This window comes from Rissa tridactyla, chromosome 3 (genome assembly GCF_028500815.1).
Source record: "Rissa tridactyla isolate bRisTri1 chromosome 3, bRisTri1.patW.cur.20221130, whole genome shotgun sequence".
Lineage (NCBI taxonomy): Eukaryota > Metazoa > Chordata > Aves > Charadriiformes > Laridae > Rissa > Rissa tridactyla.
Genome location: NC_071468.1, coordinates 88,363,253 through 88,435,341, shown reverse-complemented (window position 1 = coordinate 88,435,341; position 72,089 = coordinate 88,363,253).

Here is a 72,089-nt window from a genome sequence, read left to right as displayed (position 1 = left end):
AGGATGGCTTGTGCCAAGGTCCTCTTCCCCCACAACAGCAGTGGGGATGTGAGCCCTCCACAGCAGTGGAGGTCTGGCAGGGATCCCCGAACCAGCTTGGACATATCTTCTAAAAAACAGCCAGCCATGTCAAACAGCTTATCTGAGAACAGAGAGTAACTTAACCCAGTACCTGCACAAAGTCTGACCTCTCCACTGATCTGGTGTGGAATGAAAGGATTTTGCTAGGGGAGGAGAGGACCAGCAGCAGCGCATGTGTATGATTAATGTAACGGTCCCCGACAGCAAATACAAAGGAACTCTGTTCCCTGTCTTCCGGCACTAAGAGTTAATAAGGAAAAGCATCTTGGTACTTGTCCCTTCTCCTTCCCCTAAGCCCTCCTCACGGTTGGCTGCCAGCAGGTAGCGTCATCCAAAAACTACCATCGCTATTAGCAAATTAAATGGACCATCCTCCGCCGCTGAGGGCAAGAAAAGACAGCGCTTAAGGTATTCTTGTACTCTCCAAAAGAAAGAGCATAGAAACCTTGCATTCCTTTCTTTTTAGCAATGTGTAGAAGCAGAAAATTTCTTCCTCCTTGACTTCCGTGTAATAGGAATTTTGAGTAAAACACAGTAGTCCAATGAATCCGGTCAGCATATAGAGGCAGGTCCTTGCCACTGCAGCCTCAGGATTTACGTTTCTAAGTAACTAGTTGAAAGATATTATGGTGGCCTCACCAAAAAAGACTTTTTTGACGTTATTTACTCTGATCCTGTGCTGTGGGCGTGGAAATGTCAGGCCTGTGCACGTACGTGTTGCATTTTAGCTTTTACACTACGATGTAAGAAGTGAATCAATCTACATCAGTTTGGCTTCTGCAGTGAATGCTGAAATGCACAAACAGGCAAACTGCAAGTGTGTGAGCTGTGTTTGCTTAAGGATGTTGAGCATAGCTCAGCTTCTAAGGACCGACATATCTCTTGTCCGTATTTTCTTCTGTCTTCTTGTAGATGCTTAGCTAGTCTGGATGGGTTTCAACTATGTGAAGGAAAAGAAAATAGAGGGACACAGGAGTCAAGAAAGATAGGAGGTCTGGGGACATCCTGCTTTTTTTAAGCTGTGTGCTTTCTTCGGCACGAGGTGCCTCTTAATTCATTAAAAGCTATCCTCAAAATTGTAAATGGGAAAAACAGTGGCTTATTCACTAAGTTTAAATCTATGGTAAAAAGCATCTGTAAATAGATCAATTTAGTTACTTGCTGACTAATCTTTGATCAAACTCTGCTTGGAGTTACATCAGTGTAAATCTGGAGGGATTCCATCCATTTTCAGTGAGAGCAACTTTTCTCACTCACAAAAGATCATTAGGTTCCTTCAACACTTATTCTTTATTTTGCCAAGACAAAGATTCAGATGTTTTTATTTTTCAGTTCCATTTCTAGAATGCAGTTGTTCTATGTTCTGACAACATATGGCATGAATATGTTCTTTTCTATTTAATACAGGAAAATTAGTCAAAAGTTCAGTCTTGCTTTAATGCTTTTCATTCCCTTGTAAATGCTTTAATTTTTTTTGATTGCCTTCTGAGCAATGTCAAAAGCCAGGACGAAGAAAAAAAAAAAGCCATTCCACTGAAGTGTCTTCCTACTGAAGTGCTGGCATGACCAGTAAAGAAAAATTTAGGAAAGGCGCGTTTTCCATGTTCACTTTGTTGGACAATGGGCCTGCCTTGGTAGAGGTTTCAACAATGAAATTATTGTACATATATTTGCTTTAATGCCTCTGTTGTTATCATGTTTTTTTAGCGGCGGTGTTGGTTGTTGCCAGATGTTCTGCTCAACAATGCTTCAGCACACATGGGAATGCTTGTGATGGCCAATCAAGTGGGCTGGCAAAATAGAAACAGATGGCCATGGATGTGTGCTCTAACACATCTTTAATGAAATGGAGCCCTTGCGTAGATGATTACATTGCGCTAATCACCGTTTGCCTATCCTAACGTCCCTGCATCTCCGGTTATATACCACCTAGTGACCTAGTTTTGAATTACAACTTGTTTATTCACCTATTCCAGCTTTAGCTGCATTGGATCGTAGCAAAAGATGGTCCAATGCAGGAAACTGCATGAAAACTACTGCGTTAACAAAAGCAGATGTAAAAACTACAGCCTGGCTTGAAAAGTTCACAAAATGGAGTAGAAACGTGCTAATGATTTATTTTCTGTCTTTTACCTTTCAGTGGTTTTTATTAAATAACATAGGGGCCGTGTATCATTGAGCTACAGTTCAGATCTGAATCCAAAGCCACTCGTGGTCCATTATTGCAGTGAGAGTCAAACTTTAATAGATGCTCTGTGAGTGCAGAGATGTGTGCCAAACCGAATCCTAGCTGTACAGCTTCCATTGGTTTTCCTGGGGCTCTTTAGCTAAACAGTAACTGTTTTCAGATGCAATCAGATGGTCTCAGGAGGGCAGAAATCTTGCAAGAAAAGCTGATAAGTTGGTACCTTCTGCAAGGTAATTGCATGATCTTTTGGTGCTTTCCTGATTTGGCATTGAACTCTAAATTAATTGCTAAATTCAGGAGATTCTAAGGTGAACAACATGCTTTGTCTTGTCTATAGGGAGGGTGTAAATGTATGCTTAAATATAAAATAAGTTTACCAACTCTAATGTTTAAAAAAACCCCCAATCTCCAACCAAATACCCATAACCATTCAATTAAGAAAAATTATGGGGCTGGAAAGGGATAATAACTAAGAAGCTGTTGCATATGCATCCAAAATAGGGATTTGTGTTTTCAGGCTTTCCCTTACAACCACAAGAGCTAGAAACTTCGCTTTTTTAGAAAGCTAGTTGAGATACAAATAATGAAAGACTCCACAGATACCCTTTGGAGTCTCACAGTAGCATGGTGACTGCTTGCATTTCTGTAGCCTGTAAGCACAACTCTGATGGGTCCAGAATACCTCGTGATGAATGGTAAATAACAGTCCTCCATTGCTTCTACATGTTGCGGAGGACCTTCAGAAATATGGATGCTGTTGGTTTTGCCTTTGTCAAGGCAACAAAGGCTTTCCACATTGCATCCAAAAGGTTAAATTCAGGCAGGATTTCCGAAAGACCGTTAAAATGAGGGTTGGGGAAGGATCAGGAGGGCTCGTCTTCCATTTACTATAGACCTACACGCAGCTGGGGGAGCTTGGTGGGGGAAGCTGAGCAAGCAGTGCTTGGGGAACACCATGCAGCATGTCCAAGACACCCCACTCTGACCACCAAGAGCTCGGTCCCCTCCCACCATGGTGCCACCATACCAAGGCACAGCTCTTAATGCTCTTGCATTGCACTTAATGCAGCCCTAATGGCCACAGCTCAGCATCTTCATCCCTCAATGTACCCATCGGGAAATGCCAGACGTTCCCTATTCATGTTTAAATTATTAATGGATACTTTTTCACTCCTGCTTAGTGCATTATGGGATTTTTTCACATAATCAGTGGCAAGTTTTATTCAAGGGACCATATGTTATTTTAAACTCTTTTCAGATTTTTTTTTTTGCATATCTTAGAAAGAAGGGGGGGAACCTTTAATCCCCACAGAAACATTTATTTTCGGATTATGTCTGGTACAAGCTTGTTTTAGGCCAGATGTAAATGGACAGTATTCTTTTAAAGTGTGTTCTCAAACCCTGTTTGCACTTTTCAAGTAAAAATGGCTCATGTATTTTTGGAAGAGTGCAAACAATGGAATGTCAGATTTCAGTTACTGCTCTTAATATATTTAACCATTCAGCATACTGTAATTGGCTCAATCAAAAGTTATTTCCCTAAGTAATACAAACAAGACCCAAAGGATGATGAAATAATTCTGAAATGTCAGTCTTTCAAGATTCATATATGTTCTAATAACATTACAGAAATTCCAAAGATCTCAATTTGGAAGTAACAATAATACCGCCAAGTATAGACAAATTTTTAAGGCAAGAGCTACTGAAGTGATCTGTTCTCTTAACTTCCATTTTGGACTAAATCTTCCAATTTTTAAGCTAAAACAATTCCAAAATATTGTTATATATAACCTTACAAGGAGGAATTACAGTCACTAGTTACCCATATACATAATTGTATTTATACCTTGTCTTTTCACACTTAAGAACATGACAAAATCTGCTCTAATGCTCCTCTGAGTTCCCTGATGTTCTCTTCTGCTGAAACTAAGCTTTTTTTTCCTTCCCCTTCCCTACAAATATCACTACACTACGTAATTCAGCCTAGACCTATCCATTAGACTTTTAAACCACAAATATATTGAATCAATACAAGAATATTACCGTCCATGGGTGATGATAATGCCCTATTCTGTGTAGCTGCCAAGGATAATATTTGTTTTACCTTTGCTATTCTAACACCTCCTAAAATAAATTAAATGATTACACAGCTTTTTCATAAGCATCTTGGAAGCAGCAGTGCAGTGCCTCAGCAGGGCTTGAGTCTGGTAGGTGGCGGATGAGCGGGCTTTCCATGCTTTCCGCTCAGCAGGATGCTGGGCAGATTTAAATTTACTTCTGAAAATATATAAATACCACTGAACAGAACAAAGAGATAGCAGAAATCACAGTAAATTCAAAGGATTTGATTCTTTACATTTCCAAACTGTCACACTGCTACAAACAGCAGAAATCAAATTGGCCCCGCAACTGCACTTTTGCATTCAGAGTCAAGACTGGAATCTGGGTCAATACACTTCTAAAACATCAGCCCCAACCCATCCAGGTATTTCCTTTCCAGTCATTATACTCTTCTCTATTTACATGTTCAAATTGTGACTGCTAGGAATATGTCCTTTCTTCTTATTTCATTGAATGTGGGGGAAAAAATATTAAGAAGAAAAATCAGGAGTGCCCTACCCTCCCTTTTCCCAAGGACAGTATACCTTTCTTCTCGATGTTCTTGTCTGGACTCTGATGGCACAGAAGTTTAATCTTTAGACGTTACTTCACAGACCCACAGGACAGGGGCACAGGCTTGACCACGATGAATTTGTGATGGGTGACAAATTCCTGCTCAGGCTCAGCCAACAAATGGTAATCTGTTACACTGATGTAGCCTGATCAAGCCAGCTCAGATACTTCTTCTCATAGAAATAATATTGGGAAGGAGAAGGAATAGAGAATACCATGTTGCTTACGGCCGTGGGATGGGCACCTTCAGAAGAGAGAGTGTTAGGTGAAAATGAAACTCCTTTGCTATTCTCCCAAGAAAAGAAGTGTGCTGATTTAATCAAAATTCTTGTTTGGTTCAGACTGTTGGCTTTGCTGTCACAATGCATTGCTGACATGCAGTGCTCTTGCACTGAAGAAGTAGTTGCACTACCATGGGACTACACATACAACATGTATAGGTGGGGCTGGATTCCTCACTATGGGGAATAAAAGGAGATCTAGAAATACGAGGCAACAAGGCATTAGCACAATGAATGTATATTCACGGCTTAATGATGTATCAACAGTGAGTGCTCTCATAACACAGATGAAAAGCTGTTGCTCAAAACTTGTGTAAAACTGTGATGCAGGTTATGGGAAGAGAAAAGTACTTCAAATAGTGGACATAATATCAGTGCAGAATGAGACTATCAGTGCCTAGCTCATTACTTTGTCTTTGGTAGCCTATAGCTCACTGGTGCTGTTGCTCGAGCATCTACAGTTCTATCAGAGGTTCCATGCTGGATTCCAAGGCATGTCTAGTGTTGAGCTGGTCACGCTGGCCCTCATGCAATTGACCTAAAGGCTAAATTTACCACTTGAATCACACAGGGCTTCAGTCAACTTCTCAGGACATCCAGCACACAACAGACTTCCAGACAGTCAGAAAATTTCTTGGTGTTTATAATTGCCTATAGCTCCAAAACTGAACTCCAGCGTTGTGTGTGGACAACTGTCTAAGTGGTTGCTGGAGTCTCGATATTCTTGACCACCCATAGTTGTCATGCTCCTCACAGACATTGAGGTGTCACTGTCAAGACCGTGAGCAGGACGGTATTTAAGCTGCAGCATTTGACTCACTGCGGTACAGGATACAGAATAACCTGTGGTGTTTGTATACTATCTGTACCTAAAAAGCAGTGAGTATTTTATGTGTTGCCATTCAAAGATGGAAAGAACTGATACATGCTCTCCGTGACTTTGCTATCAACCAAACCAAGAGTAAGAGCACTGGTCACCTCAAGGGGCTCACACCCTGGAGCAAGATGAGCTCCAAATTCCTTCTTTGTGGAAGCCGTTGTAAACTGGAGGTCCTAGGGGCATGCAGCCTTAGCAAAGGCTCTCAGACACGGGCTGCTGAGTTTCACCACACATTTGCACATAGTTCAGGCTAGTACTGTTTGTGTTGTTGCTATAAATAGCAACTTTCATTATTGTTATGCATTATTTGTGCTACCAAAACACTTAGAAGCTCTTGTGATGGATCAGGGCCCTGATGCACTTGGCAGAACAAAATCTGTGCCAATAGCTAATGGGTGCAGAAGAAAACTCATTTGGAAGAGTTAAATGATTTACTTTAGAACTCTGTTATGGTTACCTTCCTTATAACACCACCACCTCATAACAACACCTTAGATGCCTGGGATAGTGTTATGATGAGAGCGAGCTAAAGTTTATTTATAACAAGAATAGGTCAATGGTCCAGAGGCTAGTTTCCTATTATGGGAGGGATAAAATAACTAAAATCAATAAATCTCCAGATCATAAATGTAGCTACAGTCTGGGCAAGGTTGAGAAAATTATTAGCAGAGCCTCATGATGTCTGGGTATTGTAGCTTGTAAATTTATACATACATATGTGTGTGGTTATGTACACGCTTGCTATTCATCCCCCACAGAATTCATTGAAATGCTAAGAAGAATGTGCGTTTGGTGCTCCTTTCAGTTCTGGTAAAAGAAAAAAAAAAAGAAAAAAGAAAAGAAAAGCAAAAAAAGAAAAAAAAACAGAAAAGAAAAAAGGAAAAAGAAAAAAGAAAAAAAAGAAAAATGAAAAATGAAGAAAAAGAAGATAGAAAAAATGAAAAAAGAAAAAACAAAAATAAAAAAGAAAAAAGAAGAAAGGAAAAAGGAAAAGGAAAAAAAAGAAAAAAGAAGACAGGAAAAGGAAAAAAGAAAAACAAAGAGAAAAGGAAAAGGTAAGGAAAAGGAAAAGGAAAAGGAAAAGGAAAAGGAGGCAAGAGGAAGAGGAAAATAATAATTCCTAGAGAATGCATACAGCTTTGCTGCTTTTGCCTTTCAACTCACGATGATTTTTTTTCATATAACTGACTGTGCAGAGGCATGACAAAATGGCTGCATGTACTAGCCAGAGATCTGTATGCTTTGAGGTCCATGAAATGTTGTGTCTTTTTTAAGATATATATTAACTGTCCTCAGCAATTTCCTTCACTACACCTTTATCGTGAGCTATCATTTCCTTTCATCATTTCCTAAATCTTTTTAAAACAAAAGCGCTTCATCTCTTCAAACTTCAGATATCTAAAGGTCTGTTGTTTAAGTTTGATGTATTAATTTAGTCTGCCTTTGTTATCTGCTGAGAAAAGAGGTAGCTCCAAGGAGTGTTTGGTCTCAAGGGTCTAAGATTGTTTTGTCCCTAGACCTGTTTGTTTCTTCCCATACTGATTACACAAGTGGCGTTAGACTTAGTTATTAGTCTCCTTTGATATTAGATAGGATAAATCTCACCTACTGAGCCTAAATTGCTTCCTGGTTTGACATAATCATAATGAATACGATTTTCAAACTCCAATAAATATGTAAAACGTAGTTGAAATGTTATGTTCATGCTTTAGTTAACATTAATAGCTAGGTGATTTCTGTCCATCTGTTACTCAGTGATATGGTGTAAGAGTGTAACGGGGAAAAAATGTAATAGTTTCAGATGATAGAACATTTAAAAATATGAGGTGTGTGAGCTGTGTTTTCCACAGGCTGTTTGATGTATTTTCTAGAGATGAGCTCAATCTCAGTCTTGACTGAATCCAAATACTCACTAATTTGAGAAAAGTATGAGCCTTGTATTCATATGTGAGCTTTGCCCCCCAGGCAGCTACAAGATTGAACTGATTAGGCTTTCAAAAGACATGACTGGTTTGGAAAGCTTTAAAAAAAATAAAGGAAAAACTCTGGAGAAAGTCATGACGCTCTGATGTAGCTGGTGATTCCAAGGCCATAGTCACCCATGTTTTTATTGATTTCGCTTTTGCTAACCCCATTATTTTGTTCCTTTCTGGTTTCGATTAAAAAGTTGTTCTGCGAGAGCAGGAATAACGAAGCCTGGTTTCCTATATATTCTATCTAACGCGCTCACATACTCCTTCTGCAGTATTAACAGCTGCCCTCATCTTCCTATTCCTTTCGCTGGTGTCCACTGCTATATTTTCAACAATCCCCCTATAACACAGAGGTGTCCCCCTGTAATTCTCTTAAATCCTCCCGACGTGCCCATGCCCCTACCCCTGGCAATGCCTCCAGTTCTTCCCCCTGTCCCTGACTGGGCTCCTCCTTGTGTCCCCAGCACCCACAGGATAATCCCCCTGCCTCACCCCCAACCATGCCCTAGGGTGTGGGGCAACAGGGTCCTTACCTTGCCCAGAACTGTGAGAGGAGCCGAGCAGTCACGTCTTTTCTCTTACCCATTTGCCAATGCAAACTGGCTCTTGTATGCAAAAGTCACCGGAGTGATGAATGGGCAGATGGAGAAGCCCCACCAGCAGAGATATCTGCAGTCCTGTATTAGTTATGGTAGTGGTAGATATTGCTCTTCCAAACACACCACGGTATAGTAAAAAAAAAAAATTTAAAAAAAATTAGCAAGAGAAGAAGATACTGGGGGCAGTATTTCATAAGCCTGAAATATGCTGCCCTATTCGCAGGATATTATTCGTTATATAAAAAACCCCAAACATTTAAAAGATCAATGATTTTTAAAAAGGCTTTAGGTATTTGTCCTAACAAACTGTTAGCAGTTATAAATAAGGAATGTGTTAAAACTCTTGCCAATTATCCCAACCAAAGTAAAACTGTGTATGAGCCTGGAGAGGCAAGAATTTCTCTGGCTGAGGCATTTTAAAAGAACTTAGTTTAACAAGGGTGTAGAAGAAAGCATGGAAAAGGAGCCAGAAAACGTATGAGTAAATGAAATACCTCAATGTTCAGAGCCTAAGTTGGTGTTTTTAGGAGCTGTTAGAAGATTTATTAAGTCTTTTAACTTTACTACATGCAACAGAGAAATTTAAAAATTATAGACCAAATCAGAGGCCGTAGAGGACTCCAGAGAACCAACGGGCTGCAGAAATTGCATGGCGCTGATCAGTCAGGTCTCAGACAATCAAGGATTACCTTGGGACAGCTGTGGGACTTCTCCAGAGGGCAGTGATGAGCTCATACAAATAATTGCATTGTAGAAACCTGGTTCCTGTCCATCCTGGTCTGTTAGGGCTGCAGCAGTGTCAGCAAAGAAGATGGGTCAGGTCCCAGGGAGTGAGGAATAGGAAATAATAGTCTGTGACTTTGTTAATATGTCTCAGTGGCCTGGCCAAACACTTCCAGTAAGTGAGGAGCTATCCTGCTGGAAAAAAACAGCTTCTCATGTCAATGGGGTGCAAACCATATGTGACACCCCTGCCCCAGGAAGAACCTTACCAGGGCCCCATATGCACAAGAAATGGAAGATGTTTTCCATTTAGAAGAAACTCTGGCAGGGTTTGAAAGGCCACCAAAACCACTAGGAAAAACAAAGGATGCAAATGACGGAAGACTCAGAAACAAGGAGGACAGGGGCAAAAAAAAAGCAAGGTAGCAGAAAAAGAAGAAGGTGCTGTAGAAAGTACAGAAGGGAAATATATTTAAGGCCATTTAACATTGATTCAAAAGGACCATGAAAGCTCAGTGAGCTAGCAATGGCATCTGTAACAGACGGGCAAAAATAAAAAAGGAATAGGAGAGGCTTGTTGGAAATTTAAAAGAAAATGAAAGAATTCTGGCTGAAAACTGCAGAATATCCTCATGAATTAATATCTCAGGGGAAAAAACCTATTACAGTTTCTTGGCTTTGCCAGGAAAATCAAACTGAAGGTGGTAGCTATCCTGAAGAGTGCAAGACACTTCCCACAGATCCACATTTAAGTAGGAGTGGTGGAGAAATGAAAAAAAAAAAAAAAAGAAAAAAAAAAGAAAAAAGCCCAGCTCAGAGAGAAGTACTGCTTGGAACAGAAAATGAAAACCTTCAAAACTGAACATATTGTCCTCTCACATAGACTGCAAACTCAATGGAGACAGGAAGAAAATTATGCAGATGGTCAACCAGTGAACATGGGGCCGGCCAAGAAAAGTTTACGTTAGCCTTTTGAATGAATTTGTAACAAATGTTAAAAGTTGTTAAGTCTCTGTTTCACCACTGATGGGTAGTCGTATTTAGCTACATGAGTGAACAGACAAAAGAGGGAACACATTCCATGAAATAAAACGTGGCATCAGAAAAGCAGATGTTTGTGCAGGTAATAGCATTCTTGCATTCAAATATTTCCTGGCTGTGGCTGTTTGTGTATTATTTCTTCTGTGAGAGCCTGCCGTGGTGTTTGGCTGCCAGGCAGGAGGTCTGTGCCCCGACAGTGTGCTGGCCTGTGGGGTGAGAGGATGGGGCACCTCTCTCGGCACTCAGAGACACTGGCATCACGCTTTAAGGGGAGATACAGATAGCGCCATCCTGGGGGACACATGCTGACACACTGGGGCAACGCTGGATATGTGCTCCCAGGAGGAGGGTGGCATCCAAATGCCATGGTGCTGCCCTAGAAGAGGCTGAAACCTCCTCCCAGCACTCTCAGTCGGTTGCACAAATATTGCTCCAGATAAGCACAAGAGCCAAGACGGTGTGGGTGGTCTGCATCTGCTCTCCAAGACCATGGCTGTAGGTCCATGGGAGGTCACTGTGGGCACAGACATTAAAACTCTTTCCTGCAAGCCACGGTCTACTTCCAGTGCAGCAGCACAGCCCTTGAGGCCACTAGACTGGCAATTCTTGGGAGAAGCCAGTAATTATCCCCCTATTAAATCATCCCCTAATCTAGTAAACTTAATCCTTTTTCTAGTAAGTAATGTTAAATACCCAAAGGAGCAGTTGGCATTCAGTCTGTTCTGTGGGTTGTAGCAATTCTGTACGCGCGTGAAGTAGGAGCTTTCTTGAGTTCATCCCCTCTACTGCCATTTATGAGCATGTCCTGGGCAGAAAGAGGCTCAAAAGTGAGACCTTGCTGGTTTTGGAGAGAAGCTACAGTATGTTGAGATTGATGAGATTGTCTTATCTCAGCATGGCTGAAAACATCCCCAGACTTCTCCCCTTCATCCCAGTCCTCCTTTTTTTTGTGTACTCAAAATGGTAGCTGCGCACTGCTTTTTATATCACCCGCTTTCACAGTAGTATCTGATAGTAAACTTGAGTGTTCCAATTGTGTTCACCTCAGAGCTAGATCAATGCCCTGGCTGCGAGCGGAGGATTTTTACAGAGTATTTTTCACAGGCGACGTGCCATAAAATGAAATGCAGCAGAGAATGCTCTATCCTGGCATATCAGGAGGTAGATCTCACTTTCTCAGTAAGCTCTTATGGGAAGAGATAAATAGAAAAAAATTATAATCATGAGAGTGCACCAAGGTAACAAGAAACAGAGTCAAAAGAACATTTTGCTTGTGAGCCTATGGAATGGTACTTCTTGTAAAACTGTTTTACAAAAGATTTTGCATGTCATGCTGAGTGATAAAATTGAGTTCAAGCTACGGAAAATACTTGATGAAAATTCTAACAAGATGGGGGAGGCAACTTAGGCTTTCTTCAAGAGAGAGAGAGCTATGCCCTTCTAGACCTTGACCCTTCATGGCCAGCAGTACTAACAAATAATATTACTGCTTCTCTCCTTGGGCTTTGTTTGCCTGCGTAAACTCAAGTACTTTCTGTGGTTCTTTGTGTGGATCTACTATCCATCTGCCAACAATAAACTCCTTGCTAGTCACCCACTGTCAAAGCTGTCTAAAAATCCTGTCCACCAAAGAACGACCCTGCGACATGCACTGGGACGGCAAGTCCAGCCTGAGCAAAAGCCCATCTGTTACCTCCAAGGTCTCCCAGGTAGCAGAAGGAAGCATAAAGCCTGGCATCTCAAAGTGCAAAAAGAAAATGTATTTTCCTTGATGCTGTGGGAAGTGAACAATAACCACTAGTTCCAGAGCACAAACTGCAGTAAAGATGGCTGTCACCATCTTGGAAAATCTGACAGAGAAGCTGAGAAAGTCCACTCATTACTGCAGTAATGATCAGGCAGAAATCCAGTCAGAAACAGCCAGCGCAAGTGTGCGGAGCCAATGCGAGGCAATATGGGCATGGAGGGGTTTCATGCCTTCCTTGCAGCAGGGTGTAGACGTGCAAGCGGAGATGGAAGAATAGGTTCTCCTGAAAGGGTGGCAGTTGGGATGGTGGCCCTGTGGGCAGTGGCAGTGACCGTCCAGTCAGTGTCCTAGCAGACCTGGCTTCCCAAGGATCTGATACAGCTGGATTAGTAGCAGGATTAGGGATGTTCTGCTGCCTCCAGCTATCTGTTCCTCCTACAAGTGTTTGTGCATTAGCGCTCTTGAGAAAAGATGTGCTCTTGAAACTGCCTGATAATGCTCCTATTGCTGCAGCCTTTGTTTTGGACTTTCAGCTGTTCATTGCTATTGGGTCAAATATTTGCATTGTTTCGTGGTTGCGTGCAGTGAAGGGAGTTTTTGGTGGCTGTCTACACATTTTTTAACAGAAAGTCTGGTTTTGCTCCAAGATGATTGCAGTATGTTTAACAAAATCTGAGAAATGCAAGTACTACACAATATAAATGTTCAGGCAGGAGAGTGCAGTTACCTTTCTTAAAAATCTTGGTAAGATGCAGCAAGCTTTAGATATATATGAAACATAAGTTTCATAATATATACCCTGAAATCCTCGTGTAATATTTTTGACATTTCCATGGAATATTGCATATAGTGTAAAGAAAATTTTGGAAGCACACCTCTGTTTAAAATCCCAAGCAACAACACACGTAAGTATAGCTAAGTCTCCATTATCAGGAGTGATAGGGCGCCAGATAACCCTTTATACCCCATTATTGCTGGAAAGAGTTGTTCAGAGTGCCATGTGGTGCCAGTTTTAGCTTAAGACTAAAAGATGTTTTTTGCAGATGGTGTCAGGTCTACCCACTACAGTCCCAGCAGCTGATCCCGCCTGACACCGTGGGTGTTATACACCTGCACCTCCTGCTGGACTGCCTTACTGTAATCCTCCCTCCAGTTTTATTCCACCCACCAGGATCTGTGCTGCGCTCAACAGAGCTACTCACAGAGACAAATTGCTCACAAGCTGCTAATCAAAGTTGTCCTCTTTCTCCAACTGCTATTGCAGCTGATGGAGAAGCTGCTGTTGAGGTGGGGACGGTCCTGCTGCTGCTTACCTTTTGTGTGAATGGAAACACATCCTATGCTGATACGATAATATGGGAAATAAAGTGACCTTGTGCACCAGAAAGTGAATTCAACTATAAAATTAGGGCAATATTAATCTGTTTCCATGCAGTGATTAATGCGCATTAATGAATCTACATTAAATTTAGGCTTTTAGTTAATTAAAAAAAAAATTGCTTTCATGTTCCCTTGTAAACTCTAAACTCACATGAAAGGGCTAGAGAAAGTTCAACAAAAGACATTCAAAATGTGGAAGAAACAGAAATCAGGCATTATTTGTAAGAAATATTGATGATATCTGTGGCAAACTATTGGTAAGTTATTATAAATTACTGTTTTGCTGTTTTTTCTATAAGACCCAGAGGCCTCAGTCAGAACTAGAGCACTACTGTTTGTAAGTATACATAAATGTATGTATACACATACATCATGTTCACAAATACAAATACAGAGATGCATGAAGTCTGTTCTTCCTAGAAGATAAAAAATAAAGTTCTGAACTCTTCCACTTGGCTTTATACAAGTGTGTTTTTACAAAAATGAAGGCAAAGAAGAGCCTTTGAGGGAGACGGAGGACAGGAGAAAGAGAAAGAAATCAGCAACCATCACTTACAAATCAGAGAGCCTGGAGAAGTAAGCATGAAAAATTGCTGGATTGACTCTTGAGGTACTTAAAACCAACAAATACTGAACCTTTTAGAGCAATTTAACTACCCAGATCATTATTTAGTAAAAAATGTAGCCAAAGCGTGCATAATCAAAGAGTTCTCTAAATTGCATGGAGACAGCTTTATGGTATTTGGCTTATACATCAGAGCACTGGCCTGTCGCCTATAGATGCATTTGAGACATTTGGCAAAATAAATAACAAATAATAAATACTCAAGCATTTGATGTAGGCTTTTATAAAACCTTGCCTCAAAATTAGTTCAGAATTGCCTGGGATAGGAGAGACAGCTTTCAAAATATTCATGAAAGAATTCAAAAATATTTACAGTTCTTTGCTTTAAAACAACATCATCTGGAAAGGGAGAAACCTGGAAAGTGTTAATACTACCCAGGGCTGGATGCAGCCATGGTGGGGCTAAGGGGGTTGGAGAGGAACATGGCTGGTCCCAAGACCCCTGGCACAAGTGCTGCTCGAGGTAGTGCTAAAGGAGAAGCTGAAAAGGAGGTGGGGAGGGCTGCCTTAGCTCCTACGATAGACACATGTCAGCTGAAAAACACTTGAGAATGAACTAATCAAAACGGCACTTCCAGCACAGGCAGGCAGCAAAGTCAGCTCATGTGAAAGCCAGCCTCGTGTTTTATATACGGAGAGATCTCGTACTCTCCTTGGAGCGGCACCCTGATCTGCTGAGCGCATTTCTGGGTCTTCTGTCAAACGAAATGTCCGGCATATTGAAAGGCACCAGAGGAGAGCAGCGAAAGAGATTGAGGTAAGGCTGAGACATGTTGGTAGCTCACCTGTGCTTACACCTGAATTATGGGGTCGCGCGAGGTGGTTTGGAAGATATGACAATATGGTAACAGAATTGGGGGTACACCACAGGGCTGCAGTGTACCCCCAGGTAGGACAAGGGGCCAAAACTTGACTGGGAAACCTTGAGGTGGAAAATAAAGGCAGTTTCCCAACTATGATGTCTCTAAACATACGAGGCAGTCTAAAAAAAAATACCATAGAGCTCCTGCTTGGAGAGTACTTGGACAAGAGAGGACAGTGAGCAAAGTAACTTGCTGGAGACACTCTGTTCCGCTTGGGTGTCCTAATAGATCTCTCGCATTCATATCTCTCATTTCTGTGCGCTAAGAACAGCAACCTTGGTAATTAGGCACTCATCGGAAAGGAAAAACAAAATACTCGTCTTATCCTTCAAAGGCTGTTGGAGATGACAGCTCAGGCACATTCAGTTTCAACATTTCGATAATGCCAATGTGCACCTGGAAATGGCCAAATCAGGTGCTGGTGTAAACGATGAGGCCATTTTATACCGGTAAAGGCATGCGTGTATGCGCGCGTGGGGAGATGCGGGGGGGCGGATGTTCTGGCTTGTGTAAATTTGGCTGCATGCCTCATGCTCACACATGCAGATCATCGCAGACTTGAGGCATAAATCCTCCTCCGGCTTATTTATAAATGTTTCCACTTAAGCACATTTTTTTAAAAAATTGAAAATACAATCATTTCCTATCTTTTTCAGCTTCGGTGGAAGCCCCTCCTTTTTTTTTTTTTTTTTTTTGGAGGGGTAGTGGGGTGTGAAGAGTCTTTGGCTGATAATAAAAAAGGGGAGAAGACAGATAAAATAGTGAAGACTAGCACGTCCAAAGCTTAGCTGCTCTGTGAGCACGTACATTCCTTGCTGGACAGGCGGCTTCGGAGCCTAGGACAGCGCTGACTCAAAGGATGTTTCCTCTGACAGCCTTTAACGCTGCTGTGGAGGAGATGAAAGTGGGGCAGGAGCAAAGGAGCAGGAGCTCCATCCGTGGTCTTGGCAGCATTTTGCTGCCACCTGTCCCAAAGCAGTTCCCGGGAAAGATTTCCCCCAAAAAGCCCCTACAAAGTAGCTCAGTGTCAGGATTACATGGCTTTCAGGTAGGAACCATGCTCTCTTTCCCGTGCCTGTGCTCAAGGCTGAGCTCTAAAAGAGGGTCAGGGACCCCTTGAACACAAGGAGCCCTCCAACCATCCCAGCCCTCCACTTGAGCGCAGGGAAATAAGGGTTTTGGCTGTGCTCAAAGCCGGCCCGGGGGCCTCGGCGTTTAGCACCGTCTCTAGCCCCATTTTGCCCTTGGAACGAGGAATGCAGGAGTGGTTTCTGCTGGGAGCCTTGGCGCAGAGAGCCCGGGCTCGCAGCCTGCCCTTCGCTGAAAATTGCGGGGCTACGCGTTACGTGCAGGTTATTAAAGATTCTGCTTACTTTACAATGGTCTGTTAACAGCTCTAATGTCTTTAACATGTGCAGTCCATTGACTTTTAAGTAACATTTTATTGAAGTAACTGCCGTGGTTATTAGGCAGTAAGATTTACGCTTCATTTTCAGTCCCGAATCTGGAAATCTGGAAAAAAAAAAAAAAATAGGCAGGAGGAGAAACAGAGGGATGACATCTACCAAGAGACAGGGAAGGTGCTGCTTGGGGCAGCTTTCACCCGTGAGACGCCATCCCTGTGTTTGCCAGGAAATGATTCCCCCAAACGCGGGGATGCTGAGCAAACCGCTAACAGAAGAGGTACGCAGAGCACCCTCCTCCATGGTGGAAATTCAGTATGAGTTGCTTGCTTTCCCCATCCCCCCCTCAGTACGAAATAATATTTGCAGATGTGAACTGAGGGAGAGGTTTGTGGCACATTTACATTGCAATGCGGTTTGCATTAAGGAACTGGCACTTGACTTTTGCTCATTGAAGAATTAACGTAAATCTTAAACCTTCATAATCCGTTGGCACGGGCGGCAAACAGGGTATTTGAATGCAATGCCGCGTGTTTCTACTGGCTGGGTGTTTTAAAGTCTCACATCTTGCATAAATCTCTTTTTAATGTGAAATGAGATGTTTAAAATAACTTGTTAAGCAACAATGGTCAGAGGTTTTTTTTTTCCTATCTGGAATTTTATGAGGTGCGTTTTTTCATTCCCCAAACTGCTTCTTTTAGTCTTGTCATTTTTCTGAGCCACCACATAGAGCTGGCTGGTGCGCCCAAGAGCTGCGACCGCTCTCGCACAACTTTGTAAAACCAGAGATAAGACATTTTTGTACATTTATGGTAAAACAGAGATTACAGCCTACTGGCTGGTCTTGGCCTGCATTAGTTCCTTTGTTTTCAGAGATGTAATCTCTTCTTTTTCATCCCATCACCCATGTCTGAACTGATGGAAGATGATTGTCTGTCATACTCCAGGCTTAAGTTACTAGCCTTTCAGCTGCAGAGAGACCTTAAGAAATGCACTAATATATTCACAACAGGAGGAAACTGCCAACAGAAACAGATCCTGAACTGGTTCCCAAACAGGATGACAAAAAAAGTCCACTCAGACCACACACAATCCCTCTGCTTTGCATGTGGGTCCTGTTGCACACACTCGCCTCGCCTTTGCTGTATAAACAGCAGACAACTGAACTCTTTACGTTGGTACGCAAGAACATCTCTGTTTTGATGAAATATTGCATTTAACTCAGCACCTCAGAATCTGCCCCGGTAAAAATCCCTGTTTCCCATGAAGATGGTCTGCGCCCTTTGGAAAACACCACCCCAGCCTCCTTTCAACAAAGTCCCCAAATTCCAGAGCAGAGCAAGGCACCTGCACACACTTTACATCTCCTACAGCTCTTAGGAAATCTTTGATCTCAAGTTATACTTTATAATACTGTGGCTAAAACAAAGCAAAAACAAAACAACAACTGCGTATTGAAGCTATAGAATAAGCCCAAATTGTTCTCTTTAAAGCAATGATTAATCAGGCTGTTTATGAAAATTATGCTTTGATGATGCCACGCATTTAAGCCAGGCGCGCAGCTATTTGGAAGGAGAGTTTTCCAGCATGGGGTGCTTTCTTCAGCAGGAGAAATAAAAATCCTGGGAAAGCAAAGTCAAGTCTCTGGAAAGGTGTGGCGAAATCTAAGGCACGGAGGCACAAGCTGTAAAAGTCTAGAGCCTGAAGTACCTGCAGAGCATCTTTCTGGTTTAGACTAATTGGGAAAACACTCTGCCTTGTACCATGCAAAGAAAAGTTTATTATGGGCTGAAAATGCTTGGACCTTCTAAATTCCCAGCCTAATATAAAGCCTCAATAGGGGACTTTTCCAGCACTGGATAATAGCCTAGCCCAACACCTTTAATAAAATCAAGGTGACAGACCATGAAAACATTTGCTTCAGCACTATAAGCAAATCTGATACTGTTGCTGAAAGATGCCTCGAGGCATCTGTACAAATCTCCAAGAGAAGCGGTGGTGGTGCTAGTATGTGGGGGGGCTTCAGAGCAGCGAACCCAGAGCGCCTCGCGGACAATGGCTGTAACTTTGAAATTTTAAACTGGCTACAAACACTAAGAGCTGGGCTCAAGTCCTGTACAAAATTACGGGGCAAAAATTGTCTTTAAATGACAATTAAATGCAAAATTTATTTTCCCATTAAAATTAGAGTGTTTTTTAACGCTCGATCACGGGAGAGATGTGGTTTCATAAATTAACACTGCTAGAACATGAAGGAGTCCAAGAAACAAGCATGAAATTATTTCACACAGCAGTTTGCAGCTCACACTTCATCAAACCCGACATTGCAAGTGTAAGATATGCAACCTCACATCTAAGGCAAAAAGGCAAAAAAAAAAAAAAAAAGACTAATACAGCTCACTTTTGTTACTTGCAAATGCTGTTTACCATATAAACAACTAGAGCTGGTTTTGTAAATCCCTGGACAGGAAGCTGGCAATAATAAACCTTAAGCTGAATTCAGAGTTCTTTAGGGACAGGAGAGTTCTATTTAGTTAAGCCTTCATTTTTGTGTTAAAAACTAGGTCAGATTTATTCTAAACAGCTTCTTTGTTTTTCTGTTTTGTTTTGGCTGGGTTTTTTTCAAATCTATGCACCCAACTTCAGAGCTCAGGTACCTTATATAATTTTCGTAATTCCTAGTTTGGATAATGCGAAGAGTTTTTGGAAAGATCTCTTCCCAATTACTTTCTTTTGATGTCATTTCAATGCATGTCTGCCACCAGATAATATCGCAGCTGTATCTGTATTACACAGTAGAGGCGAGACTGACCGGACAAAATGTACACCGAAGCATATGAAATACAACACTAAAAATTCATTCTAAAATCTGTTTTAATTTAATCTGTTTAATTTTTAATCTGTTTTAATTTTAATCAGACTAGCAGTCAAACTTACATTGGTTTGTGAATAGGAACTGGACACAATTTTTCCCAGCCCAGATACTTGCAGAAGTCTGATACTGATGAGGTATGGTTTAAAAGAAAAGGTTTCTCAAGGGAAGCGAGGGAAGGGAGGATGGTGGACCGTTGAAATGGGGCTAGAATTGTAATTTTACTTAATCAAGCCAGCCTTCTATACCTTATTTTTTTCAGTGAGACAAACAGTTAAAACTCACATAGTTTTTTAGAAGGAAAAGAGCAAAAACCAGTAATCTGTTGTGCCAAGTGCTAGACATGTAACGTGTACGATTCAGAGAGGGGTATGAAAAATGCTAATGCAGAATGGCCTTTTTAATCTCATTATCCTAAGACTTGTTGTTAAAAAAAGGGTGGAAAACAAAAATATTAAAAAAGATCTAAAACGCAGCTGAACTTTCTGTCTTGAGGCCACTATGAACTCAAAATTCAGCCATGTGTAGCAAAGCCCCACAAGACCTATAAACTCCTTAACTCCCTCTTAATCAGTTTTTTTGGAAGTTTTAAGAACTGCTTAAGTCTTGGGCTGCTCCTCTGCGCAGAGATAATGTGTCCCAGACAGAAGGTAAATTGCAGTAGGTAGACTTCCTCATCAGGAGAGAAATTCATCGTGTGACATACCAATATTTCACATTTATTTCCAGTTTCTGGAAATCTCCTTTTTTATTCCGTGAGCACTAAAAGCAAGATAATGAATTTGTGCAGGGTAGGTTGTGTTATGGTAAGGAGCCGTGACAGTAACCGATCCCCTTTCAGTTTTGGTTTGAACAGCCCCGGATCATCTTCTTGCAGAAAACCTCCTCAGATGCACAGAGCCTGCCCGTCACCACCAGCACCTGGTGTCACAAGACAGGGGGAAGTGGGATGTGACTTTAGGCATTTGGGGCATTAACAGACCCTCTGAGACCAGTGTCCTTCTCTGCTGACACCTCCCAGCTCTCCGAAGAGCGTGACCGTAGCATTAGCTTCTTTGCCACTGGGTTTTCCTGCTGGTGCCGTGAAATCATAGCAGTGGAAGGGGTTAAGGCATATTTCCTGCTGCCTGAAGCATGCTAAGCATTTATAGCTGCCGAGACGGGCGCTTCTGTGCCCTGTGCTCAGAGGTGCTCAGAGACTTTGAGGCTTCAGGTACTTTAGGACGGAACTGGAGAGGGGTGAAGAAGTTACGGAGCCTCGTCTCTCCCGGTATTTGCTAGGGGTGTGCTTAGCTGTTACTTCTCCCACTTCCGAAGCAGAAAGTACAATACGGCCCTTAATATCTAAGATGCTGCAGTTTTTGTTCTGTGGTTTTAATTTAAAACATCGTTCAAGTGTTCTCTTCAAACACCGTGTGTTAGAGGTGGATGTGGCTCTTTTTACCCGTGGAGCTCCAGTTACTTCTGCTCTTGCTCAATTTTCTGAAAATGAAAAGATGAAAAGAAATGTTTCATTTTTATATGAGGGAAAACCAGTTCAAGTGTTTAGGCAGCCATGCCTCTTCGCTTACCTTTAGCAGGAGGCGTTTTATTTTTCCCTTCCACTTCTTTGTGGAGTCAGCAGGCGCAGAGCACCTTGATCTGAATGCTGTGAGATCTGGGGGCAAGGAGTCATTGGGATTTTCATTATTTTAATTCCGTATTAAAATCTTATCCTGGATGGAAATGAGACAAGAAAGTTCTTGGATCTAGTTTTAAGCCTTCGTTCCCTTGTTTGCTATTTTGCTTAGCTTTGAAAACGCAATATTGAAGCCGAGGTACGGCAGGGCTACTATCTTGCTCTTTATTTATTTTAAACTTTGATTAGCTCCTGCTCAGCACTGTGATTTTTAATGGCAAACAGTTCGGGCCAGCACCTAATGCAGATTATGGGAAAAAAGAACAAAATAAAAAATGATGGCTTTTTAATGTTTAGAAACACCTCAAGTCAAACGTGCTCTTCCCAGTGTTTTTTTTCCACTGAGGCTGCCCTGTGGATTTTAACATGCGACAAGCTCGGTGCTGGGAGCAGCTGAAAAGCGCTGAGATGCAAGTGCCCGGGTGTACTCCCTGCAACAGCCTCTTGCATGTCAGGTCAGAGCTCGGGTTTTAAAACTCCCTGAATACGTATCTATTCACATGACATTTCTGATAAAACTCCAAATGACACTTCAAGGTCTCTAAGACAAATATGTGTTGGGAATCCCGTTTAAATGACTGTTTACAGGTACGGGCATATGGGCTGGAGGGGCAGCTTGGAAAAATCTGTATCTCTATCGGTAACAACATTATTTTGCAACGCATTTGGTGAGGAAAAAGGAACAAAAGGGAATGGAAATATTCTTTCAGTTTTGAGCATTTCCATCAGATGTTTAAATGTTTTTGAAATTAATATTAACATTAAAAATATTGCTTATAAACAATTATATTCCAATAGTGAAAGGTCTAACATAAGGTATTTTAAATGGTGGAGATATCATGCAATTTAATCTTTTTTCCTCAAAAATATACCATGTTCTATGTCCTGAGGTACATCTCATTCATTCATTTTTAAAGAAAGCATCTCCACCACATAAAGAGGATTTACTCCACAGTTATACGGATATAAATGAGCTGAGGAACAGTTTTTTAGACTAATGGAGATCAAGTGTAACTTTAAGTCAAATACTTTTTTCTCTGGAGTTATTTGTATTTATATTGCTGAAAAAAAAAAAAAGCCCTGTTCAAACCCATGCAATTAAATAAAGTTCTTCACGCGACGATATTTTTTAAAAAAAATTCTCCCCTGCTAGGGTTGTTCTATGATTCGCTTGGAGCCAGAGGGAGATTTTCCTGCACTTCCACCCACAGAGGCAGAATGGGAGCTGGGAGCTGCCGAGGGAGGCACTGAGAGTGGGGGAAAACCAAATCACGGCATGGGCTTCTTTTAAGATTACGTGTAAAATTGAGTTCTTGATTCCTGTTACCAAGCACTAAAAGGCCACTGAAATTCATGACCCTTTTCATGTGTCTCACATGTTTTAGTCCCAGCACCGGGGTACTGTTTACAACTTGGATTTTAGCCACCCCGCTTCCCTAAAAATTACTGCAGCAATTGCAACCAAAGGGGAAAAAAATTCTTCACTTAATGTCTAAATAGATTTAAAGTTGTTTTTACTATTTTTAATTGGCACTTCTAGAGAACCAATAGCAGGCTTTTTCTCATACGAATATTGCTATAGAAAATCTACAGTAAAAAATGAAATATTAGCATCTTGAAGGGTCTGCCTTTTGCTCGCAGTGTCAACATTTACAAAGGAAAAATAGTGAAAGTGTTGAAGATTAACCTTTGTTTTCTATTATCTTCATATAGGCTAAGAAATGTCAGCTAGGACTTAAATCAACAGGTGAAAGTCTAAGACTGGGGCAGAACAACCAAATGAATCTACAAAATCATTTGATGAAGTAGTTTCCGCTTTGGTTCTTTTTACTAACTTGGCGTAACAAAATTTTACCACACAAAAAAAAAAAGAAGCAAAGAAGTGGTATAAAGAGGTTCTGCGAGAGATTTATTTATCGCTAATAAAGCCAGTGCAATTGCTCACGCATTTTTTTTCTCAAGTCGGATTTGAAAAGAAGTTACTTTTTAGTAAAAACTCTGGGAACAGCACAATGCCCGGGAAGTTGCAGATAAACCAGCTACTCGCCCTCATTCCCTGCTCTCACCATGTGGTGGCAGCCTAAGGCATGTGTTCACCAGGCGTTTTCAGCTTTGCAACTGCAACCGGGAATACATCTGCTCTTCCAAATGTCGCTCTACTGGTGCTTTCCCATTGCAGGCAGCAAGGGACTGACTTGTCAAAATGCTGAGCCATATGCCCCGTCTCCATAAATACTGACGATTCTCTTTTAAAGAAAGGTGAGACAAAAAGTGAGAGGGGAGATCAACATAGGCCGAGCACCCAAGAGCGGAAGAGAATCTACTGAAATCCTTTTGAAAGACCGTTGATGCAGCGCCTTCATTTTCCATTGCGGTTTGGTTGAACGTTGACTAAACTCTTTGTATAAATGGCATGAGCCGTTCCCTCTCTCCCTCCCCACCACACCCTGCCTTTTCCATTTTTCTATTTGCGTGTGGTTTGGGTTGGTTTCATTCCCCCCTCCCCCAAATATTCCAGTTCAGTCCCAAGCTGCAAGCAGGCTCGCAGGCTTTGGAGTGGAGAAGACCTGCTTTGTGCACCGTGTTCTGTCCTCGTGGATGCCAAAGCGGTCTGCATGATAAATTTGTGACTGCTCCCTTTATCTTTGTGTTAGGTTCCTTATGAAAACAGTTCAAGGAATTTATCAACAACAAAAAAAAGGCAATCTCTCTCCAATTTTTAAATGTAATGAAAAAATGTGTTCCATCTTGCTTTAGATCTCAAACATGTAGAGAGAGGGTGTAACTATTTTTAATTGGATCTGCTCATGGTGTGTTCATTTTGGGACACCCGTACATGTCACTCTCGCAATATCTTTCCCTCTGGATATTCAGTTTCCCCTTTTTCCTTTTTCAGTCTTCATCAGGCAAACTTACTGCCCCTGTTCATCTTTCCATCTGTGCAGCTTCTCTGTGATGGTCCTGGTCTCGTGTCCATGCTCTTCTCCTAGAGAACTTCTCCCTTCATCTAGCATTGTGGTATCCTTAGCCTGCTAGGACCTATGTTAAACTTTCCTTAACTAAACTGTATACATATTTAATTCTTTGAATTCCATTTCTGTGTTCTTCTAATAAATCCTATTGTAATTCCTTGAGTTCTCCCCAGTGCTCACTGGGGCAAAGAAACAAAGGCAGTTACCACTATCAATGTACTATTGGTTAATGGCCTGATTAATTTCACCTTTTCTTTTATACTCATTAACCAAAAGGTTAAGTAATCCTGATTTGCTCAGACATACACTGAACATCTTTTCTCCCTGCCCTAACTCAGTGCGAGCTGATTTAAACCATCCTTCGATACTTTTTTTTGCTCATGGCGCATCACTCAGTTTCCATTCCACGTGACAGTAATCATATCCAAACGAAAAAAGAATTAAATAAACGTGACGTTTCGTGACACACTGTATCAGATGCTTTCCTAAATTAAAGGAAACCACCCACAGCTTGGGAAACCCTGCTAGGCGCATCACTCCCTTCTTCCTTTGAAGCTGGGAAGCCGGACGTGGATCCGTGGTGGAAATATCACGACTCCCAGCCTGTCCTTGGTCCCAGGGTGGGCATTGCATGCCTTGTCCCGCACCTTCATTTGTGGGTAGCTAACACAACCCAGTGTTGAGGGTGTGTGTGTCTGGTACCACCGCGCGCCCAAATTGCAGGATATCTGCGTCGGTATCTGCACAGCATTAACATTGCCTTTGGCTCAGTGTGTGCCCACATTCCCTCCTTGGCGCGCCGAACCTGGTGGCAGTTGCCACCACCACTGGTTCAGTAGCCCCAGCAAGGGAAAGGGCCATGGAGGAGGTCATCACTGGGGGTGTCAAAGCAGAAGAACCAGCTCTTCCCAGTGGCAAAGGGGCCAGGGAGGGGAAGGAGCCCCGGTCCCCACCTCGGTGACGCCGGGGCGCCCGCCAAAGGGAGCTCCGTGCTGCGCCATGCCTCGCATGCGTGCGGCTCAGTCGGCTCTGTACTTCCAGTAATTCAATCAGGACAGTCACGTCGTAACCATGTGGAGTCAGTTACCGAGTCACAGTGAATTACTGAGGAAAGGATTTCATAATTAAAAAGGACAATAAAACGAAGAGCTTTCCACAACAGTGGAGTCCAGAATTACAATGATGACATACGAGAAACAAGAAAACAATTAAATTTGGGCTTGGTTTAAGGCTGGGCAGCACCTCTCCAGAAGAGAGCCTGGCCCTGTTCTCCCCCCAACAGTCTGCAGAGGGTCAGAAAAATGGGGTGACGAGGAAAGAAGTGAGAAAGAAAAGGCAGGAGGAAGATGTCCCCTCTGCCCTTGGTGATTAGACAGGGAAAGACAGTGGTCTGAGGCCATCAGATGGAAAGTAAGGTCCAAGACTTGGTATCAGCTGAGGGATTCAGAGAGGAGGAGAGGAGTATTTAGGAGAAAAGACGTCTGTGAGGAGGCAGGAGGAAAAGCAATTCTAGCAGTGAATGTTAAGAACATAGAAGTCTCCTTCTGGCCCCAGTGCTCAGACCCACAGCACCCTATGGAAGAATTGTATTTCAGGTGATGTCCAGCTTCTTGCGCTGTGTCTGTTGCTGTGCTATCCAAAAGCCTTTGTGCCAGCTGGCTTCAAGGCACCGAACCGAATTACTTTCCTGGCAGGATGAATAACAGCAGCAAAAAAATGTGAACAGGGTTGGACTCAAGCTGTCCTGCAATGAACTGCTTTCTGCTTCACTCTCCAGATCGCTGTGGGATCAGAATTCCCCTGAGGGGACCATGCCAGGTCCTCACTAGTTCCTCCTTAACCTATCCTACCTGGGTACTCATGGCTGCAGGCACCAAGAAATCTGTTTGTTCTAGGTCATATATTCTATTTTAAAATAAAGAAAACCCCAAACCCCCAAAGTCCAACCCAGAAAGTAGATTAGGTAGTGTTAGCTCATTGTTTTGCAAGTGACAACCCTTGCCAACAGCCAGTACATTAGAAGAGTTCTTGTAGCCACTCTATTTGAAGAGTTCTTGTTTGACATGCAAAGCCTTGGGTGTTTTAAGATCCCTGTGTGTCACACTTATGGTCATCTGCTGTCTGGGACAGAATAGCTGGGACAATTGTTCACCTCTGGAAGCTGTCAGAACTTCTATACGCAGTAGAAGATAGGGTGCTACATGGATCAGGAGTTCTGTCCTCTAAAATACTTGGTAGAGTTATTTTTGTAAGGTATTCTGAACTTCTACAAATGAAAACCATTAATGGATAATTATGATTGTGATGCCCCTAGGTAGTCATGGGGTGCACATACTTACACTTTATACTATAATAAAAATGCTGATTTTAGGTGGGAACATCTGTTTTCTCCTTTGTTTCCTGGACTAAATGAAAGCCCTCGTTTGAAATCCAAATCTGGAAGTAATCCTCACTTTTGAGATGAAAATGAGGTAAGTTGTCTCCCTATCTGATTATTAGTCAGCTGGGCAAAAGAGGTGATTGGGCTCATTTCTTGATTTGCCTGTGGAGATTTCCTTGCAGGTGATGGTCCTTTCCATACCGTGAGACTGTCCTACCAAGTGGAAGAGCTTACCTGTCCACCAAGAACATTATGGAAAGAGATGACCTCTGTAAAGTGCTACCAGTAAGTGATAAATAGCAGATGCAGAGGTAGGAAGAAGAGTGAGCTAAGCACCACATTGTTTTAGCTGGAGAAAGATCACAAGTTTCAGAAGTTGCTGTGTCACACTGGAGACTCTGAACTGAAGCATTTTCAGACCTAATTTGTTCGGATAAGTACTGTACTCTGCTTCAGCATTTGTTCCTTAGTAAAGTGTCACTAACATCATGTGAGTGAATAGTTAACGCAATTATTTATTACCTTCTGAATTTCATAACAATATTGCTTTGTTGACAGTCTCTCACTTAGAGTTCTTAACCATTCTCAGTAATTTCCATGTAAAAGTGAAACAGTTTTCCCCTTGCAAACATACCAATGCATTATCCAGGTGGCTTGCCTAAAACAAAAACATTAAAAATTAAAAGATAGATAGAGTCACTTTCTGAATGGAATGCTAAGAATCTTATAGAAAAAAATCTCTCAGTAAATTCAGAGTTTATCCCAATGATGGCTATTGCTACTCACCCTAGTGGGGGAAGTTCTGATGAAATTTTAACCTGAGGTGTTTAAAAAAAATCAGTTTACTGACAATCAAATAGAGCAATATCTTCTCCTGCAGAGCTTCCCAGGACTTCCTACTGATGTCGGTGGAAGTGGAATTTCATCCATTGAAGTGGACCTGATTCAGGTGATGCTCTGTTTTATCTATCATAGATCTGCACCTACTGCGCTTTCTTTTGTAGTGTCACAGGTAAACGAAGCCAAAGTGAAACACAATGAAAGGTTTGGGTCTGAACCAAGGTTCCCTTTGAAACCGTCAGTCAGGCCTGGCATGCACAAAAGAGAGCTCTCCTTTTGTGCCTCAGTGAACATTGCCAAACGGCAGCTGAGGTCCACATTTACCAGAGGAATATTGTATATCTCTAATGTCAAGTCCTATTGTTGCTGGCTATCCGCCTGTGGACGCCTGTCACTTTGCTGAAATGAATCATACTATCCTGTCCTAACCCCTTAGGACAATATGTAGAGTTTTAATTGTATTAAAAGCTATGGCATCTGTTTCCTTGCTCACCTCATATAAGAATTTAGGTGTATTCTTCTACTTCAAGTTGTTATTGCACCTTGATAGCAATTACCTGGTTTATAGTTCCATTTCCAGATGTGCTGTGAAGCAATGCGGTACTTTTAAATTTAGTTTTAAGTATCCAGTAATTCTAACATCTAAGTGAGAAAAACTGTATTGCAACATACATTTTTCTCCTTGATCTCATGGACGAGCGTTGTCTGAAGACTCTGAAGCATTTGACAATGCATCCTCTCTTGGATCAAAGAAAACTCACATCTGTCTCTCAGCTTGGCATGGTCATTTAAAACATCCCCTCCCTCCCCCAGCTCTAGAAAACAACTCTAAGACAAAACCCATACACAAAACCCACCAGAATTCGTACAAATTAATTTTTGTTGGCATTTAAAGCAAATTCCAGGGAACTGACCACAAGTATTTGAAATCTCTCTCCTGGGTAATGGTAGCACAATGGGACTGGAAAGGGAATAGTGCACACCTGGATATACAAACTCCCCAAATCAAAGGGTTAAAAACAAGGGATCATTTGTTCTTAAGGGATACAAAAAACACATTCACCAAACAGCTGCCGTGCAACTCGAAACAAAAGCTTGCAAGTGGCAGGTTTTAATGCAAAAATATGAGCGGGAGGGAGCACAAAACATCTCTGATCCTCGCATACCTCACCGCATTAAATCTCTCTTTTCCTCGCACCGGTAACAGCTCAAGCATTCAGTTCGTCTCCTTTTGCCCGACAAGTTTGCCTCCTCCGTTCAAACAACTGCAGCAGGCAAATACCGCCAGAACTGAGCTGTCAGCTCGCGCCCGCTTGTCCCCCATTGTTCGCTGCAGATAGAGGGATATTAGTGCCTGGTTTGTGACCACTGTAGTTAAACACCTTAAAGCCCATAAGTAAACTTGCCTGTAAATCAAAAAGGCAGAGAGTTTTCTCATTTCATCAAGTGTAGTTTTACTGTCTGCTGTCACCACAGCTGTCAGCAGGATGCTTAACTGCTCTAATTGTCTAAGGGCTCATTCCCTCACCCTAACTAATTGTTTAGATCTGCTAATCTGCATCCGTCATCTGTGAAGGGGCTAAGGCTGTTCTCATCTTCCAGTTTATAGGAATCAGCTATAGCGAGTCTGTAACAGGATCTACAGGGTTTACCTACTGCCCTGTGGTGAGACGGTTGCTTGCAGTTGGGTGAGTGATGTTGTCTCGTGAGGCAGTGAGGATGATGAGGATAAAATCTTTGGAGACAGTAAATCACAGCAGTCACCCAAACCATGACTTAACAAGAAATAAAAGCACAGTAAACAGCTACAGCACTGTAACATCAAACCCAACTAGGAATGGATAGAAGGACTACGTCAAAACTTTATATAACCAGGTCCTTAGATAGATCTCGCTGCATTTGCGATGTCTGTGTGCTTTTTTAATGTTAGGTATGAAAAATTAATGATGTGAGTATGCATTGCTTCTGTATATCAAATCCTTTTTTTTTACATGATTCATTGCATTTCAAAGGACTTTCATCTCAACTTATTTATACAACTTCCATACAGGCTATAGCACTTCATTCGGTCAATTGTTTATCAAAACCCATTTATTTAAAGACCCTTTTCTGCACATATTGTTTACATATAGAATGTCATCATTTTATGTGGAGTTTTTTTTTCTTTTTTTTTTTTAAATACCCTTGGAAGTAAGGCTTTTAGTTTAAATACCCTTGGAAGTTTAGGCTTTTTTAGTCATTCTGTCTAAATTTCCCTTGAGTTTGCCAACTATTTGTTGTAATTAATGTTGAGCTGAAATTATGTGGACTCTGTAAGCAGAACTCTGGCTTAAGTGAGGACCATCCCCCAGTCAGCAAATCCCAGGTTGCTTCTGTTACCAGTCACAAGTTAGTAGCTGCTGATCCTGCACTATTCTAGCAGTGCAGGCAAAAGGCTTGGTCAAATCACATTATTTAATTCTATAAAATCCATCCTCATATTTCATCTGATATTTCAATCTGCCTGAACTTTAATTCAGGTTCTTCACCTATTACACAGCTTGGATCTCTACCTGAAATTCATTGCAAATGTTTGCTTTGCTTAATTGTCAAGTAACATCTTTTCCCATGTTTTATGTGTTCACTTTTGAGCCCTGTCTTCTGCTGTTGCTTGTCCTTGCCGCCTTCTTTCCCCTAGGCCGGGTGCCACAGCTGCTGTGAGTGCCTTACTGAGGGTGCTAAGCCAAGCTGGAGAAGACACGTAAAGCCAAGCACCAGCGCAACCTTGCTGGTGCCCACAGAAGCACTGGTTACCAGCTACTGGGACAAAGAGACTCTTGCCAGGCAAAGGAAACGCATGAATGTTATTTGAGGTCTGTGGCTTTTGGCATTCTCTAGTTCCTCCAATTAAGTATGTGCAAGGGTTCAGGCGCAACCATAAGATACTTGTCATATCTGACCCTCTTCTTCTACATTCCCCTTCCTTACAGCAATTGGAAAGTCCTGCTCCAAGGAGCTTACAATTTAGTATGTGTAGATACGGTGACCATTACGTGAAAGGGATACTGATAATTCATAAAATCCAGTACTGATGGGTTTCTTTGAAGGATTAAAGCCTAAATTTTAAAAAAAGATGGAGGGTGCAAAGAAAGAAACTAGAACATTCCTGGTTTAGAAATGGGGAATGTAAACACTGAAACTTCATACTCATAAATCTTAAAAATGAAGGGTACTTCTTTAAAGTTAGTTGGTTAAAAGATTCCTCTATCGATAACCAAAACAGGTAGGGTTTCTACATTTGCTTAAATGAAAAGGACAACATAGGGCAAATGGGTTCCTAATCTCGGCACTTCAGCTAAATTCCTGAAGTGTGATGGGATGACTTTTGCCCTAAGAGATTAACTGAATTGGTCTCACACAGGAAATCTATGGCAGAGCCAGGAAGCAAGTTTACTGCAGAGCCTTACTTCTAAGACAGGACCCCATAAAATCAGTAGCCATCCATAGCCGGGAGATGACCTGTCCTCTCCCGCGTTCACTGTTTCTCTATAGACTTTTATTTTCAGGGGAAGTGATTATAGCAAAGTCTGTAAGACCTCATTCCTCATTTTATAAATGTTCAAATCTTAATAAGGGTACAATTATGAGAAAGGAGGTTTTAAATGAACCAAGTCTGTGCCAAGTAGATGAAGGAATCTTTGAAGTGATCCCACCTTTGATTTATGTACTGGCTAAACCTTGAGTTTCAATCTAGATTTCCTCAGCAAATCTCTTAAATCAAAAGTTTCATTGCGCTGCAGTTCAGGAATTAATCTGACTGTGAGACTAAGGGGAAAAATATTGTACCGCAGAACAGTAAACTGCTGTAACTCCCAAGTTAAACTGAAACTAAAGAAAAACATGCTTTGCATTATTAGTATGATAGGGCTTTAGCCAGCCCGCAACTTCCTCCTGACTCTTGGCCTGCACCCTTCTTCTTAGGGAGGTTTCTGATTTTGGCCAACTATTCACTGAAATGTGTCCTCTCCTCATGGCTGGAATCACAGGCTCCAATCAGCCTAACATAAGGACAGAGCAGTATTTTAGATTGAACTTATCCAAATATTATTGGTATATTATATTTCATAATTACTTTGGATCTTCCTTCTCCTTGCAGTAGAAATGTATTTTGGCTCTTCAGTCACATAGTCCTGACACCTTAGATATAATGGTTCTTACAGAGCCGTGAAGTGGCTGTTGGTCTCTCCTTTATGAACCCAACTTAGCAGAGAGTTTGAACAAGTGCTAAAACTCATCCCTCTTCAGCAAAATGCATTGGGCAAGCTGTGTTTGACCTCAGGGCAGTGAGCTATCTGCAAAGGAATGAGGACTAACAAGCTCCTCTTGAGCCACTGTAATTGTATAGTTTCTGAAAAGTGGGAGAGTTGAGTTTGAGCTTTTTCTGGCAAAGGAAGGACCTGAGCCCCAGTGTTTTCTTTCCTGAGAGAGTGCCTGGAACATGAAGGCATGCAAAGCATGGCCAGTGCTATTTGGAGGATAGGTCAGAAGAAGCATCACAGATGTTACCTTCATTCATAAATCCAGTTTTGAACCTTAAATCTTAGGCATGTTCTTCCAGGATATAGAGAAGATTTCAGACACAGCTTCTCTTTGGGGGCCCTCAGTGGGTTGGGAGTGTCTCCAGCTCTTCATGTTTATGAAATCCTTTTCCCCCTCTTTGCTCTGTGAAGTCTTCTCCCAGAGCTGGGCTCTGCAGTCCCTCACTGTGTCTGATGTTCTGGTACCTCAGGTGGTGGTAATAGGTACCTCAGGAGCAAAATGGTGGTAATAACATTTGCAAACTCGTCACTCACTAGGATGAAGACAACCACATAGGAATCGAAAACTTGTGTCATTCATCAAGTAAATAAATAAATTTCTAATTAACTATTAAAATTTCTCCAACAAACATAGCAGGTCAATAAGTCTTGCAGTTACCTTTACTATGCCAGTCTTGACATATGTAGTAACTGGCAAGAAAGTTTATTGTACAAGTGAATAGGCCATCACTCACCATCAATTCTAACCAACAGAGGGTTTAAAAAACGTATTATAAAATGGAAAGGTCTATATTTAAGAATTAGGAAAATCAACTTACTTGCCTCCATCACATCCAAGATCAGTGGAGGGAAGACACAGCATTATTTCTGAGACAGGCAAAGGGATGGTATGTTCACTGATCCAGATGTCCTCTGCTTGGGTTGGTGGAGGAGAGGCGTTAGCAGAGGAAATGTGGGCGAGCGGAGGGAGGAAGGGTCTCTGTAGGAAACCCCAGCCCATCAGGGTCAACCTGACCCAATGCATACGTGTTAGGTACATAAGGAGCAGCTGAGGCCACAAAAGGTTAGTTTTTTTCAGAAATTGCGCAGAAAACGTCCAGGCAGGGTTGTGCTGCTGAACTTGGCATGGATGCTGCCTGCTTTCCCAGGGAGCGGGTAGTTTGAACAGGCATGTGAAGAAACAGCAGAGAAGGGAAGGAATCAGTAGGGGCAGAGGACTTTCACAAAACATGCCTGAATATTACAGCCACGCGGCCTGTGATCTGCAGTCAAACTGTAGAAACATTTTGTGCCGTCCACTTATGGGAATAAATGTTGAAGATGTCAAAAGAGCATAGTAACCTCTCCAGAGTATGCTATTGCACCAGAGAGAGGAGTCCGGCTTCTCCCTTTTTTATTAAATTCTGCTTTCCCATGAGCAGAGTGTCTCTTAAGGATTCCTTGACACTGTTTCTCTTAGGATTGTATAAATGCAGCCAGATTTCTTTTCAAGTCTTCTCATATACCACCTGCTGCCTTTCAAGCTGGTCAGTGTCCTCAGTTGTTATTACTGTGGGAGAAGCTATAAAGAAAAATTAAACGCATAAGAAAAATGAAAGATTTGGGAGACACGATGGCTGGAGTAGTTGTGAGATACAAAGTGCTTAAGGCTGACGGTCGCTTTACATTCAGGACTCCTTTGTGCAGTGCCTTCAGTCAGCATTGCGCGCTGTTTGCATGCTATTAATGTTACATGTGTTGCTGAGATGAATGAGGGTTGCTATACAGTGTTTATTCATTCTTAAGTTATAAGTCCCTGGATATAGGTTTCCATGACAAATTAGAACATGCCTGAATGACACAAAACCAGGTTTTTCTTTAAAATGTATTTACACACATTTTCTTATGTTTCAGTAGCAGCAAGTATATTGATTACAGGGCCGGTTTAGTGGCTTTATTTTCCCATGTGAAAATTTAGAGTTATTAATTGTAATTCATTTAAAAGGCACAGAGGAGTAGAGGAGAACCTCAGCTGCATTAGCTAGCAATGTCTGCTGAAGCTGCAGGCTCAAGTTGTGCTTGCAACTCTGGTGTCCATGACGGCTGCTGTGTGAGGAGTCAGGAATAACTGTCTTGCTTTTGAAAAATATGAGAAATTTTGAAGTGCTCTTGCCACAACTCAGTTTTTAAAAATAGGAGCTGAAACTCAAGAATCCTCAACGCTGTCACCATCAGCTCAGGGACTACCACTTTGAAGGAGCACGTTCCCTGGTGGTTGCGTGAGAGAAAAGGAGAGGAAAGGAGCCACATGGGCTGTTGCTTTTTTGTTGGTGTTGCCCTGACAACATTTGGTGTCTTTTTCTCATGGATCAGCAGCACAGTGGTCCTAGACGGCCGTGGTAGGGCTGGTTGTCTATCCAGGAGAACCAAAGTCATAAAACACAAGTCACGCTGCTCCATCTGCATCTCTGGCTGCAGAAAATGTCACGCTCCAGCTTTTTGAGCTTGAACAGGTCTCCGTGGCTGGGGGGACCTATGTCTGTATCTCAGTGCTCCTGCTCCCTGCTTTCGTTTCTTCTGAGACAAGTCTCAGCTTAAAACTAGCAGGGAGAGTGGCAAGGTGTGTGGTGCCCAGCATTTTTAGCGTAGATTGGGTACTGTTGCATTTTAATGTAGTGGGCGAGGGTGGAAGCCAGGATCTTAAACAATCATCTTAAGTTAATTGTATTATCAATGGAGATGGGTCAGCTCTATACCAGGCTACTTTCTTATTTTGGCCTACTTTGGCTTCTTTCTGAGCAGCAAAAAAGCTACTAGTAGAAAGCCAACGGGCTCTGATTCGGCAAAGTGTGCTCTGCACTTGCTTAAATCCCTCCTGATTCCCCAGCACACGGATGCTGGATGCGGAGAAGACTCTGTGATGGGCCGAGTCACTGTCCTCAACAGCCCTGATGCTTTTTACAGAGACGATTGACTTCATCACAGATCTATCTGAGCGCTGCCATGTTCCTACGTGATAGGTGTTCAGGTCTTTGTCTGTCCTAGCAGTTTATTTCTTATTACATCAGTGGCATAGCTCAGTGTAAATAAACAAAGCCTCAGTTTCCTGGGAAAAATGATGCTTACATAGCACTTACAGTTCTCAAAGAACTTCTGTTCGATCTCCACACTAATGTGGTTTCACAAGAAGACTCAGATTATTTTATTGCCCCAGGATGCCAGGAAATTTTCATTTCACTTCCTCAGATCTCTAGGATAAAAGTGGGACAGTAAAGAAAAGAATTCCCTTTGCTGTCTTAGATTTCTGTTCTTCAGGAAAATATGTTATGTTTTCTAAGATCTGATATTCTGTAGTTTATTTTTAACTTAGTGACAGTATTATTTTACTTTTTTTTTTTTTCCACAGAGGAATATCTTGCCCTCTGCCGCTTCCTGCTCCTGGCCTTTTTTATAGGCTTCTTTTTCTGTGTGGAGTGTAGATAATGCTTTTCACACTTCATTGGTTTTATTCAGTACGTTTCCCGACTTTGTGGAAAGCAAAGTAGTCAATAACCCATAAAATGCACAAAATACAGTTATCATTAGTAAACTGCCAAATAATCAATATGAGACCATTCATGTGAAAGGTTTGGTGTTGGTGAAAATATTTAGCAAGCTGTTAGCTAACAAGAAGTGATATAATGAGCATTTGAGGAGGAAACACTTGCCTTTGAAAAAAAAACCAAAGAAAATGTAGGCTCCACATTTTAACCCTACATGAATTTCAAGGGCAAATTCTTCCAAAATAGTCAAACTGGGTTTAAATGGGACGGAGAGAACCAGGCACACGCCATTGCAGCCCGGTTTGCCTCAGCATTATGGGGGCATTTATGGCACTTGTTACAGGAGCTACTGGGCAACAGGGAGCTGTTTCTCATGCTTCTTAATGCCCCTCCAGTTGCAAAAGGATGCTCCTTTCCACCCTGATACTGGTTGCTACAAGAAGCAAGGGCAGCAGGTGTAGGAAGCGGCATGAGCATCTCCATCGGAAGGGTAATGGAGGCAAGATGGGTCACCGCTCACCAGCTCAGGATGTTTTAAGGTGACATTGTGTTGCTGGGGTGATACAAAGGTGTCTTGGAGGAAGTCTTTCTGTAGGTTCAGAAAAAAGCACCATTAAAGCTGGGCATATGTTTCAGAGACAGCTTGGGAGAAAAGAAGTAATACTGAAAGTAAAAAAACCCCCCAAAAACCAAAAAAATACCAAAAGCAAACAAAACCAAAACAATAAAAATGCTTGAAGTTTGGTGATCTGGAATGAAACTTTTAGAAACTCTACTGGTTGAACCATGCAAAATATCTCATTTCTTTCTTCTGCTAAACTGCATTAAGGAAAAGGTTATATTGTCTTAAGAATACTACCCTATGTCAGCAACTACAGGTATAAGTCAGCACTTGTTCCATTGTTGCTTAATCTGGTCAAAAGCTTTATTTGGCCTGACAAATGGTATTCTTACTTGTCAAGCCAAAGTCAGAAAACCCCTGGATCTCTGTGTGCCCTAATCCTAAATATCACTTCTTCATTGAAGTCTTAATAAAATGTCATGTATTTTTGGAGGTGAATGCCTCCCAGCTGGCTGCAAGGAGAGCCGCAAGGGCACGCTCCTGCTGCCTGCATGGGGTGCAAGAGTCTGGCAAATCAAGACGGGCTGGTTTTTTGCTGTTGGGGCTGGATAAGTGAGGTGATGGGTTGTGCTGTGGTTTCTTTTTTTGACTAAGAACTTCGGCAGTCCCTGGCTGTTGGCCTCAGCTTTGCCCTTTCCTCCCAGCATTGATGTCAACCCAGCTCTGGACATCTTTGATGACAACTCAGTTGTACTTGAATGCTGAGGAGCAGGAGTCTGCTGTGTGTCTGTTCCCATCAATTGAGAAATGCACAGAAGTACTTAGGATGAGATTAGCAGAAGTAGTCACGGCTGTCTTTAATTCCCTTCCAAGTTACATCAATTTGCCGTTGGCCCCATCAGGCCTGGAGCGAGCTCAGTCAGGAGCATTTCTAACAGCCCTGCTCACAGGCTCCAGACAGAGGCTTTCAACTTAATACAGCCAAAAAGGCTCGCAGGTCGGTTTCTTTTACAAAAACACACTTTTTGTTGACTTAAACATTCTCCTGCAGCTACCCTGTGCTCCTGTGTGGTCACCTACCTTGTGTCACAGCCCAGACCAGAACAAATGATGAATAGTGGGCTTGGAAGAGAAGCGCTCTGTTCCCTACTACGTGCCAGAGCCCTCCCCACACCCCTCCTGCGACAGCACGATGAGGCAACCGAAATCTCTGGGACACAGACCCGTCTCTCTCGGTAATGGTTCTACATCGTTAGGTTTCCTCCCATTTCAAACATCCGTGTTTGTTAATATTGTACTATACTGAGTCAATGTCTGAACTTTTGCAGAGACATACGAGACCAAAATCTCAGGTCGTAGGAAAGGAATTGGAAGGCGTATCATGAGTTATGCGCATTCTTTTCTGTTTTGTTTTGTTTTTTTTTCTTGGATTTTATTTTTTTTACACCTTTTATATTGTCTCTTTTCTTACAATGTCTGGTGGATTAATTACAGATAAAACCTGAACTGTAATACTAAAAATGCTGCCTGTGTTTTCACAAGCCTTTCAGTGACTAAGTTGCACAAGAAATGAAAGTTCCAACCTTTGCCCTTATAATAGCATGATCCCACCATACCTAAAATCCATGTCAGGCACTAACTCTTTCAGATTTGATTCCTCTGCGCACCTCACATTTGTGTACAGAAACATCTGGATCATCTTCTGTCTCCATCCAGATTTAGTAGCAGAGTGCTGCAGTGGGACTTCTCACTGTAATACCAAGCCTTCCTGCACATATTCTGTTCTATTGATTTCCCTGAAATAACATTATAAGTTATTTTCATTCCTCTGTTTTTAAGAAATGTTCCCAGTGTATTTATTTGGTATTGCTAAAGGGATTCTACACGAAACTCTTTGGCAGTAAGACTGATAGAACCTAATATATTGCTTACCAAACTGTTTAAAGATAATATTACTTCTCAAAGGACTAGACTTCTTCCAGGCAGCATCTTTTGCCCAGCGATCTCGTTATCCAAACAAGTCTATGCCTTTGAAATGGAAATCGTTTCTTCTAAATAGACATCTTAGGATTTCCATGGGCCCTGGAAGATCTGTCCCTCAATTCCTTATTAAGGAGGTGAGTTCAGCATCTTGCATTTCTCAGCGACTGGGTTATGATCTGATCTGCTTTTACCCCCATAATTTAGGTTGAGATTTTTTACTTAAGCAGTGAAAAAAATGGAAACATTTCACTGTACAAATGAAAGAGATATCTATGAAAGTAGATAAAGCACAAAGTAGACAAAAATCTTTTTCATATTGTAATCAGTTATCTAGTTGGTACTTCGGAAAAAATACCCAAAATACTTTGGCCATTAAATTACGTGGTTTTAAAGTGACAGACAAAAGACCTCTCCTATGCCAGATGAACCTCCATCAGAGGAGGCTAAAATCTTACTCAGGTTATGGTATTAAGTATTACATTACTTTCTCATGTTAACATTTGCTCAGACATATGTTCTTTTCCTTCAATCTTGTCGGACTTCTTATGCCGTTTTTATAAGACAGCCTTGACTCCACACTAAACCATGCCACTAACACGTTACCTAATCTAACTGGCACATTGTAAAATTTTACACATGCGCTCATCCAGATAATTACACAATTAATTTTCACTTAGTACAGCTGAAACGGGGATAATGAAATTTCCACTGGTGTACTGTTACGTCCGGGGGTTAGAGGTCAGCTTCCTGTTTGGATAAGGGTGAGTTTAAAGAGGATTTCTGACAGTCTCCTTACTTCAACTGAGTCTAAAAACATTGCAATGGAATTTCAATTTACAGCTAAGTTCAATGGAAGGAACAGATGTTGGGAGTGTGCCACTACCATTCTGGGAGCCCTTTCTATGCAGGTGTAGTCAAAAGTCAATGTCCTTCATCCCACTCTTTATATGAAGACAGAGTTGAGCTGACACTTGATATTAATTTCTCCACTGAGCTGTAGCTGCTGGGTGCTTTGCAGAACTATCCCCAGACTGAACAGCCATGGATACCTTGCCCCTGTTTTATTTTTCGCCTTTTCAAAAAAGGAGCACGCAGATGACAAGAGCGGGACTCTTCCCCCTGAGGATGTGTGGTAGGAAAGTCACCACAATGAAACAGGACCAGAAGGAACTGAGACAAACTTCCACATCTTTGACAAGGCCCCTGCTATGGCACCAAAATATACAGTAGCATATAAAGCCAACAACGCTTTAATATTTAAGTGCAAATGTTGTAACCTTAAAATAGCAGTGTCTCTGATGGCTACTCTTCTAAGCTGGAATAAGCAGTTTAATTTATTGCTTGAAATGTCTACACACGTGTATTTACTGTCACACCTTTTGCTCTGTCCATAATTGCCCTCAGCAGATTTTCTTCTATGAGAAGAGCTTTGCGTTCTGATCCCTGCCATTCCCGGACAGATGACCTTAGTTGGGAGTTATGCTGGGCAGGTGCCGAATCTCCCAAACACCAACTCCTCCACCTAAGCCATGGCCCAAGGTGGAAGGGAGCGCAAAGGCAGGGTCAGCATCCCCCTTGGACCAGCCTGTCCCTGATCTGCACTGGTGTGCTGGGCTTCTTTTTCTGACCTGACTTGCAGGAAGAGCAATGTTTTTTGAGACGACAAGATGAAATGGCCTCAAGTTGCACCAGGGGAGGTTCAGGATGGATATTAGGAAAAATTTCTTAACAGAAAGGGTTATCAAACATTGGAACAGGCTGCCCAGGGAAGAGGTTGAATCACCATCCCTGGAAGTATTTAAAAGATGGGTAGACGTGGTGCTTAGGGACATGGTTAATGGTGGTTTTGGCAGTGTTAGGTTGATGGTTGGACTGGATGATCTTAAAGATCCCTTCCAACCTAGATGATTCTATGATTCTATGAGAGGTGCTGCAGTTCAGAGCCATAGGGACACAGCTGTCACTCTCACCAGATTCCTGCAGCACATTGGCAGAGGCAGGAGGCTGGGCAGAGGTGTCTCTGGCTAGGTCAAGGTAACTCACCCTGCCCTGATGCCAACCCAAAACCAAGTCTTCCCATCTCAGAGTCAAATGAAGACAATGCTAACATTCCCTTCAATGTCATGGGCTACAGGATTAGGTCCTAAGGGCAGAACACACTGTCAGCTGGCAATGAATAGATAATATGTCAGAGTGCATCTCTTGTGAACAACAGTTTCTTCTGATGTGTATTTCCATGGTGCTACTGGGTTTTGATCACAGGCTGGGGCTTCACCATCCTCAAGAAATGTGGAAGAAAAGGATTACTTGCAGGAGAGACAGATGTTTGCACAGTCAATGATTTCTTCTTTCTCTCTCTGTCTAGTTTCTTCAGTGGGTTTTACATTGTGCAGTTCAGAAAGCATTAGCACTTCTTATGGTAGGCCTTGTTCTTTCTTCGTTCTCTTCTCTTTTAATCTCTCTCAAGTTTTTTTTAAACTCATTTAGAAGTCCTGCTTTATTCGAAACTTCAAGTTTCATGCTGTTTTCCTCTATTCCAGTCTCTTTGATGCCTTAAACATACTTCACGTGTTTTTAAGGCATCAAAGTGTCTTAAATTATATGCTCTCCTTCCTCAAGTAGCTAAAGATGTGACTAATAAAATCCCTCCTCTGTAGACCACACCTTATGTTATCAGTGCCCAGAGACCAGCTTCAGACACCTGGAGCTACAGATGGATGCACTATATAACCCTGACCATCAGACATGTCTACACGTTTCTGAAGAAAGGTGGAAACCCTCCAATGCAGATATTTCAAAAGAAGAATAACAATTCAGTTTTACTGATCCTTTGGGGAAAAAGACACATGAATTGAGTTTACTAAAGATCCATAGACAGAATTTGCATCTCCTTTTGACATCAAGGGTTACCCTGACAGCAAAGGGCATGTATACATTTTACAAAAGGAAGGAGATGATATACTGCACTACAGATGTGGCTGTTTGTTTGTCAGTAGTTCTGTCTCAGGATGCAAAGCACCAAGTGAAATCTGTATGGATGACATTAATTGGCTGACCAAACGTATACATATTTACCTTCAAACAAAGGCAAACAATGCTTTCATTATTAAATTTTGGTGTTATTACTAAACTTGATTGTGTTGCTAACTTATAAAGCATAAATTGTATTCCTAGGCTAGTGGTCAAATAGAAAGAAATAGATAGAAAATGTGTGCATTGAGAAAGAGTACAAAAAGACTTCTTTTTCTTTTTCAAATTTGACCACCACCTTTGTTCCAACAGGGAAACATTTTCAAGAAATACAGTTGGGTTTGCTCTAAACGTTAGAAACGGTACCTTGTTCAAGAAATCTGCCTCAAACTAAAATTATAGAATACAACTATAATTTCCTATAGTAGAAAGTAATAATATAGCAATATAGTAATAAGTAATAATATAGTAATACAGTGTATACACGTTTCCAGTCGTATACATTTTCTTCCCTATTTAGCGGCATCTTTTCTATTCTCATTATGCGTTCATCAAAATACCACAGCGTATGTAGCCACACATGATTTGATAAAGTTGAAAAGCTGGCTGCAACAATTTTTGCGTTGCGTACTGGTGTGAGACAGAGGCCTCGCCTTTGGCCGGTGGGCCCACCAAGCTGCCGCTGCGCAGTGGTGCATCGCAATCGCCTCTCTGCCAGCAGGGATGCTCTCGGTGGAGAGGCAGCGATGGACAACCTTGGCACACAGCTGGGGAGGGGTATGGGGGCACAGAGGTCTGTCCTCTGCCCTCTCCACTTGAGATTATCCTGCCTGACCACTGAACTCACTTTGTGGATCCTGAGGAACCCAGAAGTACCCTGGAGGGAGCCAGGAAGCACATTTGGGGTGAAGAGTGGCCCCTGCTACAGCATGTTCCCCTCACCCCACAGCCTTCCCTTTGCCACTCAGAGTGAGAAGCTGCCACAGCAGTTCTTGTAATTGGTTTAAAAGCATCTTACTTTTGATGATATTATTGATTTTTTGGAGAACTAGCTAGAGTTGATATCCTTGTTCCTAACCCATCTCTGAACTACGATTCACCAGTGAAGAAACAGAGCTTGTGGGATGAACTGTTCCACCTTGGGATTTTACAGCTCTGGGACATGTTAAAACTTTGATTAGCAGGTGAATTTAGGCACAAATCTGGGCTCCATGCATGCGGTGCACATAGTCAGGATAAGTTATTTCCACAGTTAGCAGGTTTTGAGAAAAGCACGTATTCTATTGTTTTCTGCGTAACCTTCATCCCTACAGAAATTTTTAGTTTGATAAACGATATTTTGGTTTATAACAAATTTACTTGTATCATTTATCTCTTTAAATTGATATAAAATAGAGTCACTTCCATTTTAATTTATTCCTATAATGCTTGTTCAGTCATCTTCCTTGCCTCCCATGTGTCTGTTCTACAAGACTGGCAGTGTATTATTGCTGTGACCATCTTTTGCAGCAAACTGTGCTTCAGCGGACACTCAGCGTGGGAGGCAGAAACCCACCCACCCAGTTTAAAACACTCAGTCAGTGGGGAAAGATAGGCTGGACAGAGAGTGAATTATTCCCTCTTGGGACAATTAATTAAAATAAGTGAAGAATTGTCCTCTGTAGTTTTCTATCACTTAAATTGAGAGATCAAAACAGTATTTCCCACTAGCAGCCTAAACTTAGAGGGATGTTTTCCAGTAAGATGTATCCCACTGTTACGTGTCCATCTTTTTTTTATCTTATCTTCTTAGCTTTACTAGCTTCTCCCCATGGTGCAGGCAGGCAGGCTCCTTAAAAGCCTCTGCAGAGATTGTATCTCCAGTCCCTCTTCAGCAAATGATCTTTTGTTTAAAGCTGCCACACCTCACACATCGTTTTAAAAGGCAAAATGGACTACTGCTTTTCTGCCACTCCTGCAGCAGGTATCCTGTTCTTATGAAGATTTTTTTAACATTTCTTGCTTTCAGTACGGAGAGGTCCTATGCACAGCTGCAGGTTAATGGTATCTGTAACAAATTGCTATCTATTTTAACAGGTGCTCCTCCTGTTGCTCTGCTCCTCCAGAGCCCATTCCTTTTCTTTCTCAGGCATTTAGGAGATCTGCTGATGAAGGTACAATCTTTTGCCAAGCAGACTATTTAGTGGAGACAAATTGTGTGCTCATAATAAGAAGAGTAGTTACACATTCACTGAGGCTACACTCACTACAAGTTGTCTATGTTTATGTCTCCCTTTTTGGTTAAAAATACATCGTTCTTATTTTCTTAACTTGCCCAGAAGTCAGTTATTTCTGGCATTCTGATGTCTCCTTGTTTCTCTTCATCTTTATGGGGTTTTTTGGTTTGGGTTTTTGGTTTGTTTTTTTTTTTGAGGGCCACCTTCTCCCCTCCCCTCCCCTCTCCTCCCCTCTCCTCTCCTCTCCTCTCCTCTCCTCTCCTCTCCTCTCCTCTCCTCTCCTCTCCTCTCCTCTCCTCTCCTCTCCTCTCCTCTCCTCTCCTCTCCTCTCCTCTCCTCTCCTCTCCTCTCCTCTCCTCTCCTCTCTGGCAGGTCTGTGTGTGAAATTCTCTAAAATCTCATTGGTGACATCAGTGTTGGCAGCCTTGTTTCCCTCCCAAATCTTAGAATAAGCTTTAACTTTCTCTTTGGTGTTTTTAAGAAACCTACAAGGTAATAAAATTCACATTTACCATCTACAGCCAGTTATAGACTACGTCATGGGAGTTAGCCAGTGGCTGTCATGAAAGGGTAGAAGAAAGCTCCTTCCCTGGAGACCTTTTGGTGGGGCTGTCTTTGCAGGAGCACCCTGTGCTCTTCTGGCCCTTGATAAGGTGATGGGGAGAATGGAGGAGACTGGATGTTGCAGCAAGAAGTGGGAGACAAAATGGGGCCCTGGGGCTCTGCAAAAATCTCAGCTCCCAGTGCAGAATGGCAATTCTCCCTGCAACGTGATGAATAATTGAGTGTGTGGGGAAATTGTTGCCATTCCCCTTAGTGCACAACCCAGCCCAGTTAAATTCCTAATATTTTGAATGCTTAAAATAGACAAATTTTAGCTCAATTAGCTCAATAGCTCAAAATTTTTTGGTACTTCCTGACACACAAGTCTCAGGAATGGCCACAACATATTTTTTGATGTTGTGGTGGGTTTTTCCCCTTCTTTTTAAAGAAAAATTTCTGTCAGGAGAAGGAGAATGTGAGACCCTTCTGTCCTCCCTATACAAGCAAAATATCCACTCAGCACACCTGAACATCAGCCACAGTTTTGTTTATATCCTGATAGCTGTCTGATGCTTGCTGCTTTTCAGGAGTTTTGGCTGAATGAAGCACTGACATCCCTGCCGGTCATCCCAATGGAGGCATGCTAGCATCTGCAGAAGGTATTTTCCTGGCCACTGCGGACCGTGAGCTGCTGGATTGCAGATGGACATTGCCTCTGTCTGCCAGTAGTTGGGACCTCTTGGAAGAGATGGTTTGCATGCGTTAAGCAGTTGGAGGATAAGTGTTGGGGGATCCTTGGCACCTCACATACCTGGGTCTGGGCCCCCATGTTCGACTTCTGGTGAGCACAGAGCTGCTGTGCCCTGCCAGGCAGGCTGGCTACATGGGATATAGATGTTCAAATAGCAAACACCACTCATTTTCTCGTAACTGGAACCAAACATTTGCCACAGCTGCCTCTGCAACTGATGGGCATTCTCCCTAATTCTCCCTCCCAGTGCTGCAAATGACTGGAGCAGGGTGATGGAGCTGACAGTAGAAAGTCTCACAAGTGCGTGCTCTGCTGTCATGAGTCTTTTCTTCTTCCCTAGACTTTCCCTTTTGGGTAGCGTTGGAGACAGACTGCTGGCTCAGAGGGACCTTTGATTCAACATGGTACTGCTAACTGATGTTCTCAAGATAATATCCCCCTGTGGTGAACGCTCTGCTTCTGATATATATCAACACATTTTTTTGCTACTTTTGGACACAAGCTCTCCATCTAAAACAGTAACAGATCTAAAAATGGGTTTACTTTGAACCGACATCTGCAACTTTTCTCCTGCTGCAGAGATGGGGTATTGGGGAAAAAAAAAGTTACAACATTTTCTGAACAATCTTCGTCAAAAGACAGAAAATATTTTCATAACCATAATTTGTTTTTCCTGTCTCAACTTGGTCAGTTGATATGTTTGTCATAAGAACGTGAAATACTTTGAGTCTAAATTAACACCTTTAGCTTTACTTAGTGACAAAAACTGCTCATTACTCCCAAGTAATTTACTAACAAAATTATTATATGAACAAAAACAATTTAATGTAATCTGACATTTATGACTTCCCACATAACATCAGCTGCTAAAGTAAGAAAACAACAAAAATACCCCTTTTATTCAGAAAAAAAACCCCTTAAACTAATAAGCATGTTCCTAATATTAAAATCAAGTCAGAGATCCTATTCGCTTTCATTACGTATAATTTATGACACTTGGATGTAGTTTAATAAGGTCATAAAAATGCCAGTTGTGGTATCTCATAATGCTTTTTATAAACTGGTTTTACAGTCTACCCTTTGTTCCAAAGTTCAAAGTGACAATTGAAATGCACAGGTTGCCCAGGGGTTCAGGCTTTTTGCTGGAAGTACTGACTGGTGAATACCTTAATTTCTAATATATCTATATTTTTTTCAAAATCTTGGTAATTGTGGGGAACATTCCTTTCCTCCAGATGTGCCAAAGCTGATATTTTTCAATTTAAAGAAAAATATCAAGAATTCAGTAAAAGGAACACATTTTATTGCTGTACATTTATTTTTTTTTTTGGATGAAATGAAAACTGTGCAACGTTTATTCCTAAGCACGTCAAAGTCAAACAATACTTCTAAGTGCTGTTACAATCGTGGCATTATATTGTCCCTTGTCAGCTTTCAATTACTTCATCCACCTAGCTGATCACTGACTTATTTCCTGGCTTAGGTAAATAGGGCTTTTGGTGCACTTCCCTTAAGTCATTTCAGAGAAGATAAATTAAATAATGATTGCAATTTAATATTGTGATAGTGCTAAAATATTTCCTTCAAGCTTCAAGTTTGACCACAAGTTTCCAATAATATACTTTTTTTCACTTGCTAGCTCAAACCTGAGGTTTTATTAAATTCAACAGCTGCAGTCAGTATTTATGTTTTCATCTAGCAAATTGGACATTTTAAATAATAAAGAGCATGAAGTTATATATAAAAACAGATAACACTTGCAATTCATATAAGGTGGAAACTTTATTTAAAATTAATCAAAATCCACACAATACAGCACAGAGGTCCAAATTCTTAGCTCATTATACTGGAGTAAATCTGGGGAAAATCCATCGACTTCACTGAGGTTACTGCAGCATCACAGCCAAATACTCAAAACCTCAGCTGGGCATGTATTCCTGAGGGACACAGTGCCCCATGTGCATGGGGCCCTCAGTGTGCAGAGGCTGGTCCATCTGGGGAAGATGTCCTGTTGTTTTCAAAGAGGTGGTTAAATGTTCTTGACACATTTGGAGTCTAGGTCTAGATGACCCGACTGGTATCATTAGAGGAGACTTTGCAGTGAAGACCTCAGTCCAGAGTTTCATGTCTGGTCTTCTGCAGGGGAGACTGAGGGCTGAGCAGGAGGTAAAAGCCTGGACTACGGCTTTAGAGGTGGGCATTGAAACAGTCCTCTTCCTTGCAGATAGGCACAGTCCTCATTTCACTTTGCCCTTGCACTTTGATGGTTCACCTGCACATTCCCTTTAGGAGAACAAACTAATAAGCAATGAAGTATATAACATGTAATGTTTGCAGATAAATGAGGTGTGGAATCCTCATTTTTCACTTTGCGGTCATTGTTAACATCCTCCGCTATTTATACCTTTTCCGACCATGTGTACAGTGAAGCATATCACTGCTGCTTCAGAGAAGCAGAATTCTGCACGTGGCACATCTCCATGCAAAGGAGCTGTTTGAGTGGTAACAATGGGCCTGCGTTGAGAAATTCCTCCTGCTTTGCTTCCCCAACATCTTGTCTTTGCTGTAATGCCAACCATGTTTACTTGCGTTGACCTGATGTGTGATAGCTTGTATGCCAGGTTCATCTTAGATGTTAGCTATAGTTTTCCAAGAGGGGAATTCCCAAACAGAGATTTCAAGCCAGTGCCCCAAAGAAATACCTAAGCATAAATATGTTGGGTTAACTAGCTCGGACAGAGAACAGAAATTTGTTGCAGATGAAGTTAATGAAATTTCTGTGGAGACATATTACTATCGGTCATGTTCCTTATAGCCATGCTCAAGGACAAACCATTGTCCTAATGTTCTAGGACTATGCAAGCTCAGCAGTAGGCCCTCCCCACCCTCAGGAGACTGCAGTGTTCATGGACTGGTCAGAGATGAGTGAGAAAAGGGTAATACTAGTGACAGAACAGCAACAGCTATCCTCAGGCAGGTTGACCAAGAAAAGAGCACTTAGAAAAAGATAGAAGTTTCTGCTTTCAGATATTTTTTTCCCTATTAAGGCATCTGTGCTGTAAGCACAACACCGAGCACAGGCAAATTCATCCTAGAGGTGGTCTTTGGCAATTTGAACTCTGTTATTTCTGAAAAACGTGAAATATTCCAGTGTTGTCCACATGTCTGTAGGCGATTTTAGAAGTGGCTAATAAATAAATAAATAAATGATGAAAAAAAAATTAAAATAGAGCTTATCCTGGGAAAATAACACCATCGTACAGCTGATCTGATCTCTCCCCTTCCCACTGTTCTGCAGGAAATTCTGACTTCATGTTTATTTTCCTTCCTTTAAGATGCTAACTTGAAAAACAAAAAGAAAAGGAATCCCAGTTGCAGCCAAGCTCAACCCGCACAGAAACGGCTCAACAATACATAATGCAAAGGATTCCAGCAGATTTGCAAGTAGGGGGCTAAAATAAGATGGAAAGTAGCAGAGAAAATTCTGGTATTTACATGGATACAGACCTTCTACTCATGCTACTGTAGGAGAAGGAACATAGAATAACGTTTAAGTGTGTTGGACCGAGCTCACCCCGGTATAACTATATTGTAAGCGTCTAATAGCGGAGCAAATCTCAGAGCTATTTAACATGTGAGAAAGGAAGCACCACGTATGAAGGAGGTCTTCACGAGGCTGACCAAGCCTTAGGTAGGTTGGACAGTAGCAGAGAAGGGGAGCTGGACTTTGGTTTTGTGAGCAGTCGTAACTTGGGGGTGGAAAGTTCAGATGACCCTCCCTGCCCTCTCCTCCGGAGCTCTGGGAATCCTGCCTCATCCCTCCGCTCTGCACAGGGGTCAGGGACGCCTGCAGAGAAGTGGCAGGGGCAGAGGGGAAGCAAAGGCAGCAGACTTCCTCTCCCTAAGAAAATAAAACTATTTTTGTGGGTAAGGGAGTTGAACATTGCTTCTCGACATTGGAGAGCTGTGTTGTCTGCCTCGATGGCCAGAGTGAGTATCCTAACACTTCCCCAGGGCACGGGCACCCTTTCAGTTTATTGGTAATAAAGGTCTCTGTGAAACAGCTGACTTTATATTTTTTAGAAAGACTGTGAGAGAAACAAGAAAGACAGCTGAACTTCAAGGGAGATTTTCCTCCATCGGACAAACTCCAAGAGGAGCTATGCACGCATAAAATACCTCTCTGCTATCATTTCCACTGGGTCCTTTGGGAAGATTTGGCATTTTTCAGCCAAAGGCCCATGATCAGCAAAGCATCTGGGCTCCTAACTCCTCATTTAAAGTCTGAATTCCAACTGAAGTCAGTGGGGAGTTTACACTGGAGTTGGGAGATTGAATATTTTGCTGAGTATTGGCCACCAGTATCAGTGCGCTGCTTAACTCATAAACTATATTTACTATTATTGCTCATATTCATCCACTGACACATTTCAGGTGCTTATAGATGCTTCTAATAGTATGCCGTAAATCACCCTAAAGAGCTGGGATACAATTTTTAGAGTTCAAATGGGAATACTCACTAGATGTGAGTGTTTGCAGGATCAGGACCTATTTTCCAGAACAGGTGCTTAAATGAAATGATGAAGTCATTATAGTTGAGCAACTTAATACAGAGAAATAGCTCACATTATTCTAGTACCTATAGGGCTCTGGCATAAGTGCCTAAATTAAAAATTTGAGAACATATTAGGCAGGAGGATTAGATTTGGCATTTCACTTGGAGAGCATTTTGCGGATGTGGGGAAAAAATTACCTTCTTTTTGTGCATATATAGGTATTTTTTTGCCACCTGGAAAAGTTGCATGGTTTTGGCATCACTTCCACTTGTTTCTGCTTTTGAGTTTGCTCCTTCTTTGTGCTGCAGACCTCTTCGGTGCTAGGAAAATCAAGGTTTGCTCTTGAAACGGGCATGTGTTCAGGAAAGTGCAAAATGTCTATCGGAAAGGCAATATAGTGCACTCTTTGTGGTCGAGAGTGTGGGAAACTCCATTTAGCTCATTTTCATGACAGAAGCACTGAACCACATTAACACAGAAGGAAGACGTAGAAAACGTTTAATGGTACTGCAACGCTTTGTTTATTCTTAGCTAAGCCTACAAGGCTTCCAAATGAGCCCACTATGCAATGTGACTACATAAGGTTAACTGCTGGGTACATTAAGCAAAATACTCTCTCTTAGATGCTTGTTTAAGTCATCATTTCTGATCATTTATCAGACTTAATGTGCTACAGCAGACTGCAGGTCACAATGTGTCATTTCCAAAAGAACTTTGACTTTTCCCTTTCCAGGGTCAGGAGCCGGTAATGTTTAGCTGAAATGACTGCATTGCACTTCATAGCTTCCAGTGGATCCACTGAGGCTTTGGAGAGCCATTCGTGCTAGATCAGGGTGCTGGCTCCAGGTATTTGGGTTTTAAAATCTGAGGGAACTGTTAAAGTACAGCCAGTCAGCTGAGATTCAAGCTGGCCGCAAAAAAGCCCACTTCATTTGCTGGGAAAAGATCATGAGTGGTACGGGAAGGATAATATTTTCCCAAACTGATTGTGGGAGTTCTCTCCGGAGAGAAACACCAAAACCAAAGAGCCCCCACCTCCTGAAGGTTAATTGCATGGAATTCAAGAACAAATTGAAAAAGTTTGGGGTACAGTTTTTGATGTGCCATGTGAGCATTTCCTCAATTCAAGGTAAAACAATAGAGCTATTTATCTGGTGAGTTCTACAGCTAAGTGTATTATTTGCAGCAAAAAGTTTGTTTGATGACTTTTGCTCTCCTTTTTTAATCTAGAAAATATGTGGATTTTCAAATGTACGATCTTTTTAACAGGCTGGGTTCAAATCAGTGGGAATTAAACAAGGATAAGATGGAGATGAACAGACGTTTTCTGTTGTCTCCCGTTTTCTTTTTATATGCTGGGGTATAGTCTGTTTTCAGCTGCATTTGTGGCTCCATAGTAGACAAAGTAAGAGGATTGGCTATATTAAAAACATAAATCATGAAAATAACATGATATGCTTCAAATATTGTGACGCACTTTTTTCTCTGTATCAATCCATTACTCACATCCTACATGGATGCATAAATAATCTGGGTGAAGATGGCACTACTGCATCTATTATCTAACACTTCTCATTATAAGATCCTGCTTTCAGCTGCTAATAGTTTTACCAGATTTCAACCAGTCAGGAATGAGTTGGGTTTTTTTCTGGGGTACCTCCTTAGTATCAATTGGACTTCGGAAAGTTTTCAGCTAAGACGTTCTGGTGTTTCTAAGAGATTTTGGGACAATACATTGCTTTTTGTGGGCAAAAAAATGTTCTTCAAATAATTCGTTGACAAGTACTGCATATCTGTGCCTCAGGGAAGAGGCCTGAGATTTGCATTAGGGATGTTTGGTTGCACGCTCATGTTGGACGGGGCTCTGGGCAACCCAATCTAGTTGAAGACATCCTTGCTTATTGTAGAGTTTTTGGGCTGGATGACCTTTTAAAGGTCCCTTCCAACCCAAACTATTATATGATTCTATGATTTTATGTGCCTTTTGCCAGTCCTGTGACAATTTGCGTAGATAGTAAAATGTCTGAAGTACCTACTTGTTCAAAGAGTGACTGCTGAGTCCTACAGAGGCTCTGTCTAATTCCGTGCAGACAGACAGCACTGGTGCCCCCGTAGAGGATGGCTGGGCATGTTCCCGCCTCAGACTGTGGATGCTGAGCAGGATCCTCTCAGCTAATGCAAAAAGATGGAGGGAAGACATTGTGAAGTGGAGATGGAGGTTGGGGACTGATTAGGAGGAGGGAATGCTGAGAACTTCATGTTATATCATGCTGGGAAGATAGGTTCATCCTAGCTTCCTAATAGCGGAGTTAATATAATGGAAGTCTTAAAACAGTGCCTAAGAAAGGAATGTTCTTATATTCACATCGTTATGCAAGCTGGTGTATATTAAAGAAGTCCTAGGAGGGACACTACAAAAGTTGTGGAAGTAAAAAAGTATTGACTTGCCACTCTGCCCTTAAGATGGATGGGAGTCCCTTCAGAAAATAGGACACAACACCTAGTTAAAGGCCACTTCTTGATACTGTATATTCCAGGGTGCAGGGCAAATTGCTGTTGCTTGAGGATCTTGGGTTTCTCATCTCCTAAAAATTCCTTTTAAATAAAAAATAAATCTTAATAATAGTCTTACAGTGCAATGTCTTGCATTGTAGTAATTAAATAACAATCATTATGTAATACAGCAGGTCCAAGAGCTTCTCGATTTATGAGGAACCAAATTTGTGAGGAATCTAAACCACCACTTTTGGGAGGAACTATGAAACAAACAAACAGAAAAACCCCATTGAGCGTGTTAGAATCATTTGCTTCCTTTTTAAAAGTTCATTATCCTTAAATGGGTACATTTCCAAGGGAACAGACTAGCACGAGGAGATCCTCTGTGAAGAATTTACAGACCTGAACTGTTACAAAAAGTTCAGAAACACAAATTATAATTTGGGAAGGAAAAGATTTAACACACAACTGCATTTAAAAATGTCTCCCTAGCAAAGCTGGGTTTCCCATCTGTGGAGAAAAACATTGGTGAGGAAGGAAATAAGCAAATAAAGGAAAAAGGATCTAATTAATCCACAAAGAAAAAACAAGATGAGATGAAATATCCCAGCTAACCCCTACTTGTTCTCTTTCTTTCCTCCCCCCAAGAATAATAAACAAAGTGGAAGAGAGATTTTTTTTTTTTTAATTAAATATTTACTATTGACACAGAAGACATATTTCTCCAAAGAGAATTTACTTGTTGATAAGTTCTGACTAATATCACTTTAGTGTCCAAAGTTTATGGAATCATTTAAGTTGGAAAAGACCTTTAAGATCATTGAGTCCAACTGTAAACCTAACACTGCCAAGTCCACCACTAAACCATGTCCCTAGGTGCCACATCTACACATCTCCTAAACAGGTCCAGGGATTTGATGTGTCACTTCCCTGGGCAGCCTGCTCCAATGTTTGATAACCCTTTCAGTGAAGAAATTTTTCCTAATATCCATCCTAAACGTCCCCTGGCACAACTTGAGGCCATTTCCTCTTGTCCTATTGCCTGTTACTTGGGAGAAGAGACCGACCCCCACCTCACTACAACCTCTTTTCAGGTAGTTGTAGAGAACAATAAGGTCACCCTTGAGCCCCCTTTTCTCCAGGCTAAACAACCCCAGCTCACTCGGCCGCTCCTCATAAGACTTGCTCTCCAGACCCCTCACCAGCTTCGTTGCTCTTCTTTAGACACGCTCCAGCACCTCAGTGTCTTCTCACAGGTTGAGTACTTGTGAGATTGCTGAGTTACGAGAGTCTAAATTCCACACACAGCCAGTAGCAAGAGGCATAGGACAGGAAAAGACAGGAATGAAATGAGTTGGTACAGAAAAAGCTCTTTCTCTCTTAAAAAGGTCTTAACATTATTTTTAATACTGATTACTTTCCATCAGGTAGAAAGGGGGACATGAGGCATAGGCTTATAAAAGCTTGAAATAGTCCTTCAAGTTCAAAGCAGCCTGAGACACCTGCAAACACCAAGAATATTCACATATTTGACACCACTGAACACTCGTGTGACACACGGTGTTATTCAAACAGGCTAAGAAAGGGTGATGGCACTCCTGCGTGGTCAGCATGGTTTGTTCGTTCCTGATTTCCACACTGAGAAACTGAAGAGGAGTGTGATTAAGGCTGCATATTCAGAGTGGAGTTCTGCAATCTCTCCATACTGCAGAGAGGAAAATAATTTTTAAGCAGGTATTTAAGTTGTCCCTGTAAAATTCTGTAACTGAACATCTCAGGGTGTAGGGGGAAAGTGTGTTGCATTATTTCTGTTGCCTTATTAAAAAAATATCCCACTCTTGCCAGCTGCTGGAATGTAATTTAAGAGTTAAAAATGCCATATGAAGATTAAATGAAATTGAAAATCCAGCATAAATCAGTTCCAACCCACATGTTTACATGAGAGTTTTTTTAAAATTTCTCTTTTCTCTCATTCAAAGAAATGGATACATTGCTTTTTCCTCAAACTTTCAACAACTGCAAAAAAAAAAAAAAGCCACAATTTGGCAGAAAGCAGGACTGTAAAAGTTCAGCCTTATAGGTGAAAGTTTTGGAAAGTTATGAGCAAATGAAAACAGGGGCTTAGCATGGAAATGCATAGGCATCCTTAATTACCGCTGTTGGTAGCTCTCCAGCTATATTGCGAACGACATATGTTTTTTCTACTTAAAGTCCTAATCCTGTTAGTAGATGTGTCAGCGTGGAGCCCCGCAGCTGTGGCGTGTTCTCCCAGCGTCGGAGGGACGTCGCGAGCAGAAGAGTCTCCGCAGTGTTTCTGCCTGCGCTGTAGACGTCATCTGCGGATGGCTGCAAGCACTGGGAATGTGTAAGAATAGAAATCTGTGAATGGTGCTAATGTCTAATGTGATTAGTGAAATTCCAGTGGTGTTAAAGCAGTCAAAACTCAACGTGGAAACAGCTAATTAATTCCATGGGTTTTAGGAACACAGCACTGGCAAGGTTTTGGGGTCATACGTAACATATACAGTGCATTAATAAAAGATTAAGATTGAATGATAAACCACCCAAACTGTGCAGTAATCCCACAAGAAAGTATTATCTGGAGCATCTTACTGAAGTTAATCTTACTGAGAAAATTGGATTAAAGTCTGAACTATATGTTTACTGGCTATTGTTAAAGTCAGTATGAAATCACTGACAGTTAGAAACTTCCAGTTATGTTTATGGTTATGTTATTTCCAGAACACATGCAAGAGTCATACTTTGAAATGATTGCAACATTGTTATCGTGGGTCCAGAAGCCCAGTAAATTTGGGGACTTTTGCAGGAAGCATGTTGTAGAGAGGACTGTTGGGCAACCACATCAGATATGACTGAATAAGGTAATCTTTTGTTCCTGATTTACGGGAAACCTCATCTGTCATAAAGATTACTCAATCAACTTTTTGATATATTAAAAACAAATGTATGTCAGAAAACATCTCTGATGTAAAGCTATGGTCCAAGTCCCCATGACTCAGTGGAGGAGAAGGCTTGAGCCTGGCTGGGAGAAGGGAGAGAAAGGAAAGGTGGGAGGGTAGCGTCACGCAGGGGGACCATCCCCTGTGGGTCCTGTGCCCGTTGGTATGGCGAAATGACCCAGTGGGTACAGGGGCAAAATCGCTTCCCATGCTGCTGAAAAGTTGTACGTACTCAAAGATGGAAAGTGAAGGCTTTTTCCCACCATCAGCACTTGCTGTCGGCTACCCAAGCAGGGAAACAAGCACTTTCCTGTTTTCTCCTTTGATAGTACTGAGAAGTAATCTACAAGTTTGAGATTACCCATATTTTGGCCAAAACCAATAGCAGGTGGGTTATTTCAAACTGTGCCTCATTTTTGTGTTTGTACAACATCAACACCTTTAATCTTGTTAACAGTGACAGGGAAAACGTTCACTTCACTCACTGCAGCCTCTTTATAAAGCCAGTCTGGGTTGAACAAACATTAATTAGTTAATATTTGTGTAACACTTTAAAAACCTAAAGCACTATGTAAGTGCTAAAGATTATTATTATTATTTTTGAGAGCCAAACAAGAATTTAGTGGGCTACACTGAAAAGAGTTTCTATAATAAAGATGTTAGAAGTATGGTTTAAAAAAATAATGTGAAGTGTAAATTAAATAGGCTTAAAAAAAACCTTCAAGCTGTCACTTTGTGCTTAAACTACGATGAAAGCTACTTCAGCAATGTTTCAAAAAAATTTACAGAGTATGAATTTTATTCCAAATCTAGTCTGCATTTTAAGAATGATTGCTAATACTCGTAGAAACACTATGGGAAGCGTGTATTTGAAAGACGACTACCGTATAATTGCCAGTAAGTTCTGTATTCCAGCATATGCTAATGATTTTTTTTTTAGAAAGAATATTCTGAAAGCCCCATGAACTTTTATATATAATAATAATGAAACAGAAACACTTTTTCTGGTGCCAAGTTTCTATTAAATCAGTCTTTGGAAAAAAAAAAATCATCCCCCTACAGTAAGAAGGATTTTAATAGAGAGCTTTACAATGGGTCTGGCAGGGGATGCTCTGACATAATGAAAATGTAGAGAACAAGCTCCAACCTTAAACAACAGTGGCAGTTGATTAACAAAGCAGAATAAAGATTTTAAAGAGATTTCTATCTCTGTTTAACAGTCTTCTAGGAAATCTGTTTTATTATAGCTGCTCAATGAAAGGCCACGGCTCTCAGTGGTCGTTATTCACTATTGCTATGGAAAGGGGACAGCCAGAGCATCCCTCACATCTTCCCTGTAATCTGTAAAATCAACAGCTAGCCTGGATCTTTCACATGACTTAGTCATATGTGGATTAGATTTAGAAAAAAAAAAGCTATCGAAACAAAGATAAAATAAAACTGATTGAGGCTGAGAACTTGACATAAGATATATTTAATGTCTGAGTATCTTCACAGCTGAAAGTTGTACAATACTGTTTTTCCTCCTCCCACACTAGGAATTTACTATATCCTCTGAGCTGTTGGGATCCCATTTTTCTGGTTTATCTTATTCCTGTTCAAGGCCCTGGATCCTACTCACGTCCCCAGGCTTGTCTCTGTATTTTATACAGTGACTGTTTAACGCTGATCATACAAAACTCCTGAGAGCAGAGACATGCGCGGAGGACTTGCCTTCACGATGGCTTGGCGTTGCAGTCTGCCTTGCCCTTTCTGAGATGCTCACTCACTACTTCCATCCTTCCTTTACAGGGGCACGGTCTGAGCCAGAGTAGGGGAGATGCTTGTTCAGGCATGCTTGACACCTACGTGCTGTTGTTTTGAGTTCTTCTGGGCTGCTGCATCACCACTTTCCTGGTGGGGCTCTAAACCAAGAAGATGACAGGAAAAATGGCCACTATGACTACCACCTCCACATCGTCTTTCATGGCCACACTCCTGAGCTCTGAGACCCATCCAGAGGCAGAGGTTTTGGGCTGGCACAGCAGTGGTGTTGGAGAGGACATGGGGACACATTTCTGACATTCTTCCGAGGTCCTGGTCCTTGGTGGCTTGTAACCTGTATCTTCCAGTTGGTAACTGCAGTCACATGCTTTTGCACATCATGGCAAAAAGTTGCTACTGTCACTGAGGGAAAGTAAGAAGAAGGTAAGAAGGAGAAATAGTAAGAAGAAGTGCAAAGCCATTAAATTACACCTAGCCTCTTTAGTTCTTCTGGTCCAAAGATGAAAAGGGAGTGACTCATATCAGGTTCCTAAAAGCCTAAATCCAGTCATAGAATCACAGAATGGCTAGAGTTGGAAGGGATCTTCAAGATCATCTAGTTCCAGCCCCCCTGCCATGGGCAGGGACACCTCCCACTAAACCAGGCTGCTCAAAGCCCCATCCAGCCTGGCCTTGAACACTTCCAGGGATGGGGCCCCACCACCCTCACAGTAAAGAATTTCTTCCTGATATCTAATCTAAATCTCCCCTCTTTCAGTTTAAAACTGTTACTCCTCATCCTATCACTACACTCCCTAATAAAGAGTCCCTCCCCATCTTTCCTGTAGAACCACTTTAGGTACTGGAAGGCTGCTATAAGGTCTCCCCAGAGCCTTCTCTTCTCCAGGCTGAACAACAAATCTCTCAGCCTGTCCTCAAAGGAGAGGTGCTCCAGCCCTCTCATACAAGGCAGATTTTATCATAAGATCTATGGCAAACTGTACTAAAGCGTGTCAGACCGTGCTTCAGGGTCTCACCCCATCACTGAGGATCACACCAGAGTCTCAAGATCCCTGTGCCAGCCACTTACAGGAAGAAGTCATCTGTGCCACTGTGGCACTTGACACAGGTTCTCTTTGATGATGCTCAGAGAAGTTGCTTACAGTGTTTGAAAATGTTTCCAGAGGAAGCTGCAAGCGTGCACCAGCCGCTCAGGAGCTGTGCAGCCAGTGCAAAGGTGTTACATCCAGAGGTGCTAAGTACCCGAGCCCCTTCCTGACACCAGTGGAGCGGGGGCTGTGTACCTCTCTAAAAGCAGGTCACTTCTTTGGGTACTTTGGCTAAGGATGGAGGCAACAGAGATGATCACATGCATTTGAAAACCATTAAATGATTAAAAGCAAATACAGAATGTGTTTAGACAAAAAATTATTCCAGACCTGTGTTTCTGACCGCTTGATATGAAAATTATGTAAATGAAAAGGTGTGCATGCTTATGGAAATCTGTGGGTGAAAACACACAATGGCTCCATGTGTTCATACTGAAACTTAGCTGAAATTACTGTTTTCTGGCAATTAAGGCCCTGAACTCTCACACCTTAAAAATGCTTAGTTCACATTTTAAAATGGGGATTTTAATACTCTGTGGTACCATTCTAACTTTTCTACTGATGTATAATTCTTTCTCTGCTGTTGAGCATTTTATCAGAGACGGCTTAAGCACCTCTGGAGTTATCAAGGTTCCTGGTTTAACATGCCTTGTTTTAAGAATGCAAAACATTCAGCTCTTCCTTTTTCTGTCCTTTTTGCAAGCTACCAGCCCCCAAAACCCTTAGAAGAGTTTTTATGTGGTGTGATTTGGGAAAAACTAATGTGGAGGAGGTTGGAGGCCACCGGGAAACATTAAGACTTCTCTTCAGTTGTGTTTTCTTTTAACCGTTAGAGCCTAATGAGAGCACTGCTGTGAAATTTTGGATACAGTTTTGGCAAGGCTGCGCTGATCCATCAATGAGGCCTCCTTGCTGAAATGAACACCTCCAGTAAGCTTTTAATGGCCTTTGTAAACAAACAGAATAATTCCCACTAACTGCAGAAATGAGTTCCATATTTATTTATTTTACTTCACAGCTCCTATTAAGTTGATTTAATAAAATTCAGTGCATAATGTTTTTTTAAAGCAAACCTTAAATAAACTGGAGCTGGGTACTGAACTCTGCATGGTGCTGCTGGTATTAATGGGTTCAAAAGAGGCCATAAGGCTCCAACTGTCCCTGCATGGTGAGACCAAGGCTGAAACTCCATGAGACGATAAAGATGGTTTTAGGGTGCCTAATACCTGACCAAAATACAGCAATAACATGGTGGCGGGGGGGCGTGGTGGTGGTGGTGGTGTGTGGAGCTGGGCAGCTGATGGCTCAAGACCTTTGGCTCATCCAGGTATCTTGCCTCCCTGCGGCTCTGTGTCTGGACCTCCCTCAGTTGACCCACAGGTCTTTGTCCCTCCTTGCTCCCTGCTTAGCACCTGACAGTCACAGTATATGGACATGCAGGACCTGACTTTGCCCAAGCCTTGTTATTACCAGAATGATCAACTTCTGGCTACACTGCTGAGAAAAGCTTTGGGCCATCTTTGCAACAGGAGGTGTGACAAACTGGATTGTGTCTTAAAATCAGGAGGTGGACATAATTTCTTAGAGCAGTGAGTATTCTCTAGGGGAGCCTGTGACCCTCCTCATTCCTCAAAAATCTCTTCCAAGGGAGAGAAGAAATGTGAAGGTGATTACCCAACTATTCATGGTGAGAGATGAAAACAAAGGGAACAAGAACTCTGAAATTCAGGTACTCAGAGAAGAAATTCAGAATCCAGAAATAAACCTGGTGCCAGTAACCAGGGAAAGACCTTTGCTGGGTAGGCTTCTTGCTGCTTTGGGTTTTATACTTTTTATTTATTTGGTTCTTTCTTCTAGTCACATTGCCAACTCTGAACCCTTCTTTGTAGGGACTTACCAGAGGATCCAGCTGTAGAAGAGGTTATGGAACAAACCAACAAAACATTCCATCAGAAATCATCAAGACCAGGCATTATTTAAAGGAAATCAAAGAAAAAATAGCCTAATCCTAAGGGTGCTGTGTAACCTCTTGCTTAAAATTGTACTAGTACTTAAAGAATTGTAGTGTACTTGAAGGAGGCTTCCAGTTTTGCTGATTTCTAAATGTGATGCCGATTTCTAAAAAGGCTTTGTGAGATATTGAAGAAATACACACCTGGAGGCCTCATGTCCACGTCAGGCAAACTGAGACAAACTGTAACAAAGAGTTAGGGGATACCAGCAGCAGCAGCCTAACCCTTTCTTTGACCTCCTGGATGCCCATCACTTCCGCAGAAGGGGAGCAGGGGTATCACCTCCTGAATGGTCTTGCTGGCTGATAGGAAAACTGTTGGCTAGAGAGCAAAGAAAGTCATCAGGGATCAGCTCTCCGATGACTACAGCAACTGTTTTTTGACCATGTACTGGACGGAGGTCTTCCTCACTAACCTTTGCATAGATTCCCATGAATTTGTCTTTCCCTTGTCTCTTCCGCTTTTCCTCCCACAATGTGAAGCACAATCTTCTGTAGCTAGAACTAGTTTCTGTATTGTCTTTCTAAGAGACAATGTCACATTTGTATCTTAAGATCTACTGAAAGCGTATTGCACTGTATGTGATCTGTACTGACCAGGAAACAATGCTGCTTGCACAGTGAAGCCACTTATAGGGCCATGCCCTCGTACCATGCTCTAGTACTCCTTTAGTTCAGATATTTTAAGATAATAAACATCATACCATAGCTTTAGTGTCACAGTGTGAGCCAAACTTTTGCCTCAGGAAGAGCTTAGGAGAGTGAAGACGCTAAGCTTAGGGCTTACAGAGAAGGTGAGGACACAGGTTTATGAATAGCTTCCACACATAACCTATACACTAAGAGAAGAGGCTTTTAAAGGTATGATCTGATTGATGCTGGTACATTTAGCTAGCTATACCAGATCAGCAGTGAAATATTCATGTCCCCCAACTGACACGGTGATGCCAGAATACTTCCCTGGAATGGGCAGAAAATAACTGTTGTTGACTTAACACAGCAAGGTCCGACTTACGGCTGATGGGATGAGCCCACTTGGTCTGCTGCCTATTCCCTGAAGCAATGAACAACTGTTTGGGCAGTGGGTTCAGCCCACACAGCTGAACACCTCCTCTTGCCTGTAAGCAGCCGGTGCTGGCCAGGAGCAGAGCCACCACCACCTTCTGCCGACGTGCAGGGAGTGGGGCAGGAAGCACGTCTCACAGAAGGGGCCGCTCCAACCACTGTGCCCAAATACTGATGTGTCCAACTGGTGCCACGGCGTTGTCTTGCATCATGGCTGTGTGACTGGGACAGTGACGGGAAAACTGCATTTCTCTTAAGGAACTCTGCAAACTATAGCAAAATTGGCTGCCATAGTGCTGGCAAGACCATCTAGCTGGTAACACCCATGTTACCCATATACAGGGAGATAGATGAGCTCATCTTGGTGAAGAACAGAGGCAGAGAGATAATGCTGCTGTTCTCACTTCTTCCACTGTGTTTTTCAGTCAATCTTAGGTAAGCTCCTTCATTTCTCCCAGTGCAAAATAAGACTAATGATGGCAGGCTGCCTCACAGGGAAAGGCCTGGTATTTGTGAGTCTCTGGAAACCCCTTATAACAAGTGCTGTGAAGAGGCAAGTCAGGAATAACGGCAGACTGTGGTTCCACGCTTACAGACGTCCCTTCTTTTGTGCACGTTGGGGGACCTGAAACACGGGTGGCAGCTGCCCACAGGGACCATTGGCTCATCACAGGGCCAGTGCCACCGCTGGGGAAAAGGAGCACGGTGTCAAACAGGGCGCAGCGGCCACCTAGGTGTTCAGGACACCCAGGAAGCTTTCCCAATTTTATTTTAAGAGGCAAGACCCATCCTGCTTACTTTAGGTTTATGTAGGGTTTATTTATACACTCCTGTCCCCGCCAAGAGTGCCCTGTGACTCCAGTTTTCTGACCCATGCCAGAAAACCCCTCCTCCTCCTCCTCCGAAAGATATTCAAGCCCTTCCTCAAAGCTGAGCAGGGTTTGGGAGCATTTTCCTGTGCAGGGAGGGTCTTTCAGCACAAGCTGAAGCAGATTCATGAATCGGGGCCAGGATGCCGCGTTTCTCAAGGGTGACGGTCACAACAAGGCATTTCAGGGCTCGAAGCGAAGATTTACGAGCACAGTTCTGAGAAGGGAGCACAGGCAGTTCACTGCAGGCCCCACCAAAAAAAAAGCCAGCCCCGCTTGTGTTTAAACTGGACCGCTCAAAATGAAGGCATTGTGCGCACCGCCAGTAAACAAAGAGAGAGATATCTGGAAGTGATAAAGCTCGAATTGATAAAAACTTCCCTTCTTCTAGATGGAGGCCACACATACTCTAAATAAAATGTGCCACTTAAGCGATGATTTGTGTTGATAAACCTCGATTGCACTGTTTTTCCAAATGTTCTCTCCCAGTTGGGAATTTCACACTTGGGCAGGCTCCAGCCGCGGCCTCCCCGAGTGCCAGCCTCCTTCCCTGACCTGACCTGCTGTTGTTTATACTGCTGTTTACACATTTCTTAACAACCTATGCAAACGGTCTCTAATTACTTTCGCTCATGGCAGCGACGGCGGCGGTGCGGAGGTTCAGGCAGGCTCTGAAGCATTGCCAATGTTGTGCTGTTTGTTGACACAGTGCTTCTCCCGCCGCGGCAGCGGGTCAGAGGGAGGGCTGCGCGATGGCTAATCGTAGCTGGGGACACAGGGCTGGGACCGTGCTGTAAACAGCCAAAGGAATAAATAATCTGGGTAAGGATCAGCCTTCAAGAGGCTCGCCCCAACCATGAGTCTTCACCTTAGAGGCATCATCGATCTGTTATAGCGCTTGGGTTTGGAGCAGTCCGTTTCAGCCACGCACGTGTGTCTCCATGGAGTCAGAGTTGGTTTGAAAGTAACTTAGCTTGGATGCAGTCTGGATGCGATGCTACACCTCCCTCCCCTTTGAGGCCAGAGCTCAGGAGAGTTAAATGGCAATAATCTTCAGATCACTATACCACTCTAAGTTATATCATTTATGTTATGCACTTCCTAGACACGTGACTGGGAAAGATCTACATGAGCTTTGTGCCCCAAGCATACAGTTGCTCTGAAAAAGAGGCATAAAGCCTGTAGATTTGAGTATTATTTCTCGTTTACTGAAGAGTAAATTTTCTTTGAGAACAAATGGTTTAATTAGTACCTTGGAAAGCTATGTAAACTTGATATAAATTATGAGGGTGTTGCCCTCTCTGATTTACACTGTTTGAAAACCTTGAGGGCCTCCAGCCCGCCTGGACTTAAAAATACTAGCATTTGTTTCCATTAAAGCCATATTTTTAAAGCTTGGACAGGGTGTGGGAGTGCTGATTTCCCTTGATTAGCCACAGATACCCCACAAGAAAAATAAAGTTCCTGAAACTATTTTCTTCATGGTTTTCGTGGAAAAAAACACCATCTCGTTCCTTCCTTCCCGCTCCATCCCCTGATGCCCCCAATAACAATACCTCAACACAGCATTGTACATCTGAAAGTTTGTGAAGGGATCTGTATCTCAAAGGGTGGCTAAAGCATAGCCTGTAGCTGACTTTTAGACCACTGAGGTCAATAAGGTAGGTACCCAACTCCTCAGATGAAATCCTCTCCTTAGAAATGGTGTTTGACATGTTGGTATATGGAACTGATTGCACCAGCCATTGGATTTGTATTTGTTTACTAACATGCTTGAGGCTGCAAAAGCAAACAAAGGCTGGTTCACAAAAGTGTTTCCAGAATATGGAAATACATCATTTAATTAAAGCAATCAAAAACTACAGCCGGAAAGTTGGCAACTCTGGCAAAGCTGTAGTGTTTTTACACTATTTCCATAAGCCCAAGAGAGAAACACTGTACATGGCCTGCTCTCTCTGCCGGACACGGATATACATGTATCAGAGAAATAACAAGTCTATTAGTCTGGGATAACAGCAGTATAGCCCATACTTGGGGAGGAGGGTCAGGAGATCAGCCCAGGCTACTTATTATCCCAGACCCTGAGCCAAGCTGTGTACCCCTGGACAAGTTCATCTTAGCATTAGATGACGCTTGCAGTGTATTTTAAAGAAAGTACCATACGTAAGCTCTTTATTAAGCAAATCTTACGCAGAGGGAGGCCGGTATGTTCACTGCTACTGAAGTAATGTGGATTAAAAAGCAGATATACGCAGATGCTGCACATTTGGTAGCACCCCTGCAGTTATGGCAGTACAAGCGAAGAAGAGCGGTGAGCTTAACTCTCATCTACTGGCGATACCAGCACAGGTGCTGTGCTACCGGTGGCAAGGACACTCAGAGAAAGGAGAATGCGCTCGGTCTTCAAACCCCACACAGGACCAGCACGGCTGCTAACAGCTAGAAAACTGAGGGGCTGAGGTCTGGATTTGTTCTTCTGCTTCTGAGGAGAGCTCCTCTCTGGAGAGGAACTGGGGCACAGGCGTGAGCATCCCACGCTGATGTTTTTGGTTCCCTTTTTGCCGAGAGGATGCCTCTTACCTCCCAGGAGTGCCCGCCGGCACGCCTCCGCCTGCCAAGCAGCTGGCTGTCGGTGGTGAGCTCAAATTCGTCATCCCGTCGTTTCCTCTCCCTGGTGGTGACCCATCTCCCCCTCGCTGGCGCGCAGGCTCCCCGCAGCAGCCAGCTGACCTCTCCCACCGCGGGAAGGCGTTATCAACCCGCAAGGAGCGGGCTCGCCGGGATATGGGACTCATCCCACTGATTCAAGGAGGCAGATCTATCTTAACACTTATCTCCCAGTTAAAGCCTCCTCCCTCTCTGACAGTTATTTCTAGGCCTGTATTTCATACTCATCACCAGCAGCAGGAGTGAACCTTTCCACAGACAGATAAGTGGCACCAAATTAAAGAGCATTAAATGGATGTCTTTCCATATTTAAAGAGCCAGTAGCAATTTGTACGTCCCGGGCATGCCAGAGATGGTAAAATCTAATCACTTTCCATGCTTTAAATGCTGTGTAAACATGAGGTAATTGTTCTTATATGTGAAAAATGATGTGTCTCATGTCAAGAATGTATCAAGACCAAATTTTTAGCTTTGTGAAATATTATCGAGCCCAGCCCCTGCTCAGCAAATCTTTCCAGACTCAAATAAGTCACTAAAACAAATAAGGCTGCTCTTATTTATGAGACTGAGAGTTTATCTTGATTAGATATAAAGGATGTAAATAATGGCTCTCTTTTAGACAACTTCTAACATAAAAGAAATACACTTTATATATATCTGTTTTCAGTATATCTAAAACACACTCATCAGCCACTGCAAAACACTTAATGGTCTTGATAAATGAAATGTATGCAGTTAATCTCAGCAATTTTGTTCCTAAAAACTAAAAATCCCTCTTTGCTGCTTTTTTTCAGAAAGGAAATAACAGCGAAATATACCATTAGTCGCAAAGTATAATCTGTTAACATCAAAGCTAATGGTTTACTGACTGGTTTTTCAAACCACTGTTTCAAGATTTTACATGTCTGCAAGCATTTCTTCAGCAATTATTAAGATAAAGTAATAGAGGAACAGAGTTTTAGTATTTCATCAGTGCTAGGGGAATGATTAACAACACCAGCTCCAGACCCCAGGCACGATGTGGGCAAGGCTGGTGGGTTTCCCCACCTTTACACTCAAGTTTCAGGGACCAGATGTCTAGCAGAGGGTCTCAAGTAAAACAACAGTAAGGACAAGGGAGAAAAGCTTGGGAACATGGTTCTTTCAGAGGGGTACATTTATGTCTGATTTATTTCATCATGCAGCTTTCTTGATGATAATTTCCAGCCATGGATACTGAGATAACATCAACTCTGTGTCACATGGACAAAAATTAGCCCTCAGGATGGGCTGTCTTACAATCAGAAACACAAGAAAAGAAACCAATGCATTCACAGTCTTCAGTTTACCATTGGCCGTGTGGTCTTTACGCCCCTTCTCCAGTGAAGTGAAGGCTCATGTGCAGCCCAGAATGTAACAAGTCTCTCTTTCCTCTGAGCTGCAATTTTCCTTGTTCTTTCTAAGCACTTTTCTTTCCCCATGGCATCAGTGGGAGATTGTCTGACAGATGTACTGCCAAGTATCACCATATGTGAAAGACTCCATTGTCCTCAGTTTAAAGGACAGGTATTAAAAATAAATAAAATGTTGCTGGAAATATTCTTGGAAAGGCTACCATCTTCTATTTGCAGTGCAACAGATCCTTAACTTCAGTACCAGACTATTTGCAGCTTCTGGTATGCAATAATCCATTACCTACAGTATTACAGATACCGATCTTGCACAATATTGAGCACAGAACTGAATTTGGCAGTTCCTTTGGCAAGACTTCCTTCAGCAAGTCCATAACGTCTGGCTGACCAAAAGCATGACCTTTCAGAAAGCCATCCAATGTTTACATCAGGGATGCAGCAGACCTCAAATAAATAGTTCCAGTGGTTAACGAACATCACTGTGAAACTTCACAACATGTTACCATAGACCAAAACGTGCCTTGTCAGGGCTGCCAGCTACTAGAATGTGGTAAGCTTTTGTCTGGCTAAAAAAAATTATCTGCCACCATAAATCTCCCATGCAGAGGAAGAAGAGTTAAGCCTCTTTGTATCTTTCTCTTTGTTAAAATAAGGGGCTCTCCCAGGAAGTCTAGTTTTCCAGACTCTTTCCCTTCTCTTCTTTGAACCCTATGTATTTGTCAATGTTGTCTTATAACACTGTAAGTTTCAATCTGAGGTAACATACACAGATTTACTAACAGCCTGGGTGTCACTTTGAGAATCTGAATGGAGGGGAGCATGGCATTGCTGATCTCACATGGAAACAAGGGAGAAACAATCAAAATTCAGAAATTCAGCCTTGCAGCATAACCAGCTATTACCGTCAGTGAATGTAAAAAAATGAATTTCCTCTGGTTGCACTTCCATGCTATGATGTGGCTAGAAGGAATTTTCTTCCTCCCCTTCCCTTCTCGTCCCTCCTGTTCTGCCCCTGTGCTGAAAGGCTTCAGCCCTTGAGCTTCATGGATCTGCTGCAAACTGAGGGAAAATGTAGCGGGTCTTAAGGCAGGATCCCACGGGCACAGCCTCCCTGCAGGCATCTCACAGAGATCTCACGGCATCTCTGCAGGACTGCTCGAGAGCTTCAGCCTCTCGGCACACGCCACCATCTAAACGTCTGCTCTGTGCTGTGAGTGACCCATCCTACAACAGCAGCAAGGGGGAACAAGTCGCTGGCACTTCTGAGAAATTAGCACCGGTCCCTCTAGTTGTTTTCCAAATGGTCTACTGGGTATGAGTGCTTGAAGGGGAGTTCCCCGCTGCTCCAGGTATTTTCTCCTCAGCCCCACTGAGCAAAGCCATGGATACCCAGAGCTTGCAGGGAGAGCACGGTTCTACTTCAGATCCCTGGACCAATCCATGACCGTGAGGAATTTTGCTCACACTGTCAAGAAAATTTTAGGGAATAATAAAGATCAGAAGCTTTCAGAATGACAAACCAGTTCCAGATTTCATGTGAACAACGTAGATCCCCGAAATCCTGTTTCCACAGTGTTCCTGGGATCACAGGTTCCTCTCTCTCAGGATGAAATTCTCAATTCCACAGAAGCCCTCCACTTGATTAAGGGTGAAAATTGTAACTGTATGTGAGTACTTGGTACATTCAGTTAGCTATTCAGTCAGATTTCAAGAAGCATTTAAGTCAAGTAGACATCTAATTAACATCTCTTGATCCTGTGACTTGGAAAATCAAGCAAGCTAGCTACCCGTGCTATTGTCTATGTAAAGTCTTTGCGATTGTGATCTCATGTACTTAAGCACAGATATTTTGGTTCCTAGCTTTATAAATCCAAAATACTCTCAAATACAGGTTTTGGTCTGCTTTTGAGCTTTAGGAGGCTCAAATCAAATATATGTTTGCTTTTTATCTTAATAGTAGGGATAGAATCAACTGTTTAATGCTGTCTGAAGTGGGATATAGGAAACAACATGTTACCTTTGGCCTGAACCATTTTTAAAAAGTGTGCAGGGTGAGTAGAGGAGCCAAAGGAATTATTTTTACATGCAGGGTTTAAGATATATAAACGGGGTGGAGCTTAAATCCCTGAGCTTTTGGAGATTATGCTCAGGAAACCATATTTTATGTGGTCATAAATAAAGCAAGAAAAATATCAACTTAACCGTGGCATGTACCTTTATGTGGGTATATTATGGAATTCTAATTAAAATGAATGTGGTAATAAACCAATCCACCCTTAACAGCAAAGCAAAGAAAAGCAAGCCCCCCTCCCCCTTTTCTACCGATTTAATGGTATTCTGAATCCCACAAATAAAACTGGCGAGAATACACATCCTGTTCTTACACTATTAAAAACTTTGGTTGTGGATTATTGCAGTTTCTTATTGTTTCAGGACTCTTTCCAAGTTACACGTTATCACACGGAATACCAGGCAGCACAGGACTGTTAGGATACCAGAGAGCATTGCAACAAACGATCAGCGTAGGTGAAGAAAAGGCATCAACCGGCAGTTCATAGAGACGCCAGGCCTGCGCTCGCTCTTCCCTGCACTCCTACATTGCAGGATCAAGCACACGGACAACTTCTACTGTGAGTCCTCACTTCATAGCTCTGGATGCACTGGGTAAATCACAGCTGTACGCACGTGCTGTGTACCCAAATGCGTCATCGTTGCTCTGTGCCAGCAGCCACACAGAAAATTACGATGTTCATTGTCTGGTAGAGATGGTAGGACACATTACTGAAGCCTGCTGAGTCCTTTCTTTCCAAAAGTGAAAAAAATACCCAAGCAGGTATCAAAATACATAATAATTAATATAGAAACATGACTAGGATTGCCTGGTTCTAATGTGGGATCGCTTCTGCTGGCAGATACACCAGTGGTAACGCTCTGCTATTTGGGAGGAACAGTAAGACCTCAGGGCCTACCAGCAACAAAAGAACGGTGTCTTCCAGTGTTTGCCCTTTTCCCAGCAGTGGGTTATAGAATAGCTATCTATATATTCAGTTCAACAATCAGCATATTTGAAGCAAAACTTTTTCTCCCACTTCTTAATTATTCATGAAGGGTAATTCTTCTTAAATACCATACTATTGAGCAGTGATTTATTTTTCAGCTGGATGTAAGCTTTCTAAAACTTGAAAGATTAATTAAGTTCAAAGAAAAATCATAAAGCTATAGAAAGGCACACTCAATGGACTGATATCACTTCTGACAGATCTTGGTCTAATAGGTTCTTAAAGGCTACCAGGCATGGAAAATAAAATGTCCCCAGGCAACCTATTTCAGTGCTTCTTGGCATTACTCTTGGAAAGGTTTTCTTAATGTCTAACCTGATCCTTTCTGACTGCAATGCAAGCGCGTTGCTTCTTGTTTTGTACAGCATGGACGTGGAGAACAGATTGTTCCCTTCCTCTTTGTAACAGCCCTTTCTATACTTGACACATAATTTGGTGTGATTTTATGGGACTGTATGTTCACCAGGGACTTATAGTGAAAATGATACTCATCTGAAGTCACGGGGTAAAACACAAACGAAGAACAAATGTACATTTGTTTGCAAACAAAGATAGTGAAGATAAAACTGAGAATCTACCATATGTTTTCACCAGCTGGAATTCATTCAACATTTTGTTAGTTCTGCTCTTAAATGTGTTGTGAAGCTTACTTTTGAGGTCCTTCTCACGGGCTATGTCACTGGCAAGAAGTCCTCAATGTATTCATAGCATACTGCAAAGAGGTCTCTGGCAGATGTCTTAGAGGGGAATGTCAGTAATGTGTTTCCCATTCCTTGTGCTGAAACCTCCAAAACAGTGTTTTGCTTCCTCACTTGAAAGTATTCTCCTGTGATGGACTGAGAGAGTCCCAGTGAGAGAACAGGATTCTTGCAGCAATTTTCGGAAGTGTTTCTTTCCAAGTGTCAGGCTTCTTCAAGCATTGCGGAAAATCCGAAGTTGTCTGGTAGGGGACTAATTAAGAGTAGTCAAACAGGATGTGGAGAGTAGCATGAAAGGGCTTGAGAGGCTCTGGTCTAAGACTGTGTCTGCACTGTGTTACTTTGTGCACTACAGATTTATTCCTGTAATTCTTTTCATCATTGGGAAAGACACAGGACAAAGGAAAAAGCAGCCAAAATGGAGCCAGAGCTTTTCTTTGAGCAAATTGAGCAAAGCTTGTCTTTGTATACATACAACTAATATGAAACCCAAATTGTTTACAGGAAAATGATGTTTTGGTAGCTAAACTGGGGTTCTATGAAAGAGTGAATTCCTGCTGTGAATCAGTCTATATACAGTGGCAATTTTGGCTCAGGACTGTAGAGGTTAAATTATAGTGTATAATGCAATATGAATGCAAGGTTACCGATGCTCAGAAACAGCAGTGTAACATGTGCAGACATCGTACATGCGAGAGAAAGAGAATCCCTGGCTTGCCCAGGCCTGATTTAAATATTCAGCAATGTTATAGCAGAGTAACTCAATATTCAATATAAGATGGTGGTGTTTGGAGTTTGCTGCCAAGAAGTTTGCGCAGAGGGACAGTTTTTGTTGTCTGTGCGCTGCTCTGAATCAGAAGATGTGTCATATAACACTTATCTTAGATAGTGTGGGGGCAGTCAGTGAATGGTAACTGTGTTCTCCTGAAACAACAAGGATGTCATGTAGCACTTTTGGAGAGATAAGTGAACGTTTGGACTGGGAAGGGTATGCAAAGGATACCAAAGTTCAGCAGCTAATTAGAGTGTTATCACTTGAAAAGTAACATAACTGAATGAATGAAGTCATGGCATCTAGGGAAAAAGCTTGTCATTTGTTAAATTATATTGCAGTGTACATGAACCATACAACGGTGACATTCCCAGGAATGCAGTGTAGCAGAATTGGGACAAACAGAGGTTTAGTTTAGCTCCTGAATTTAGGGCATCCGTAAACGTACGTAACCTTATTAACTGGTCACATGCACATCGTCATGCTATCAGTAGGAAACCAAAGCTCCAACTAAAATTTCAGTAGATGGAGCTTATAATTTGGGACCATGGAGTCTTCCTGGTGCACTCTTCACCCAACAATTATTTGAACTCTTGCTAAGAAATTTGTTTAGTGAAATTATAACTTCATCTGTAGAAGGAAAAAAAAGACGGACTTACAGTTTGACACAGAATTTACTATTCAAATCTAGGTCATATCTTACCCTGTCCCATGCTGGGCCCTAATCTTGCAACCCTAAGGTTGCAAGATACACAGGTGAGCTTGGTAGGTAAAAGATTTATTTTTCAGAGTGGTGAGTCTGTTTGAGTTAGCTCGACGCAACTGAAAAGCCCCATGCAGAGGAAGGCAAGCTCATCTGGTCATGCTGGCTGTGCGTGGGAGGGAGGCCCACTGCAGCAAGATCTGGCAGCTCTCTGTGAAAGGCTAGGAGAGCAGAGACACTTAATTTCTCAAAAAACGTAGGATTACCCAGTAAATCACATAACCTTGAACTGTCCAAAAATGTAACATGAACGTGGTGATAGAATAATCACTACAGCCCATTGACGTAAACAGGACGACGTACAGGGACATACCAACACTCTGGAGCATGGGATGCAGAAAAACGACTCCAAGCAAGGAGAAAATGAATGGCTGGAGTCTTATCTAGCATGATAAGAAGCATTTACTTCTGAAGAAACTATTAAAGGACCAATTCTCTAGCATGCACTTAGTTAGGGAGTACTAATTTGGCAATTATTTGCAGTGAAGAATGTGGCCTTTAATGGGCCAGTTTTGGTGCCATTGGAGAAATCTAATAATGGTTGGAAAGGAGACACGAAGGAAGACATGGAGAGATGCAGCAGGTCATATGAGCTTATGGGAGAGATTTGCAAATCACACAGGAAGCATATGAAACACTCAAGCGATCCCCCTGCTGCTGTTATGAAAGAGGTATTTTTCAAACATGTCTGAGAAACCCCAAACAAGCTTCTCTCAGCCCTAAGTATTTCCCTTACCCTCCATGCATATGGACATATATGTCCTTAGGACAGCTTTCTATTCAAGTGCGGAGGCTTTCTCTGGGATACTTGTCCAGTACAATGGTCATTCCCTTTCTTGCTGCATTACTGTTTCAGTCTCTGGGCAGAAAAATGCTGTGTTGCATCCACAGACAGTGGCGAAGTAGATATTACATCAACTCACAGAAAACACAAACAAGAGGTGCACTTTTCAAGCCAACAGGCAAAAATACCTTCACCTGCAGCCCGTCTCTGTGGCCATCAAAGTTAAAGGAAGATATCTTCTGCTATCAATGGTGGCTGCCTCAGACACTGACGAATTGCAAATAAGTTTGTGCAGAGCACGGAGACTGAACAGACGGGATACGGGACAGCCGGGATTCTTCTAATAAATTGTTCATGACAAATGGCCGGGCCACCTTTAAGTTGTGCCTTGGTGAAGTGGATATTTGCTGGGAGCAGTAGAGAAATGAAGGTAAAGACAAATGGTGAAATTCTAAATTAAAGAAATAGAAGGAAAAAGAGGGGATGTAATTTATACACACTTTTCTGGACTTTACTTTGTTGTCTGTTCGTACTTACTTCTATGAAGAAATAGGAAGTGGCCAACATAAGATCGGCAGAACTCTTCAGGCAGCCTTTTAACATACTATGCGATTGTTGGATCTTAATTGTAGTCTGAAAAACTATTTAGATAATGAAAACGTGGAATGCAAACCAAGGCAATAAACACGTAAAGATATAGTTTGGGGCTAAAATCTTTCCACATTATTAAAAATCTAACTCATCCAGCAGAACATTTGCAAACTTTTTTGCTCTGTGATTTATTACGGAGGCCATCATAATCAATTACTTTTAATTAATAGAAGATGGAAACATTAATTGGTCCTATTTAAGTTTGATTGTATTAAATGATTCTACCAGTGATCAAAAACGTATTTCGAAAGGGAGTTTAGGCTAATATATCAGCAAATGAGGCGCTATAAACATGATTAATATGCACATTAGACTTTCCTTATCACTTTTTGTTGGCAGTTTTTATCCGGTCACAGCTGAAATTCCATTGAGTTCTTTCTCCTTTTGTATAAAATACAGATTATGTGGAGACAGCCGTCTGAGCAACTGGAGTTTCATCTTGTATGGCCATT